The sequence below is a fragment of the Hyperoodon ampullatus genome, assembly GCF_949752795.1.
Source record: "Hyperoodon ampullatus genome assembly, chromosome: 4".
In the NCBI taxonomy this organism is placed as follows: Eukaryota; Metazoa; Chordata; class Mammalia; order Artiodactyla; family Ziphiidae; genus Hyperoodon; species Hyperoodon ampullatus.
In genome coordinates this window covers 93464726-93536814 of record NC_136917.1, presented here as the reverse complement: position 1 = coordinate 93536814, position 72089 = coordinate 93464726, and positions in this window count along the sequence as shown.

Below are 72089 nucleotides of genomic sequence, written 5' to 3'. Positions count from 1 at the left end.
GCCCAGCCGCTCTGCGGCATGTGGGATCTTCCCGGACTGGGGCACAAACCCGTGTCCCCTGCATCAGCAGGCAGACTCTCAACCACTGCAACACCAGGAAAGCCCTATGACCTTTTAATGTGCTGTTGGATTCACTTTGGTCATATTTTTTTGATGATTTTTGTATCTATGTTCATCAGTGATATTGGCCTGTAGTTTTCTTTCTTTGTGACGTCATTGTCTGGTTTTGATAACAGAGTGATGGTGGCCTCGTAGAATGAGTTTGGGAGTGTTCCTTTCTCTGCTATATCTTGGAAGAGTTTGGGAAGGATAGGTGTTAGCTCTTCTCTAGATGTTTCATATAATTCGCCACTGAAGCCATCTGGTCCTGGGCTTTTGTTTGTTGGAAGGTTTTTAATCACAGTTTCAATTTCAGTGCTTGTGATTGGCCTGTTTATATTTTCTATTTCTTCCTGGTTCAGTCTCGGAAGGTTGTGCATTTCTAGGAATTTGTCCATGTCTTTCAGGTTGTCCATTTTGTTGGCATAGAGTTGCTTGTAGTAATCTCTCATGATCCTTTGTATTTCTGCAGTGTCAGTTGTTACTTCTCCTTTTTCATTTCTAATTCTATTGATGTGAGTCTTCTCCCTTTATTTCGTGATGAGTCTGACTAATCGTTTATCAATTCTGTTTATCTTCTCAAAGAACCAGCTTTTAATTTTATTGATCTTTGCTATCGTTTCCTTCATTTCTTTCTTAATTTATTTCTGATCTGATCTTTATGATTTCTTTCCTTCTGCTCACTTCGGGGTTTTTTTGTTCTTTGTTATCTAATTGCTTTAAGTGTAAGGTTAGGTTGTTTATTTGAGAGGTTTCTTGTTTCTTATGGTAGGATTGTATTGCTATAAACTTCCCTCTTAGAACTGATTTTGCTGCATCCTGTAGGTTTTGGGTTGTCGTGTTTTCATTGTCATTTGTTTCTAGGTACTTTTTGGTATACTCTTTGATTTCTTCCAAGATCTCTTGGTTATTAAGTAGTGTATTGTTTACCCTCCATGTGTTTGTATTTTTTACTGAGTTTTTTCTTTAATTGATACCTAGTCTCATAACGTTGTTGTCACAACAGATACTTGATACGATTTCAATTTTCTTTAATTTATCAAGCCTTGATTTGTGAGCCAAGATATGATTTATCCTGGAGAATGTTCCATGAGCACTTGAGAAGAATGTGTATTGTGTTGTTGGAGGATGGAATGTCCTATAAATATCAATTAAGTCCATCTTGTTTAATATATCATTTAAGGCTTGTGTTTCCTTATTTATTTTCATTTTGGATGATCTGTCCATTGGTGAAAGTGGGGTGTTAAAGTCCCCTACTATGATTGTGTTACTGTCAATTTCCCCTTTTATGGCTGTTAGTATTTGCATTATGTATTGAGGTGCTCCTATGTTAGGTGCATGTTTACAGTTGTTATATCTTCTTGGATTGATCCCTTGATCATTATGTAGTGTCCATCTTTGTCTCTTGTAATAGTCTTTGTGTTAAAGTCTATTTTGTCTGATATGAGAATTGCTACTCCAGCTTTCTTTTGATTTCCATTTGCATGGAATATCTTTTTCCATCCCCTCGCTTTCAGTCTGTATGTGTCCCTAGGTCTGAAGTGGGTCTCTTGTAGGCAGCATATATATGGGTCTTGTTTTTGTATCCCTTCAGCCAGTCTATGTCTTTTGGTTGGAGCATTTAATCCATTTACATTTAAGTTAATTATCGATATGTATGTTCCTATTCCCATTTTCTTAATTTTTGGGGGTTTGTTATTGTAGGTCTTTTCCTTCTCTTGTGTTTCCTGCCTAGAAAAGTTCCTTTAGCATTCGTTGTAAATATGGTTTGGTGGTGCTGAATTCTCTTAGCATTTGCTTGTCTGTGAAGGTTTTAATTTCTCTGTCAAATATGAATGGGATCCTTGCTGGGTAGAGTAATATTGCTTGTAGGTTTTTCTCCTTCATCACTTTAAATATGTCCTGCCTCTCTCTTCTGGCTTACAGAGTTTCTGTTGAAAGATCAGATGTTAACTTTATGGGGATTCCCTTGTGTGTTATTCATTGTTTTTTCCTTGCTGCTCTTAACATTTTTTCTTTGTATTTAATTTTTGATAGTTTGATTAATATGCATTTTGGCATGTTTCTCCTTGGAATTATCCTGTATGAGGCTCTCTGTGCTTCCTGAGCTTGATTTACTATTTCCTTTCCCATATTAAGGAAGTTTTCAACTATAATCTCCTCAAATATTTTCTCAGTCCCTTTCTTTTTCTTTTCTTCTTCTGGGACCCCTATAATTCGAATGTTGGTGTGTTTAATGTTGTCCCAGAGGTCTCTGAGACTGTCCTCAATCCTTTTCATTCTTTCTTCTTTATTGTGCTCTGCAGTAGTTATTTCCACTATTTTATCTTCCAGGTCACTGATCCGTTCTTCTGCCTCCATTATTCTGATATTGATCCCTTCTAGAGAATTTTTAATTTCATTTATTTTGTTGTTCATCACTGTTTGTTTGCTCTTTAGTTCTTCTAGGTCCTTGTTAAACGTTTCGTGTATTTTCTCCATTCTATTTCCAAGATTTTGCATCTACTTTACTCTCATTGTTCTGAATTCTTTTTCAGGTAGACTGCCTATTTCCTCTTTATTTGTTAGATGTGGTGGGGTTTTGCCTTGCTCCTTCATCAGCTGTATGCTTCTCTGTCTTGTCATTTTGCTTAACTTACTGTGTTTGGGGTCTCCTTTTTGCAGGCTGCAGGTTCGTAGTTTCTGTTTGTTTTTGGTGTCTGTCCCCAGTGGCTAAGGTTGGTTCAGTGGGTTGTGTAGGCTTCCTGGTGGAGGGGACTAGTGCCTGTGTTTTGGTGGATGAGACTGGACCTTGTGTTTCTGGCAGGCAGTTCCACGTCTGGTGGTGTGTTTTGGGGTGTCTGTGGGCTTAGTGTGATTTTAGGCAGCCTCTCTGCTAATGGATGGGGTTGTGTGCCTGTCTTGTTAGTTGTTTGGCATAGGGTGTCCAGCACTGTAGCTTGCTGGTCATTGAGTGAGGCTGGGCGCTAGAGGTCTCTTGTGGACCAGTGTCCTGAACTTCGCTCTCCCACTTCAGAGGCACAGCCCTGAAGCCTGGCTGGATCACAAAGAGCCTGTCATCCACAAGGCTCAGAATAAAAGGGAGGAAAGAAAGAAAGAAAAAAAGAAAGAGTGAGATAGGAAGGAAGGAAGGAAGAAAGAAGCAGATAAAGTAAAATAAAGTAAAATAAAATAAAGTTATTAAAATAAAAAATAATTATTAAGAAAAATATTTTTAACGTAATAAAATTGAAAGAAAGAAGAGAGCATCCAAACCAAAAAACAGATCCACAAATGATAACAAGTGCTAAAAACTATACTTAAAAAAAAAAAAAAAATATATATATATATATATATATATATATATATATGGATAGACAGGACCCTAGGACAAATGGTAAAAGCAAATCTATACAGACAAAATCACACACAGTATCATACACATACACACTCACAAAAAGAGTAAAAGGGAGAAATATATATATATATCCTTGCTCCCAAAGTCCACCTCCTCAATTTGGGATGATTCCTTATCTATTTAGGTATTCCACAGATGCAGGGTACATCAGGTTGATTGTGGAGATTTAATCCGCTGCTCCTGAGGCTGCTGGGAGAAATTTCCCTTTCTCTTCTTTGCACAGCTCCCGGGGCTCAGCTTTGGATTTGGCCCCACCTCTGCATGTAGGTTGCCAGAGGGCGTCTGTTCTTTGCTCAGAGAGGACGGGGTTAAAGGGGCAGCTGATTCGGGGGCTCTGGCTCACTCAGGCCGGGGGGAGGGAGGGGTACGGATGCGGGGCGAGCCTGCGTTGGCAGAGGCTGGCATCACGTTGCACCAGCCTGAGGCGTGCCGTGCGTTCTCCCGGGGAAGTTGTCCCTGGATCACGGGCAGTGGCGGGCTGCACAGGCTCCCTGGAGGGGAGGTGTGCGTAGTGACCTGTGCTCACACACAGGCTTCTTGGTGGCTGCAGCAGCAGCCTTAGCATCCCATGCCCATCTCTGGGGTCCGCGCTGATAGCTGCGACTCGTGCCCGTCTCTGGAGCTCCTTTAAGCGGTGCTCTGAATCCCCTCTCCTCACGCACCAGGAAACAAAGAGGGAAGAAAAAGTCTCTTGCCTCCTCGGCCGCTCCAGACCTTTTCCTGGACTCCCTCCTGGCTAGCCGTGGTGCACTAGCCCCCTTCAGGCTGTGTTCACGCTGCCAACCCCAGTCCTCTCCGTGGGGTCCAACCTCCGAAGCCCGAGCCTCAGCTCCCAGCCCCCGCCCGCCCCGGCGGGTGAGCAGACAAGCCTCTCGGGCTGGTGAGTGCCGGTCGGCACCGATCCTCTGTGCGGGAATCTCTCCGGTTTGCCCTCCACACCCCTGTTGCTGTGCTGTCCTCCGTGGCTCCAAAGCTTCACCCCTCCGCCCCCCGCAGTCTCCACCCACGAAGGGGCTTCCTAGTGTGTGGAAACCTTTCCTCCTTCACAGCTCCCTCCCACTGGTGCAGGTCCCGTCCCTATCCTTTTGTCTCTGTTTTTTTTTTTTTTTTCTTTTCTTTTGCCCTACCAGGTACGTGGGGCATTTCTTGCCTTTCGGGAGGTCTGACGTCTTCTGCCAGCATTCAGTAGGTGTTCTGTAGGAGCTGTTCCACATGTAGATGTATTTCTGATGTATTTGTGGGGAGGAAGGTGATCTCCGCGTCTTACTCTTCCGCCATCTTGAAGCTCCTCCAGATATCATGTTTTATATGTACCTAATTAATGCCAGATCAATGAGAGTTCAGGAATTCTGCATCCCATATTAGGATAATTTAGTGATAAAGAAGTGTTTGTTACATTTGGTTAATATAATAATTCATGAAATTTACATTCACCTCAATTTGTCAGTAAATCAGTAAATGTAAGGTCTAATACTCAGGCCACATTGAAGAAAGTTTGGTCCTAATCAATATGTTATTAAATTTAAAAACATAGAGGTTGGGTAAGCAGTACCGTTTACAAAATGCACTTTTACTTATGTCTTCCAGTTAGAACTCTTTAAATAAAATTTTGATTAGCAGATGATATATTTAACGGTTTCTTGAATGCTTACTGTTCAGATTATTTTAATAATGCAGAGCTTTTCACTAACTGGAAGCCCAGAGAGGTATAACCCAAGAAGTATTGTGTTTTCCTGTATAATACATTAAAAGGTTAAAAATGAGTTTCAAATATTTCAAAACCATGAAATTTCACATAAAACCTCTAAGACTTCAAGGTTCTTTTCAAAAAGAAGATTAGATGTGAAAACATTGTACTAATCTTCCCATATAATAACAATCGTTTTTGTTTGAGTAGAAGCTGTCTCTTTTAATGGGAATTTCCCTTCAGTTGGCCCATTTTGCATTCTTGATACAAAATTGCAAAACATTTTCATTTTGTTTCTTTTTGTGTTATTTTTCTTACACATGTTTTTCTTTATTAATATATTTTAGCTGCCAGGTTGCTCTCTCTGCATTATAATGTAAAACTTTCTCAATGAGGATTTCTCCTAATCTGAATCAGAATATAAGAAAATAGTGTAAGCAGTGACTTTCTTAATTATTCTAAGGATGTTTTATAACTAGGAGCACTGTAGATGCACAAGAGAGAAGTCAATTCATTATATACAATCAATGCCTCAAAGTATTAGGGCTTAAGTCTCTAATGGACCTCGATTCAGAAAGTTTCGGGATAAGTATTCTTTGATTTACTTGTTTCGTAAATACACTTTTTCATAAACTGGATTTATTTAAGGTGAACAGCTGAGCAAATAACTAACTAAAGCATTTATGACTTGAAAATGTGTATGCAGTGTTTAGGGAAAGTCACAAATGCTGAGGAAGAATCAGTGGGTACTTACTGTGGGGGCCCGAGGGAATAGGGAGAAATAATGAGTCTAATTCACATCTGACCTGCTTCTGCAGTAATATAAATAATTGATCTCTACTCTGTACTGCCACAATTATCTTTCTTTACATTCCTCTCAAAAGCTTTATGTCAATACATATGGAAAACTTAGAGAAAATTGTACTCTCATAATATGACAGCTTAACCAAATTGCATGTTAGTTACAATTGTAACCTATAATTAGAAGAGTCAAGAAATTTTAAAAGATTTTAAAATTCTTTCAGGAGAACTCAAAATGTATCTGCTCATTATCCTCAGTGAAACTGAAAATATAAACTACTCACCTTTTAGCTATGTGCCTGGATAACTACAAAGGACATTGCAGTGGACCTCTGGGGTTGGAAGTAGGTGAATCCATTTATTTATGATATAGGAATAGAGACAGAGATAGAGATGGAGATAGAGAAGAGGGGGCAAATGCATGGAGAGTTATCAGGAGCAAATAAGTTAGTTAAACGTATACAAGGGGTAGAATTCCTGTGGAGAGGCACCTAGAATCCATGGGAAGCTTGGTTGTGCGTTTGGTGTACCACAGACACCTTTTATGTTTATACTGAGGTGACTTTCTACACAAAGAGAGTGCTTGGACTGCTGATTGCTTTTTGACTCTTGATGGATATTCTTCTTCTTTGGTGTTACAGCAAATAACCAGCAAAAATATGTAGCTGTCTCAATATCCAGTCTTGTAGCCTCTGTTCTCTGAGGAAACAGCAAAGGAAGCTTAGACACATCAGAGCACCAGCAAATTCAACAACCTCAGACTGTAGTCAAGGGGTTGGAGATATGACTACAATCACAGAAGAGATGTTATATATCACATAGTTCAACCATTTCGTTTTATAGTTGTGACACCAGAAGCAAGGTAGTTTCAAGTGATTTGCCTAATATACCATTCACTCATTCTTTCATTCATTCAACAAGTATTTATTGTATGCCTCCTGTATGCCAGGAATATCAGGGTCTGGTGATAAAGCAGAGAACAAAAGAATCACATTCCTTTCCTTTCTTACTGTCTAAAATAGAGATAACAATACAAATAAAAATACTTGAGGTAATTATTTTAATAAGCACAGAAAAGAAAATATATGGGGGGCATGTAATAGGGAGTCATCTTTAGATAGTATAGTGAGAGAAGGTCTCTCTGAGAAGATGATATTGATTTAATGCCTGAAGAATAAGAAGGAATGCCTTTACAAATGAGTGGTGAGAAGAGTAAATTTAAGGCTAGAAAGTAAAAAATAGCTTGACTAAAATGGTTGAAAGTGAACATAAGAGAGATCATTATGGCTAGTGAAGCAAATTGGATATCAGTGAGAGAAGGTTTTGGGGATATTTGTAAAATAAGCATCTCCTATAGTTATATCAGAATCTAGAAAATCAGATCACTGAAGGAATTATTTGTATCCAGTGTTAGTTTGAGGGGATGGGGTTAAAGAAACGTCTTTCATATCATATATTCTACCTTCAGGTTTGGGCACAGTGAATACATAAGTATATATATATATATATATAATATTTATATATATTATATATATTAGTGTTTAAAGCCTCCAGAAGCTGAGGTTTTAGCAGGCAACGTGACAGAGGAGAGAAGAACAAATGTTAAAGGTGATTTGCATGCTATGATTATAAGAATTGATAAATAATGATCCAAGTTGGGTAGAGAGAGGAGTAAAAATAGAAGAAATAGGAGAGTAATGATAGAGTCAAGAGCTCAGTCAAATGAAAACATTAATGATATAAAGAATTATTATAATAGGAGTACTAGAAAAAAGTGAGCTGAAAATATAGGAAATGGCAGTCAGGATGGCATGTAATGCAAGATTCAGGGTGTGTCCATGGGAATAAGACACAATGAACATAGGGAAAACATCTGTTAGAGATGATGAAGTCTAGAGTCAAAGACACCAGAGTTTTGAGAAGGTCCTCAATGTGAGTATTTGAAGTCACTGAGAATGATGAGTGGAGCAAGTGCAGAATATGTGTAAACTGAGTCGAGCAGTCCTTCAGCGACTGGGAGTGAAATGGATAGATGGCTGGAACAGTGTGAGGAGAAGTAGAAGGAGGCACCATTGATGACACTGATTTCAGAGGATCTGGAGTCTCCTGAAAGAAGAAGTCAGGGGAATGTTTTGGGGTTCATAGTAGGAAATAAAATAGGCTACCTGCCTCATCACCTGGCCATGTCTTAATGACTGTGAGAGAAAATATAATCTCAGCTTGAGAGAGCTGCCATGGAAGGAGAGCATGCTCCTTGAACCCTCAAGATCGATCATTAAATGATCAGAAGATTGGTAACTTCATCTTAAGTTATCACAAACAAAAGCAAACAAAGCATCTTTTTTTCTTTAGCAACTGTAGTTTGCCTAGTAATATCGTCCTGGTTTGTTTTAATATGAGTTTTTAAATAAGTCAAATCACATTTCTAATATTTTAAGCAGTATTTTTCCTACTCTTCATTGATACATACATCAACTAAAATGGATTCAACTTCACCATTACAATTCAATTGCTAAAATATATCCTTTTAATCAGTATTTCTTAAATGAGTATATTAATTTTTTTTTTTTTTTTTTTTTTTGTGGTATGCGGGCCTCTCACTGCTGTGGCCTCTCCCGTTGCGGAGCACAGGCTCTGGACGCGCAGGCTCAGCGGCCATGGTTCACGGGCCCAGCCGCTCCGCGGCATGTGGGATCTTCCCGAAACGGGGCACGAACCCGTGTCCCCTGCATCGGCAGGTGGACTCTCAACCACTGCGCCACCAGGGAAGCCCCGAGTATATTAATTTTATTACCTTGATTAGTAACAAACAAACTCAAAATCTCAGTAGTTTACAATACATGTTTATTTTTCTTGTGTTACTTGTCAGAAGACTGTGGGTCTGTCCATGTTTCTCTGCATTCCATTTTTTTAGCTGAAAGAGCTGGCCTTGCTTGGAACATAAAGAAAACCTTTGGCAGAAATTCCCAGTGCCTTTGAAAGCTTCTGCTCAGACATGGTGTTGCGTTCTCTCAGATTTCACTGGCTGAAACTTGTCAAGCCCAATTACACTGGGGCAGGAGAGGCGGTGCGGGGTAGCAGCAGTCACATCACTTCCCTCCTTGGTGCTTTGCATATCTTGTGGCAATAGGTGAGAATATGTCATAGTCTTCAGGGAGATGAAAATGGAAATACCTGGGACAGTAAAACAACCTCACACAAGAACTGAAAACTTATGCTAAATACTTCAGATGATCCCAAGCAGAATGTACTTATAAATTAAACCCAAATACAATTGGGAGACATGTGTCTGCCAAGGTTAAAATAATAAATACTGGATAATGTTTGTGGCAGCCAGGGGAATAGGAATTTAAGAAAAAAATAGATGTCAAGATTTTTTTCCTTCTTTTACCTTAGAAAATAAATGCAGGTAAAGGGATGAGTTAGTACTGGTTTATTGGAAAAGGAAGACTGGCTAATCTGTCTCCCTAATGGCCTCACTGAGTGGTAATCACTTTTTGGTAAATTTTTTGTGCTTCAATGTCTGGCCACAAAATAGTTATATTGGCCCAGATAACATGGTTTGATCATTACTGTGATTTAGGTTCTAGGCACTGGGATAAACTGCATTTAACTTATAATATGTCAACCAACCAAATGGTCGAGATGTTCTTTTGGGAGAGGGTTCCAGGTTAACCTGTGCTCCTGTCTCATTTAGCTCCCCTGATATGGATATCTTGATGTTATATGAATAAGCATTATAGGGCTCTAATCTCACCTCTTATTCTCAAAGTGTCATCTATATTTATTGGGAAAATTAAGTGAACTGACTCAAGAATATGCTGCTACTTCTTCTCTACTGTCAAATATGGCAGCTATTTTAAATGAACCATACCATGTTGTATTCCTATGAGGATTATACCATGTTTCTTTAAAGAAAACCTGAAATATATAATAAAAAATCAGTTCTAGTCTGAAGCCTCTTCCAAAGGTCACCCCATCACTCCAATACAAAATTTGGGCCATAAAAAAATTGGACTACTGAATTAATTCCTGGAAGCCTATAAGGAAAATACCAATAAGTAAAGAAAAAAGTGTGAAATCCTACCATATGTTTCATGTGAATTTTGTTCATCTTGCTTTTTGAAGCAAGCCATTCTTAACCTTGGAATATTTTATCATTTATCATACCTTTAAGCTTTCAGGTCAAATTTAATGCCACAGAGATTTAGTCTTACTGAAATAAAGATATGGCAAGCATCTCAGCTTTATTCTTTCTTTGTAGTGAAACAATAATGGTCAGAGCCATTGAGCCAGGCACCAGTGTAATAGCACCCTCCAGCTCATGGCATAACATCCCAACAATGATAAGTTCAAACTCATACTCTAATGTTATATTAAATACCTCAAAGCTAGTTATTGCAAAATTATGGTTAAAGTGATTTTTTGCATGAGACATTACACATTCAAACATACTGAATGGTCAATGTGGCATTTACTTGGAAGGATAATGGAAGAGTTAAACAGATATTTATGAGTGATCGTACAATTGCACATTAGGTTCAGAAACACTTAAGTGAATATTTTTGCATTTCTATGAGCTGTGGTAATGTGCAAAGCTATAAGCACATATTAAGATACAGGATTAATAAAAAAAAAAGCTACTGTATATTATAATAGGCATCATCCACATAACAATATATTGAGGGGTCCTTGCTGTCTTTCAAATATAAGAAAAAATATGGAATGATTTTATAAGAATGTTTATCAGGTTATCCTAGAGAATAGAAAAAATAATGGAGACATACCAGGTACCATTATATTGAATCATTCACAGATTAAAGGAGCATAATGGAGAACATTCACACAATGAGCGTTTGGGAAGCTTGCTGTAAGTGGAGATGGCCCAAGTTCTATTTGAGATCCTGGAAGGGAGCCAATCATGTGCTCTTCTTGATCCCAAAGGGACAAATTTTAAATTTCTGTCTGCTCTGTTTTTCCAGGTTAGGATGCTTGACTGAAACAAAAAACATTTTCTAGTCTCTAGTCAAGGCACCTTGCTGTCAGGCAGAAGGAACCTGTGGCAAACGGGAAGTTAGTACATTCTGCATATCTTGGGGGAAGAGTCAGAAAATAAAATCTTGCTGGCAAGAGTGCCTCATGGAATTGTTCAGGAACTCACCATATGACTCTTGTAAAGAGATGCTCAGACAAATTTAAAAGAAAATAACCTGCTTCCTATGGGTTGGGTTGGAAATTAGGTGCATGAAGACAGGAAGCAGTCTCTTTCCTTTCAGAAAGAGCCAGTGCAATTGATGCTGTGATTGCTCTTTTGGAAATTTGTACACTAATGGGTGAGGTACCTTATCCCTGGTTTGATTAAATCTGTTACTTACTTATAATATTAATACAGTGCTTTAGCATATGATAAGGCACCATCTCTGAAATAGTGTTCATGAATCTTCATGAGTGTCCGTTTGGTTCCCCAGCAGGTGAGACTCTTGCAATAACAGTACATACTTGAGGGGTTTAACAAAGGCATGAAAATATGACACTGGGGTCCTTTCTAACATCTTACTCCAGCTGAGTTATTCCCATTTCAGTACATTACCCATAACTTCCCTTTTCCTTTTCCATCCTAAACCTTTATTAAATATTCTTAACATGTGGACATTGAAAGATATCTTGTACAAAACTTGAAGAAAGAAGAGAACATGATTTCATGAAAAAAAGATAATTTTAAGTTGAAGCTGATATAGTCAGTTTTTAGGAAAAGGAAGAGGGAAGTCAACTAGGTACCTCATCTGAATTAAGACATTGTTGCCACATAAACAACAATAAAAAATGTTTTTAAAAAACCCAAACAACAAGAAAATTATTTAGAAGTGGTGGGAAGAATAAAGCAATCTCATAATTACTTAAAAACAGTGTCTTGAGGTAATTCTGCCTAATAAGTGGAATAATTCACTTCCAGTTTCAAAATATATTAGGAAAACCTCTCAGTGGGCAAAGAGGTTTTATTGTTTGTTGGTTGGTTTTTTGTTTGTTTGTTTGTTTAGAAATTTGCTAGAGCATTTATGGAGACAAACAGAATGATGAAATGAGTGCAATGAAAATTTCAAAGGAATTTTATGGCATATATAAAGCAATCTAAAAGAGTTGTTGCTTAGCCATGTTTCTGTTTTAGAAATATGCAGGTACATATTTTGTTTGTCAGTATGTATTATAAGTATTTATTTTACTAATGTAAATGCTTCAGTTGAGAAAAATTTAGTCAAATATATAGAGGCTATTGAATATAAAAACGGATTTAGAAATATAATAAGTAATAACTTAAGTGTAAAATCAATCTGAAATTTCATTTTCATCTATGCAATAACTTCCATTTTAAAGTATGAACTAAATTTAAAAAGATTTGATATTTACAGACTATTATAATGTGTTGATTATATTTCAAATATACAAGGAATTACAGTATTTTTAATAATCCCAAGCTACATTTGTGAAGTAAATTATTTTTAGTAATCCCTTTCTTTCAAATAACTTCAATATTTTAGAAAGCTTATAGGGATACTTTCATGTTTCACAGGCATGCTAAATACTGTTTCCCAGATAATCATAGAAAATAACCATGTAATCAGCCATTTGCCTCATTTATATATTTATTTTCCTTCTTCCTCTTCAGTAAGTTTATCTCAAAGTTTGAATCAAAGGAAGCATTATGAACAATGCATATTTTGAGCACACACATGAAAAATAAAACTTGAACTTAAGAATGGCTCTGCACACATGGTTTCATAATAGTTTTTTTTTTTCCTTCTAAGATCAGAAACATCTGCCATACTTTTTCTTTCTCAGAGGCTTTCTTCTAATATTATCTTCCAGAGCCATCACGTGGAAACTGGACTGAATTTTTATGTCTGGGTACTCAAAATAGCCAAGTTTCCTTATCCCAAATTAATATCTGTGAGCAATTGGATTAGTTTACAATGTCCCTGGTGTTTTGTGTAGTTAGAGAAAAGACCATATTTTGACTAAACCTTTTAGTCTCAGTTGAAAATAACTGAACAACTAAAGGTCAAGTATTTTATTTCATGACTTCTGGAAGTATTGACACTGGATCGATCCATACCTAGCCAAATTGTTCAGAAAATCAGATCTGAGTATGTAGAAATATCTGAATATCTATGAGAAGATAAATATGTGAGATGATGGATGTGTTAATTAACTAGGTAGTTGGAATCCTTTCACAGTTTTAAAAAGAGAAAAATACAAATATCTATAATATTTGTTTTCTTTTTTCTTGTCGGTTGTTTAGAATATCCTTATAGTGTGTCTTTATTATCTACCTCTCCATACCTAAGATATACACTACTACATTTTTTTAAATGTTGTATACTCTTTTATAGATGAAAAAGTTATTTGAAAGCAGTGACATACATTATTTATCTTGTATATTCAACCCCTTGCATGGTGCCTAAATCTGTGAACTTAAAAATGGTTTTGGATGATTACACAGTGAGTGAAAAAATAGGAGACTTTCTCTCTGACTAGCCACAGTTTACCTTGCCTTCTCTGAACTCTCTTTTAATTCCTCCATAGTATTTTTTGTGTGGACAATCCTAACACATTTAGGAGCTCCAATTCACCTGTTACTGAGGCTGTAGACATCTATGTGCATTTGGATTTCAGCAGTTCAAGTACCCGCGTCAGGCTCAATCTCATAACTGTTCTTCCAGATCTTCTAGTTTTTGTGGAATGTTTTGCTATTTTGCTCTGTTATCCTTGGATTCTGCCACTCTTCCTAGCCTGGTTTGGTTCTTTGTTTCTGGTTACTTTATCTTCGATTACCCTTGTCTGTCTATGTCTAATGTCTATTTTAGACAGTTGCAAAACAGTTTTTCTATATATCTATACGTTTTAGGTTTTAATATGTTTTATAAATAGAAATTTGATAATGTGCTGTATTTTAGAAAATACTTTATTGAACTTGTAGTTCACTGAAGATTCTTTATACTTGATTTTTAAGTGACACATATAGTTAGAAATTTGATAAGTTAAAGAAAACACTAAATTATTTGAATATTTTTTACAAGTGTGATATATAATACCTAATTGCACATTTCTACCTAATGTAAAAATATACACATTTAAAAAAGTGTTTCAGAAAGAGAATAGTTTCAATTTCAAAACTATTTATTTTATACACATATAGTTTCTTTTGAGTTAATAATATATATAGTATGGAGCTGGACAAGCATATTCTTTTAAGAGACTATGCGACAGCTGGAAAATTTAGTAAAAAAAAAATCAAACAAATTGAAACATCTTCATGAACATATATCTATCCTTGGTCTCTGGAAAAGGCTAATAAGACTAGTCCACCCTATACCACCTGATTCTTTTCTGGAATGTAAAAACCCACCTTCTTATGCACCCTCACTCATGCTCCACAGTGAAGGAGTGGTCAAAATTGAAACAGTTGTCATGTGGTTACTCTCTGGAATCATCATTATAGTTTTCCAACATGTGTCCACATACATATTTACAAGGCTAGGTGATCCAGGATGCCACAATCACTTTTCCATCTATTCCCCTGTGCCACAGTTGGGTTAGAACCTCTTTGGAAGCTTCCCATGTGTAATCTGAAACCAGCACCCAGAGGGCAGGGAGAGATTGAAGAAAAAGGCTCCAGTTGATAGGCTCCAGTTGGTAGGTTTACTAAGCAAGGGAACTTAATAATGAGGCTTGTCTTGGGTGGCTGTAAGATGAGTATCTCTCCACATGCACCAGCCAAAATCTTAAGAGCTTATATAGGGTTCTGGTTTCAGTCACATACCCAGTCTGGGTAGCCTCAATACCACGTTTCTGGTTCAAGTCTATATCCTGTTGGTTACAAAACCTAGTATTAAGTCTTTCAGAATCCTTTTGAAGTCTACCATTCCACTGGGCAGGCCAGGATAACATGTGTTCTCATGGAATAAAGTATTTAAACATTCATCTTTCTGGGCATGACTGCAATTGATCATCTAGAGATTGTGGCTTCTGCTTACGATATTTTTCATCTCTGTATAACTTGCTTTAACATATGTCCACATTTGTTCCATAAACTGCTCATGAAAAAGTAGTATTTTTGACAAGTTAATAAAAAATGGTGAAATCAGTCCTTGGTGTCTCATGTGCCACTACAAAATCTTGTCCAAGGGGGTTTCATTGTCTCATATATTTTTGCTCTCTGAAAGGGCTGCTGAAGGAATGAACTATTAATTCCAAGGTTCCTGACTATAAACCTCAAACATACTTTGAAATACCATAACAGTCTTTATATGAAAAAGTTAAATCCAAAGCAATGTTCCAGTGCACCACAGAGTTTGCCATAAAACTTTCAACATCTCTTTGTTCCTGAAGCATAACAAGTCTGGGACTTCCCTGCCCTTCCTTCCCACCTGAGACTGCAGCACAAAAAACTGCTACTAAAGAACTGAAATGCTTCTTATCAAACTAGGGCACCTGAACACCTCACTTATCAAATTAGTCATTGTATGTCAACCAGGTTTTTTTAACTTTATTCAATATTGTATGGTTCCTATTCATTCTTTTTTTTTTTTTTTTTTTTAATTTTGCGGTACATGGACCTCTCACTGTTGTGGCCTCTCCCGTTGTGGACCACAGGCTGTTCTTTATTTTTATTTTTATTTCCATTACTCTAGGAGGTGGGTCAAAAAAGATCTTGCTGTGATTTATGTCAAAGACTGTTCTTCCTATGGTTTCCTCTAAGAGTTTTATAGTGCCCGGTCTTACATTTAGATCTTTAATCCATTTTGAGTTTATTTTTGTATATGGTGTTAGGGAGTGTTAAAATTTCATTCTTTTACACATAGCTGCCCAGTTTTCCCAGCACCACTTATTGAAGAGACTGTCTTTTCTCCATTATGTGTCCTTGCCTCCTTTGTCATAGATTAGTTGACCATAGATGCATGGGTTTATCTCTTGCCTTTCTATCCTGTTGCACTGATCTATATTTCTATTTTTGTGCCAGTACCATATTGTCTTGATTACTGTAGCTTTGTAATTTGCTCTGAAGTCAGGGAGTTTGATTTCTCCAGCTCCTTTTTTTCCCCTCAAGATTGCTTTGGCTATTTGGTGTCTTTTGTGTCTCCATACAAATTATAAGATTTTTTGTTCTAGTTCTGTAAAAAAAAATACCATTGGTAATTTGATAGAGATTGCATTGAATCTGCAGATTGCTTTGGGTAATATAGTCATTTTCACAATATTGGTTCTTCCAATCCAAGAACCTTGTATATCTCTCCATCTGTTTGTGTCATCTTTAATTTCTTTCATCAGTGTCTTATAGTTTTCCGAGTACCAGTCTTTTACCTCCTTAGGTAGGTTTATTCATAGATATTTTATTTGTTCTGTTGCAATGGTGAATGGGATTGTTTCCTTAAATCTCTTTCTGATCTTTTGTTGTTAGTATATAGGAACGTAAGAGATTTCTGTGCATTAATTTTGTATCCTGCAACTTTACCAAATTCATTGATTAGCTCTAGTAGTTTTCTGGTGGCATCTTTAGGACTCTCTATGTATAGTATCATGTCATCTGCAAACAGTGACAGTTGTCTTCTTTTCCAATTTGTATTCCTTTAATTTCTTTTTCTTCTCTGATTGCCATGGCTAGGACTTCCAAAACGATGCTGAATAATAGTGGCAAGAGTGGACATCTTTGTCTTGTTCTGATCTTAGAGGAAGTGCTTTCAGTTTTTCACCATTGAGAATGATGTTTGCTGTGGGTTTGTCATATATGGCCTTTATTATGTTGAGGTAGTTTCCCTCTATGCCCACTTTCTGGAGAAGTTTTATCATAAATTGGTGTTGAATTTTGTCAGAAGCTTTTTCTGCATCTATTGAGGTGATCATATGGTTTTTATTCTTCAATTTGTTTATATGTTGTATCATATTGATTGAATTGCATATATTGAAGAATCCCTGCATCCCTGGGAGAAATCCAACTTGATCATGGTGTATGATCCTTTTCATGTGTTATTGGATTCTGTTTGTTAATATTTTCTTGAGGATTTTTGCATCTATATTCATCAGTGATATTGGTCTGTAATTTTCTTTGTTTGTAGTACCTTTATGTGGTTTTGGTATCAGGGTGATGGTGGCCTCGTAGAATAAGTTTGGGAGTGTTCCTTCCTCTGCAATATTTTGGAAGAGTTTGAGAAGGATGGGTGTTAGCTCTTCTCTAAATGTGTGATAGAATTCACCTGTGAAGCCATCTTGTCCTGGACTTTTGTTTGTTGGAAGATTTTTAATTGCAGTTTCACTTTCATTACTTGTGATTAGTCTGTTCATGTTTTCTAATTCTTCCTGGTTCTGTCTTGGAAGGTTGTACCTTTCTAAGAATTTGTCCATTTCTTCCACGTTGTCCATTTTATTGGCACAGAGTTGCTTGTAGTAGTCTCTTATGACACTTTGTATTTCTGCAGTGTCTGTTGTAACTTCTTTTTCATTTTTAATTTTATTGATTTGAGTCCTCTCCCTCTTTAATTAATCTGGCTAAAGGTTTATCAATTTTGTTTATCTTCTCAAAGAACCAGCTTTTAGTTTTATTTATCTTTGCTATTGTTTTCTTTGTTTCTATTTCATTTATTTTTGCTCTGATCTTTATGATTTCTTTCCTTCTACTAACTTTGGGTTTTGTTTGTTCTTCTTTCTCTAGTTCCTTTAGGTGTCAGGTTAGATTGTTTATTTGAGTTTTTTCTTGTTTCTTGAGGTAGGATTGTATTGCTATAAACTTCCCTCTTACAACAGCTTTTGCTGCCTCCATAGGTTTTGGGTCATCGTGTTTTCATTGTCATTTATCTCTAGGTATATTTTTATTTCCTCTTTGATTTCTTCAGTGATCTCTTGGTTATTTAGTAACATATTGTTTAGCCTCCATGTGTGTGTATTTTTTACAGTTTTTTTTCCTGTAATTGATTTCTAATCTTACAGTATTGGAGTCAGAAAAGATGCTTGATATGGTTTCAATTTTCTTAAATTTACTGAGGCTTGATTTGTGACCCAAGATGTGATCTATCCTGGAGAATATTCTGTGTTCACTTGAGAAGAAGGTGTAATCTGCTGCTTTTGGATAGAATTAAATCTATCTGGTCTATTGTGGCATTTAAAGCTTGTGTTTCCTTATTAATTTTCTGTCTGGATGATCTGTCCATTTGTGTAAGTGAGGTGTTAAAGTCCCCCACTATTATTGTGTTACTGTCAGTTTCCTCTTTTATAGCTGTTACCATTTGCCTTATGTATTGAGGTGCTCCTGTGTTGGGTGCATAAATATTTACAATTGTTATGTCTTCTTCTTGGATTGATCCCTTGATCATTATGTAGTGTCCTTCTTTGTCTCTTGTAACATTCTTTATTTTAAAGTCCATTTTATCTGTTGTGAGTATTGCTACTCCATCTTTCTTTTGATTTCTATTTGCATGGAAAGTCTTCTTCCATCCCCTCACTTTCAGTCTGTATGTGTCACTAGGTATGAAGTGGGTCTCTTGTAGACAGCATATATATGGGTCTTGTTTTTGTATCCCTTCAGTAAGCCTGTGTCTTTTGGTTGCAGCATTTAATCCATTCACGTTTAAGGTAATTATCGATATGTATGTTCCTATAACCATTTTCTTAATTGTTTTAGTTTTGTTTTTGTAGGTCCTTTTCTTCTCTTTTGTTTCCCACTTAGAGAAGTTTCTTTAGCATTTGTTGTAGAGCTGGTTTGGTGGTGCTGAATTCTCTTAGCTTTTGCTTGTCTGTGAAGCTTTTGATTTCTCTATCGAATCTGAATGAGATCCTTGCCAGGTAGAGTAATCTAGGTTGTAGGTTCGTCCTTTTCATCACTTTAAATATGTCATGCCACTCCTTTCTGGCTTGTAGAGTTTCTGCTGAGAAATCAGCTGTTAACCTTATGGGAGTTCCCTTGTATGTTATTTTTTGTTTTTCCCTTGTTGCTTTTAATAATTTTTTTGTCTAATTTTTGTCAATTTGATTACTATGTTTCTCAGCATGTTTCTCCTTTGGTTTATCCTGCCTGGAACTTTCTGTGCTTCCTGGACTTGGATGGCTACTTCATTTCCCCTATAGGGAAGTTTTCAACTCTAATCTCTTCAAATATTTTCTCAGGTCCTTTCTCTCTCTCTTCTCCTTCTGCAACACCTGTAATGCGAATGTTGGTACATTTAATGTTGTCCCAGAGGTCTCTTAGGCTGTCTTCATTTCTTTTCATTCTGTTTTCTTTATTTTGTTCCCTGGCACTGATTTCCACCATTCTGTCTTCCAAGTCACTTATCTGTTCTTCTGCCACAGTTATTCTTCTGTTGATTCCTTCTAGTGTATTTTACATTTCAGTTATTGTATTGTTCATCTCTGTTTGTTTGTTCTTTAATTCTTCTAGGTCTTTGTGAAACATTTCTTGCATGTTCTGGATCCTTGCCTCCATTCATTTTCTGAGATCCTGTATCATCTTCACTATCATTATTCTGAATACTTTTCCTGGAAGGTTGCCTATCTCCACTTCATATAGTTGTTTTTCTGGGGTTTTATCTTTTTCCTTCATCTGGTACATAGTCCACTGCCTTTTCATTTTTTCTGTGTTTCTTTGAATGTGGTTTTTGTTCCACAGGCTGCAGGATTTTAGTTTTTCTTGCTTCTGTTGTCTGCCCTCTGGCGGATGAGGCTATCTAAGAGGCTTGTGCAAGCTTCCTGATGGGAGGGACCTCTGATGGACTGAATTCAGATTTAAAAATTCTCTTGAATACTTTGCTTGGAAATCAAGTTTTCAAAATATGAAATTGTGTTTATATATTTATTTTTATTGTGCTAAATATATTTTACTTTTTTATTTTTTATTTTATATTGGATTTTAGTTGATTTACCATGTTGTGTTCATTTCAGGTTACAACAAAGTGATTCATTTATACATATACGTGTATCTATTCTTTTTCAATTTCTTTTCCCATTTAGGTTATTACAGGATATTGAACAGTTTCCTGTGCTATATAGTAGGTCCTTATTGGTTATCTATTTTAAATATAGCAGTGTGTACATGTGAATCCCAAACTCCCAGTCTGCCCCTCCCCACCACCTTCTCCCCTGCTCTGGTAACCATAAGTTCATTCTCTAAGTCTGTGAGTCTGTTTCTGTTTTGTAAATAGGTTCCTTTGTATCATTTTTTTTAGATTCCATATATAAGCAATATCATGATATATTTCTCTTTCTCTTTCTGACTTACTTTGCCTAGTATGATAATCTCCAGATCCATCCATGTTGCTGCAAATGGCATTATTTCATTCTGCTTAATGGCTGAGTAATATTTCATTGTATATGTGTACCATATCTTCTTTATCCATTTATCTGTTGATGGACATTTAGGTTGCTTCCATGTCTTGGCTATTGTAAACATTGCTGCAGTGAACATTTTGGTGCATGTATCCTTTCAAACCATGTTTTTCTCCAGATATATGCCCAGGAGTGTGATTGCTGGATCATACGGTAGCTCTATTTTTAGTTTTTTAAGGAACCTCCGTAATGTTCTCTATAGTGGCTGTACCAATTTACATTCCCACCAACAGTGTAGGAGGGTTCCCTTTTCTCCACACCATCTCCAGCATTTATTGTTAGTAGATTTTTTGATGATGGCAATTCTGACTGGTGTGAAGTGATATCTCATTGTCGTTTTGATTTGCATTTCTCTAATGGTTATGTATGTTGAATATCTTTTCATGTGCCTATTGGCCATCTGTATATCTTCTTTGGAGTAATGTCTATTTAGCTCTTCTGCCCATTTTTGATTGCGTTCTTTGTTTTTATGGTATTGAGCCACATGAGCTGTTTGTAAATTTTGGAGACTAATCTTTTGTTGGTCGCATCATTTGCAAATATTTTCTCCCATTCTGTGGGTTGTCTTTTTGTTTTGTTTATGGTTTCCTTTGCTGTGCAAAAGCTTTTGAGTTTAATTAGGTCCCATTCATTTATTTTTGTTTTTACTTCCATTACTCTGAGAGGTGGATCAAAGAAGATCTTGCTGTGATTTATGTCAGAGTGTTCTGCCTATGTTTTCCTCTAAGTTTTACAGTATCTGGTCTTACATTTAGGTCTCTAATCCAAATGAAGAAAACAATAGAAATAGTTTTAGTTTTTGAAGCAGTAGGAAACATTTATTTGTTTTAAGTGCTTAAAATTTTGAAAAGGATAGTTCTGATAATGAGAAAACAAGTTGTGTTGCATTATTATAATTTAGTTACTATGATTGAAGTGTCACTGTACTATCCCCAGCACCAGTTATTGTCAGAACATTTTGATATACCTTCTGGAAAAACATCCAAGAGAAGTATAAATATTTACTATTAAGAGCACATTTGAAATTCAATTCTGTCACCTTCTGTTTTTAAGTTTCCCTACTTTGATATTAAATTAATATAATTAAATCTCTATTTTAAACAAATAATACAGTTAATAATTTAATTAAATGCACACAACTTTATCTCTAGGTCATCATTAGCCTGCATTTACTTATGTCTTTAATTCAAGCTAATTTGGTTTCTATTAGCTGGCTTTGAGAATTCTACCATATATAATATATATGTATTATATATATATATATTATAGTTAAATCATAGATATAGTTATATTAGTTTATCAAGTTCCATAACTAATTTCATTCTCAAAAATTTTAAGTGTAGATGGTGATTTTAATTGGAAATGTGGTTTTTCCCATATAAAAACATTCCTGAAATTTTATTGACAGAATGAATTTCTGTCAAGGGAGAAATCACATGAGAAGCATAAAAGATGAGAATTTTAGTCACTACATATGCCAAAGACTCTTGAAAAGGCAGAGAACCAGTTTTATGAAACTGTGGAAGCAAAACTGCTTTCTCTTGTTGAAGTGCCTTGCGATTTATATATCAGTATACTAAAAATTTCCCATCTCTTCTAACACATTAACATTTCTGTTAATAAATGGCATTCCACATCTGTTCTCACAGGCACATTTTTATGGAAGAAATATTATAACATGAAGTCATCTGCAGTTGCTCTACCAAAAACACACAAGATCCAAACCTCTTAGTAAGGGCAGTCTTAGTCCTGCATTATACAAATGCATTGTAAAATATTTGGAAATTATGTAAAAATCAATATGAACATGTGTATTAGGGAAACTGTTATTCTCACCACTGCTATTCACTTGAAATGAAATGTCTTCCAGTTGAAAACTAGCTATAGGCTAGAAATGGTTTGAAAATATTTCAATGACAAATTTTAGGTTAAAAAAACCCATTTTATTAGTTATTGGTAATCCCCATCTAAAATATAATCTATTTTTCTCCTAATAATTCCTCCAATTAAAGTGACTTTGTATAATGGTTAGTATAAGGGTTACCTGAAAATAAATTTGGAAATATAGCTTGGGACCAGGCTTTTCTAGAAAAAGCAAAGTCATTAAAGTATCTGAGGATAAGGATAATAACATAAATAAGCTATTTTTTTAAGTTTTAGAGTTGCTTACAAGACAAACAGGAGGAAAGACAGATTGGAACAGAAAATATTTAGGAAGGCTTCAAAACTTTACAGGAACAATCATAATGAAATAAACTTGGGTTGATAATGATAACTAAAAAACAAAAATAGTAAATTTAAGTGATACTGAGCATGTTGCATCAATAGGATTTGGTGACCTATTTGATGAAAGATGACTTAGAGAAATGAGAATCTGAAATTGCTCTACATTTTGAACCTCAGTGATCTGGAGAACAGTGATTTTAAAGTGAGAAGATAAATTTTATATTCAGAATGTTCAATTTAATGCACTAGTGATATTTATTTTGTACAATGGTAAAAGAAATGTCTCTCAAGCAGGTGAAAATTAAGGCTACCATTGAAGAAATTTATAAGAAGTTTAGGTATAAATTATGAGATGAGGGCTTATTTAAAGTAGTATTAATAAGTATCCTTATAAAAAAAGATAGAAGATGGAAGATAGCAAGTCTGTTTTAAAACAAATTATGTCAAAATAAGTTTTCTAGAAAAAAATGGAAAACATTTATAATATGTCTAAAGTTTTGGAAGTGAGAGTCCTGAAAGTAAGGGAAATTTGGAAGGACTTATTAAGAAAATAAAGTCAAGGGGGAAGTAGCTTTGTCACAATTCTTTGGAGGAATTTGGCACTAGTAATGCCACAGATACTGAGAGCTCATTCACCACAAAGACAGTATCCTTCACCATGGACTCATGTGGTCCCTTGCTAAATTATATAGAACTACGATTTTGGTCAACTTATACCTATTGTCAAGCCATGAGAATAAAATTGTAAACTGGAACATTCTTGGTGAAACTAGGCCATGTCCTGATTCACCTAACCTATAATCTTTGTTATCTCAGTACAAATTTTTGTATCTCAATACAAATATTACTTATTACAAATAATATTCTGCTTAATGTAAGCCATTCAGTTTGGTTCATGCTGAGTTCAAATTAATAATTCATGACACTTGTACTTCAAAAAAAAATTTAGGAATAAATTAACTAAGGTAGTGAAAGATCTGTACACTGAAAATTATGAACATTGACATTTGTATTTTATGTTTAAAACATTTCCCTTGAAGAAATAAAGTAACTGCTTTTAACTTACAGATCATTAGTAAAATCCTTTTAATTCTGCCTTGATCACTTTACAATTATTTGTTTTATCTCATATTAACTCAGCATCCTGAGTCACTCTGTCCTACTAAATGGTTTATATCCATGTCAGTGTCCACATCACAGTGCTTGTTATTAGGCCAGCTCTGTTCACTGTGTCCTACTTTAAGAATGCCATTGCCTTTAAGCAAAGAATCAGAACATTTATACACAAGTAGAAAACATTCAATTCTAAATATTTTTACATGAATACCGATGTGATTTAGTTATTAAGTGTTCAAAAATAATAACAACTGAAAATATCCTTGAAAACTGCACATCATGAGATTCTTTCCAAATCTATTACCTGTAAATATAGCTTGACCTTGACTAAAGAGTCTAAAATTCAGTGCCAATTAATCATATGGCACATTTAACATAAAATGTATTCTATAATTTATATAGTTACATAGTGGCTGTAGTTTTTTTTAATTGAAGTATAGTTGATTTACAACCTTGTGTTAGTTTCATGTGTACAGCAAAGGGATTCATATATATATATACACACATATATATACTTTTTCAAATTCTTTTCCATTATAGGTTATTACAAGATGTTGAATATAGTTCCCTGTACTATACAGTATATCCTTGTTGTTTATCTATTTTATATATAGTAGTGTGTATATTTTAATCCCAAACTCCTAATTTATCCCTCCCCTACCCTTTCCCCTTTAGTAACCATCAGTTTGTTTCCTATGTCTGTGAGTCTATTTCTGTTTTATAAATAAGTTCATTTGTATTATTTTTTAGATTCCACATATAAGTGGTATCATATAATATTTGTCTTTCTCTGTTTGACTTGCTTCACTTAGTATGATAATTAATCATATGGCATATTTAACATGAAATATATTCTATAGTTTATATAGTTCCATAGTGGTTGTAGTTTTAAAAAGATTCTATCCATAGGTTTTTTGCCCATTAAAAACTAATTTCTTAAGAACAAATTTACATAAAAGAAAAAAGATGCAGAATGTTTTATCAGTGCACATAATTAATCACCTTCTTCACATAAACTCATTTTTCTAAATATCTTAATTTATAAGTGGGATGACTTCTTCAATTCTTATTAACTATCCACATGGAGACCATTAACTATACTACTCTAATTCATTTTCCCTCCTGCAAAGCTAATTATAACTAATCACAAGGGTTTCAGACTTGGTCAGCATTGCTTCTAACTGAAAATTGGCAAGACTCCTTGTTCTGAGGAATAAGTAGGCAGAGGAGATAAGACAAAGGACAGTGAAAATGACCTGGCCATATTTTTCTGATAAACCTAAATTGTCTGTGAACATATCACCTTTAAATCTCTTTTCCAATAGTTTGAAAATTATCCACTAAAAATCACTGCAAATGATGAGTTGGCACAGAATCCTAAAGAGAACAGCAATTAGTTCTAATTAAAAGTTTTCAGAACAAATGCACTTAGCTGATTTTTAGTAACAAATTTATTATTAAATAAATGACATAAATGCATCCAAGCAGTAGCAGAAAAATAATCTTTAATTTTAATGACATACCAGTGATTGATCCCCACACCATGGACAGAAGGCACATTGTCTTGTTTTTCTAAATCTAATCAATGGCACTCCAGACCTTTTATGTTATTATGAACAAAATCAATGTTTTTGATTAGTGTAAGCCATTCAGTTTGGTTCAGACTGAGCCCGAAGTCAAAGCCATTTATTATTTTAATAATAAAATGCTTTCGTTTATTGAATTATAGAATGAATTTTATATCTCAGACGTTACAGGAGTACGTAATGCTGTGAAATATGTAAGAATGATCATAAATATAACCTAAACTCTCCTTTTTGGCATATCTGAGGAAGATTTTAAAAGAATAATTAGTATTAATATAATCCCAATTTTTATTTTATATTGTACAATAGTAAATTAATACATTTAAAAAAAATACTTTTAAGGGCTTCCCTGGTGGCACAGTGATTGAGAGTCCGCCTGCCGATGCAGTGGACACGGGCTCGTGCCCCGGTCTGGGAAGATCCCACATGCCCTGGAGCGCTGGGCCCGTGAGCCATGGCCGCTGAGCCTGCGCGTCCGGAGCCTGTGCTCCGCAACGGGAGAGGCCACAACAGTGAGAGGCCCGCGTACCGCAAAAAAAAAAAAAAAAAAAAAAACTTTAAAAATTATGTACAAGGAAATTAATACACATAATTAACTAATTTTACATTTAGACTTTGGAAATATTTCTACAGTCATTATTTGTTTAAAATACATATATCTACAAAGAATCAATTGGAGTAGAAATTTGGAGATTTTTCCATGCATTTGTTCAATGCATGTAATTTCCAAATTGTTGGCTAATGCATCCAAAAGTCTGCTTTGTACTCTCTTACATTCACCAAATATAGTAGTGTGCAGCAAAGTATCTTCTTTAAAATCTCTAACGGCTTCTTATCACTGACAGCATAAATGCCAAAAAAAGTTAACATGGAAGACAGGATTCTTTGGATCCTTCAAGTGTCCCACTACACTGCTTCCTCGGGTCCCACACTCTGGCTACTGAAGGTTACAGTACTTCCTGTTCGTTCAACCTATTTTATACTTTTACACTGCTATGCTTTTCCTCATTATCTCTATTATTCTCAATTCATCATCTAATATTCAGCTCAAATATTACCTCAACTCTGAAGACAAATCAATAATCAATCACTTGTGTGTTCAGAACACTTTCTATAAAATTTCTTATGGCACTTAAGAACTTCAATTATTTGTTTATATTCTGCCTCCCCTGTTAAAGTAAAATATTCTCAAAAGCCACAACTATGCTTATTTCATCTTTGTTTACCACAATTTTGACTTGACTATAGCTAGAGTTGGGTATGACAACTAAAGCCAAAATATAGGGGGGGGGGGGAATAAGAAAAATCCTTTAAGATAAACATTAGAAAAGAGAAAGTCAACTAAGTGGCTAGCTTGATTTAACGTAAAACCAAATAGATATATTGAATATGGACATTAAAATATTCTTCCCAGAAAGGCAGGTAGTATTTTGACAGTAAGTGTAACCCAAATAACAATAGATAAATTGTGACAATTCACAAAATTTCCATTATGAACAATGAGTATAATCACTTACCAAAGTTCTGAGAGACTCATTATCCTGGATCCTGGAAGTTAATCGATCTTCTTTCTACAGATACCCCTTGAAGTGAGCAGTGAAATCTATGCTAAAATTCGTCTTCATTGGGGTAATAGCAAAATGTCCTAGATTTATGGTTTTCTAATTTTACTATCAGAACATGTGTACATTCTCCGGTATGGCCACTCTGAGGACTTCAGAGTTCTATACAACCTGACTTAAACCTCCACACTGCATAGCCAGGTGGAAAAGGCAAATTTCTCAATTTTCAGGCAGTTGCACAAGGCAGAAGTCTATGGATGGGACCACATTGTATAAAAGCAAAATATTAGGTGTAGAATTGGCTGTGTGATCTTGAAAGACAATTCAAGTTCTCTGTACTCCATTTTTCTCAAATGGACATTGAAGAGATTAGCTTATATAGTTATCTGAGGGCCTTGCCAGTATTGCAGTGTCAATTAATTTCTTCAGACCAACTGTGTTTTAAGTCTCTATAGTTTAATAATTTTAAAATACATACCATAAAATTGTGACAACCATTGTGTTTTATGGATTTCCTTTCTCCTATCAAGCACAGTCCCTCCCACTTCTCTCTGACTGAGTGATCAAGTGCAAAGAACTTAGACATCTCTCTTCAGTCTTAGGCTCTGAACATGTGGACATGCCTTAACTTCTGTATATGTTTTTCCTTCCCCCCCCAGCTTTATTGAGATATAATGGTTATATAACATTGAAGTTTAAGGTATATAACTGGTGATTTGATGATAGATGTATATGTTGCAAAATGATTACCACAATAAGGTTGGTTAACACATCCAACACCTCATATAATTACCCTTTTTGTAAGTTATACTTACATATTGTTAGTTATACACATTGTAAGTTCTGTAGGATTTTATAAGTTATGTAGGATTTTGACTGTCTTCATCCTAAAGTCCTTATACCTGAAATATAGACATTAAAAAGTTGTGTACATATGCATCCACACCTTTGTGCATTCCCATGCACACAGAATAAGGTGAAGGAAAAGTGTCATTCAAATATCTTGTGAGGACCTGCTTTGGAGGATTCCAAACTAGAATCTTGAAGAGTAATGCAATTAAACTTTATATGTGCACGAAGTGCAAAAGGAGGACTAATAAGAGATGGACTATGTCTACATTATACTGTTAAGGTTGTCAGTCTTTCCAGAGACCCACATTAGGGTGATTCTTGATAGTCAGCTCCTTTTAGCTGAGTTATAGATTAATTAGGTCATTTCCATAATCTAAAGAAATGCACTAGTACTCTGATTTTCTTAACATTTATTTTCTATTGTCTATAACATTTAATTTTGTTATACTTTAGTGAGATTTTCTGAACTTTATCATTAAAATGTTCTATTGATTTTCTTTGCTGTTTTATGTTTATTTCCAAAGAACTTTTTCTTATTATTTGATTGATCTTATTTTATACTACCATGTCATTTTTTAAAACTTTAGTAATTGAAGTATAGCATACATAAAGAAAAGTACACAAATAGCGTGTAGTTCAATAAATGTTCACAATTTGAACACATGTGTAACTAGCACACAAATCAAAAGATGGAGGGTCACTAGCACTGCAGAAGCCCCTCCCTCCTCCCACACACAGCGACCAGTCACTAAGCACCCCATCCTCGACTTCTAAGAAACAAGAAACCTTTAGCTCCTTTCAAAATTTACATACGTAGAATCATATATATGTACTCTTTTGTGTTTGCCTTATTTTACTCAATAGCATTTGTGACATTCATCTATGTTGTTATGTGTAGCTATAGTTAATTCATTCTTGTTACTGTTATTTATCACCTGTTATACCACAATTTACTGATCCATCTTAATAGACAGTTGGTTTCTCTCCAGGTTTTAGCTATTTTAAATAATAATGCAATGAATAGTCTTGTACATGCCCTTTCATGGACATATGTATGTATATGGTCCTTATCCAATCAGTTGAAATGCCTTAAGAGTGAAAAAAGTTTTCCATGAGAAGAAACTGCATGAAAATTGCAGTATCAGCTCCTGGCTGAGTTTCCAGCCTGCTGACCTACCTTAAAGCTTTTGGACTTCCCTGCTGTATGGATTTCAAACTTTCCAGCTCCCACAATTGCAGAGCCAATTCCTTGAAAAAAAAAATCTTAATATATACACATATATCCCATTGGTTCTCTTTCTTTAGAGAACTCTGACTGATACACACACTATTCTCTAAAATGGCAAGATATATAATGTTTCTCCTCATTATCAAAAGTGTGCCTTGCTGCCATGTGCCTACTACTAAATGCTTGAAAATAGCTGTTCTTATATTTGGTAGTTCATTATCCAGGAAAACCTGGATATACTGAGGTAAATTAATGCCTAACTCATGTTCCAAGAACAAATTCTATTTAAATAAGAAGCTGATATTAATCCCATGGAATAAAGAATAGGCCAACTTTATTGATGGCTCTTTCTGCTTATTCCTACTTACTAAAATTCTACTCATCTTTCATGGCTTAGCCTACGTCCTCCATGAAAGCCTTGCTGATTATTTAAGTCACATGGATCTTTCTTCTCCTTGAAACAACTGAGTACTGTTTCTACACTTTTCATCTTGTTCTCTAATTGTTCTTGACTGTGTATCTTGGGTCTACAATTAGATTTTGAGCTCCGGACTTTCACCTCACTAATATCCATTGTGGATTTAAGCAGGTGATCCACTAAACAAGTGTACAGAAGGTACTGGTTGGTTTGTCAGTTTGACTTGTAACAACATGGAATAAGCCTCTTTTCAGGAATATGACCCTTGAGGGGATAGCTGATCTGTTCCATGACAATAATAGTCTACTCAACTGATGATAAAAGCCCAAAATAGAGTATAGTATACATGTAGTTACAGTACAAAGGATGATCCTAGACCACACACTAAATTGTAGCCTAAGAATGTTTTCAAGTTCCACTAAGATTGTCAATTATATACATGTTTCATATGTTATACATTAGTAAATTTTTTAAATTAGTGGGTATTTCTGATAACCTTGACATTCCTCTTCTTTCACACATATCCAACCACCATAAACTTTTATTATCCTAATGACATTTTAAGAGATTTGATTTACTCAGCCATAAAAAAGAACAAAATAATGTCATTTGCAGCAACATGGATGGACCTAGGGAACATCAGACAAACATATGATAGTTGTCTTTCTCTGTCTGTGAAGTAAGTCAGACAGAGAATGACAGATATCATTTGATATCACTTATATGCAGAATCTAAAATAATGGTACAAATGAACCTATTTACAAAACAAAAATTGAGTCACAGATGTAGAAAACAAACTTATGGTTACCAAGGAGGAAAGGGGGGTATAAATTGGGAGATGGGGATTGACATATACACACTACTATCAATACATATAAAAGATAACTAATAAGAACCTACTGTATAGCACAGGGAACACTATTTGGTGCTCTGTAATGACCTATATGGGAATGGAGTCTAGAAGAGAGTGGATATATGTATATGTATGGCTGATTCACTTTGCTGTACAGCAGAAACTAACACAACATTGTAAAGCGACTATACTCCAATTTAAAATGTTTAAAAAAGAGATCTGATCATATTAGTGACATTCATGATGTGTATATTCAGAGCCATTCACAAATAGAAAAATTCACAAATTCATTCTGCTATACACTTTCTTACTTAAATTTTGTTTTATAGCTAGGTGCCATCATTGGTAGTTAAATTTATTTTTAGAGCATTTTATATCCAGAGTAAAAGTTAAATCACCTCAAGGGAGTTTTTCTACATGTTCCAGCGGGTAGAGGTAATGAATGGTTCTCTGCAATGTACATGGTTTAACTGTCAACTGAGCAACTTATTCCCTCACATAGATTTTCAACATATGCGTTTCAAATTTGCTACTCAGAAAATTATCTCTTTACTACCTCTCAGAAACCTTTGAGAGTATATTACTGGTGAAAACATATGTGTTTTATTTGGAAAAATAAAAATCTAGGGTACTAACCTGATCAGAGGTGGCAAAATAGAAGCTTAGAATCCAAAACTGGACAAGAATTTATTCCCTCCCTCCCTCCCTTCCTTCTTTCTTTCTTTCCCATCATAAATGTCTTAGTTGGGAAGATTTTGCATAAATTATATATTTGTGATTTATTTAGAGAAATCAAGAGACCTAGCAACATGAGTAATGTTTCTGCATGGCTCGTGCTGAGTAAGTTTCCACTTAAGACAAGTATTATTCTTCCATCAACCACAGTCCTCAGCTTATAATATTAAAGCTAAGAATGGTCATTTAAGTGAACTGGTTGTTCTGACGATAGTGACAGACTTTACTCACATTATTATTATAGACTCAACTTCACCTTTAAGGCCTGTCGCCTCATTCATGGCCAAATATATATGAGATCCTCATTATAGATTCAGTTTTTCTGTCCCACCACCTGATCTACTGTTCTATGCGGACTATAAAAGATAATACTACTGAAGTCCTCATGCTGCTTCAGAAGATAAAGGGCATCTTCAGATCACACATTTGAGCACCCCTCCTCCCTCAAGGCTGGTACTTTTAAATAACTACTTGCTTCTGCTTTCTCATTTATATCACTGAAAACTTCTATTAAGAAGGAGTCGACAGAATAGTTTCAGAGTATCCTGGTGATAAGTTACTTAGCATTTATTTTGCTTTAGTTAATAGAAATCTTTGTGATTTCATCAGCAAGGAGTCTCTACATGAAGATGTGTTTTCACTGTTAATGAGGATATTAAAAGAAAGAAATGGAAAAGTGACATCTAGCTGAGTAGACTGGTTTTAACATTAAGCTTATGATGCTACCCAATATGACTTGTCTGTAGCAGGAGAGGAGTTACTTAATTTATCAACACAACAAGCTAGAGGGAAACTCATTGTGTTAATTGTCCTTATAAATGAAAACCAATGCCTTGTTGGCCTCTAGCATGTCACTGTGCCCGGACATTTCATGCCTGATGGAATAATAAGTGGCTACACATGCAGTGCCTCACAGTGCACACAAAGCAAGTCTCATCTCTTATTACCTCAAACAATACAGAAATCTTCCTGCACCACAGAACCTGAGGCATCTTTCTGAAAAATAAAATAGAAATACCCTTCATTTTAAAACAAAAACAGAGTGATCTGTATATGTCAAACATTTAGAGTAACAAGTCATTGGTTCCTTCTTCCTTGTATCCTCTCTGTCTTTCTATATCCTCAAATGAAATTTGACTGTTAGCCTGCTATTTCCAATCTGAGGCTTACATGCTGATTTTACTACCTACTTAACATTCTATTGCAGACAAAGGAGCAATAGGAGGAAGTATTGTACTTTTCTAGATAAAATTGATGTATCTCCTATATGTTACACACAGCACATGAGCAAAATATTTTAGATTATTTTTTCCCCAAAGAGGACAGAATGACTGAGAGGAAGTCAGAAGACCCAGCTCCATATTTTACTGAGGAATCTTATCCAAGTCATATAACCTGTCTGAGCTTCATTTGGCATTCCAATAAACAGAAGTCAATTACAGTAATAATAATAAAAATAATAATAATAATAATAAATACTTCAGAGAATCCTAAAAAACAAATGAAAAAAGCCAGATAAAGGCTAAAATATCAATGTAAATTATAGCATAGGTGATAAAAAAAATATTATCCTTCTAATACTTCCTCATCTGAGCCCCTTAGATTTTTTTGCAGCATTCTGTCCCCACTTCCACCTGACATACCAAGTCCTATCATGTTGAATTCAGGTTGACTGTGCCCTTGTCCACAAGGCAAGAAATCCAAATCAAAACACACCATTGTAAAGCAATTATACTCCAATATAGATGTTAAGAACAAACTTCCTCTTCCTCAATTCTGTCTCCATCCTAGCTGGATAAAGCCAAATCCCATTCAGTCAAGGCCTCCCGAGGAAATTATTTGGTTTATCAAATACATTTTTTATTTCTAAGGTATTACTGGATTAGGGATTAATTAAAGACAAGGAAAAATAATAATGATAGCAACAATAATAATGGGAGGAAATACAATGTCAGCGTTCTTGAAATGAGCACAGGCCCCTTTCCATAAATATCTGTCTCATATAGAACTCTGTATATATAACATATTACTTATACATATTATCTCATATATCTCAGATACAACCTACATTATTTCATAAGCATACATATATATATGTAAAACCTTGTATTACCACCTTTATCTAAGGTCACTCAGGTCACACCACCACAAAGTGCTGGATCTGAGCTACCAGATATGATTTTTCATTCCCCCAAACTACAAAACTATTATGCTTCTCTATTTCTGAAACAGAAGGAACTCAGCAAGGAAATTCACACACAATGGCTGCTAACAGAAAGACTTCAAGAAATTTCTTCTGGCATAGAGCAAAGTGACGATCTGCTCAGACTACACAGAGGGCTGGGACAACATTCAGGTTGGGTCAGACATGCAATATGCGAGAAAATCATATGGATGAATCCAGAGGTCAACAAACATCATCACCTTGTGTATTAGGGTAATTTATCTAGTTGTTCTAATGGACAACTATGGCTTAACTATAAAAGTTGATTTTTTATTCTTCATGGTCTGATGCAGATTAGGTGTCTCCAAAGTCTTATATCTGGTTAAACCAACTGTAAAACACAGCCCCATGGTTGTATAGCAGGGGAAAGTGAAGTGTGGAAGAGGCATGCCAGCTGCTAGCTGCTTAGATTTCAAGTTCCACAAATCACCTCATTTCAAACATAGCCATATGGGACCATCTCATTGCAAGGCAGGCTGAAAATTGCAGGTAAGCTGTTGCAGTCATTCCACGGAGGGGAGTTGGGCCACCTGACGCAAAATTTGATTCAGATATCCAGACTGATGACACTACACATGCAACAAGAATATATGAACAGGTTTATTACTTATGTAATAAAGCTCTTTGGGGAGAGGGCAAGGAAGTTTCCCAAACAGGTCCAAAAATGTGCAGATAGGGACAATTGCTGTCCAGAGTATCTAGGTAGGGTGACTGGCTTGGTGTCTTATGGTGCTTAGCAGTGGGAGTTAAGAGTTCTCTCACAAGGGCCAGAGCTTGCATGGCTTGAAGTTCCACCAACACCAAAGGAGGGAGTATCTGGGTTCCTTATCAGCATGCCCAGATACGAAGAGGGGGAAGGGCAAAGAGATGTGGTTTTGTGTGCAGTCAAACCCTTCACTGCATTTCACCCCTGATGTTTGACTGATGACTGAACTGTGTGTTTCATTTATTTTCATTTGAACTTGTTTGGATAAGTCACGTGGCTTACCTAACTCTTTTGAGGTCTGTAGCCTCAGATTGATAAGGGAGGCAGAAGTTCCACTAAATGGCTGTTCAAAAGCCCAGAATTGTGTTTCTTAGGAAGTGAAATGAGTGCTTTGGTCACTATCATTAGATCCTGAAAGGGATAAGGAGCATCTTGGTGAGGACTTGTGAATTTAATGTGTGTAGAGACATGTGTGACTTTGACTTATATTTTCAAAATCTGTGAGGCAAGAGACTCCAGACCTTTTACCCTAAAGGAGGAAACCTTGGATATGAAATTATTGTTGCTTCCATTGGCCAGATCAGATGAGCAATGGCCCATGAGTCTGTAAAAACGTTCAGAGGGTGGCTGTTGTTTTCCAGGGAATCTGTCCTAAGATAACTGCTTGAAGTTTAGTTAATTGTGCTACCCCTTCACCCTCATCCTTTAACAGGGGCATCCCAGTTAAGGAAGGGAAAGCAGCAGCTTTCTAGAAAGCCCCATCACATGTATTGATGACACTACCATCCATAAATATAAAATTTCCCTTTGATGTTCACAAGGGGCTCCCCAGGTAGCCAAGGGGTCCAAGAGAGGGGTGACCTCCTCCAGCATCATGGCATTTGTCAAGGGAATGAGAACAGGAAAAGCTACCTCCTCCTATGGGTATGATACACTACAGGGACCAGATTTGACTTTATACACATAGGTTTACTTTTCATTTAGGCAAGAAGGCTTCTGTGGTTGGACCAAGCTTGCAAGGTGCTGCTTCCATGAACCAAGGCACAATGGACACCTGGGTATAGAGGGTTACAGGCTCAGGGACTATGAGAGACTCTATTTTCAGGAGATCAGAGTATGTGATCAGCAATTGCCTCCATAATGGCATAGTGGAAGCTGAGGAAGGCAATTTCCTGCATTGGAATCCAGTGTACCACTAATGGTCTTCATGAGGGATCCAGACGCTCCAAGATGCCTGAGGATGTTGCTAAATCCTCTACAATGAAGGAGTTTCTTGTGGGCATTAATGAGAGTGTCCATTGTATAGCAATTTGCACAGATTCCATAGCCTTTTTTGTAAGAGTCCCATTCAGCATGGGTGGAATTGTGAATCAGTATAAATGGACGTAAGTAAAATTTGTAAATGAGGGATTTATTGCTTGCAGAACACAGAAAGGCATAAAAGATGTTGGGCTTCTATTAATGTTGTGGGTTTTGAGATGGTAAATGGATGTCCTGACAGTATCAGAGATGGAATGGCTTTCAGGTTATCAAATAATTTTTAGTAATTAATTGAGGCTTTGTAGTATGTGTGGGGCAATGGTCCATTCCCTTTTTGTTAGCTCCTTTGTGAATATTTGTATGTCCTGAAAGGGTATGTCAAGAATTTCAAATGGATCTTGAAGGAGATCATCAGTATGATGTCACACCTGATCTTCTGGAAGAAATTGAATGTGGTTAAGACATATTCATACAATTTCATTATTTACAGCAATCTCACTTAAAAATCTGGTAGCTAAAAAAACCTAGTTCATCAACTCATGTATCTCTTTTCAATAGCCAATCATCTTCCCCTCCAAATAATCTCTCTTGACTGTCCCACATGGCCTTCAAATCCTCTGTCTGTCCACCAGTGTTATAACCCCAGCCCCCTCCCCACTTTCCACCACTTCCTGTACGTTCTACTGCTCAGTAGACAGGGTGTTTATTTTTCTTTAGATAAACTCCTCCCAACTCATCTTTTTTCACTTGTTCCTGTCCTTTTGACAGAATCTGACCGATTCCTCTTCCCTCAACTAGGTTATAGCCCTCTTGCCATTCAAAGCACACTTCTTCCAAGAATTCTTCAGTTGAGGAAAAGGATAATAGTGTCTCAGCCATAGTCCTTCATACAATGTTTTTTAAAATTATCTGATATATTTGCATGTTATTACCTGAAATTTAAAAAACTCTATTATATTTATACTTTTCTATAGATTAATAGTCAGCTTTCAGATATATTTCTTCACTTGATTACTACAACATAAGTGATGATAATTAGGTTTCACATTCTAAAAGAGGAAGAAACTAAGAATCTATACGATTCTTTGGCCTGTTTTACTCTCTTATTCTTGGGTTTGAACTCAGACCCCACAGAGTTGTCTGCACCTTTCCAATGTTAAGAACATCAGAACTTGCCGTATGTGTATGTAGATAGGAGGATGTTTTCAAAGTAGGTTTAACAGGAGCCATTTAAAGTCTCCCACATTTTAAATCTTTCTCACCACCTGTTATTGTGATCTCACTCCACCATTAGCAATATATCGACCTGGATTAAACCATGGTTCATTCCAGGAATCTCTTGCAAAATACAGTTAGAAAAGGAATCCTCTTTAATATAATTGATATAGTTAATTGTTGATTATGAATTAATTTCTCATAGTACTTAGTACAGATGTGAGAATATGGGCAATAAAACAGAACTTTTTGGTAGGAAGGAAAGAATGAAAGGGTTAAGGATTTGGAGGTCCCACTTTTAGTAGGTATATTCAAATGAGGCTTCATAAAATGGTTCTTGGCTTTGAGGAGAAAATCAAGTGAAGATATAGAAAAGCTGACAAGATTATCTTCACCAGCCTTAAAACTTTGTACAGGTTTATTAACTTCAAAGATAACAATAAAATATTAGCATTTTAGAGGTAGACTTTAGTCCATAGTAGAGTTCCAAGAGAACATTTCTTTAAATGCATAGAATCACAAATAATTGGAGTTGAGAAAAAATGCTAAAGAACTGATTTACCCACATGACTTTTCAGACGAGAACATGGGACACCAGATAAAGCTGAGTAACTTATTCAGAGTCAAAAGCGAGGTTTGGATCAAGGTTTATTTTATTGCCATTTGTGCTCTATAGTGTTATCACAATGAACCATGTACAGATCTCAGTTTGGGTTGTTTTTACTCTTTTCTCTGCCTATACATTTGCCACTCTCCTCTACTATATTATGCTCATATGAGCCCTACTTGCCCTTAAGGCCCAGTTCAGAAGATCCCTGTGACCTCAGTCTGGGTCAGGGCCTCCTTTGGTGTGGCTTCTTAGCAATGTAAGTTTAATCTTGTCTAGTACTTACCACATGGAGGATCCTGAACTGTTAACTTACCTATCTTTCAGACACTGCTTATATCCTTGTCCTATTCTCCTTTGTATCCCTAATGTTAATAACTGTCCTTAATCACTCTCCATAATCCCTCTGTGGCTGACACAAAGTAGGTGCTAAACAAATGTCGAATTCAGAGATGAATTACTGCCTGCTAGAACTCTCATTTTATACAACATAAATTTCTTCTTCTTTCTACTTGACTATAAGGTTAAATTCCTTTCTACGCAACATGAAATTCAAAATAGACTCACCATTTTTCCTCTACCAGCCATAATTTACAATATGATAATGGGTACTAGTATTTATCTTTTCAAGTTCAATAATCTTTCTCTTCACCAGATGTTCTTGAATGCATTTCATAACTTTAATTCACTGTCATTTCCCGAACTTGTAGCCCTGCCATTTCCATTCCCCAGTAAGGTCTCCAAAATAGAACAAATCTGTTTAGAAGGATGCATTATAATTTTCAATTGTAATAGTTCCATTCATTTATTCTACATATCTGACAGGCATTTTCCCCTATATTTTGACATCTTCAGTTCCACTGAAATATTAATAATGTTCCCAGCCTGAAGCAATATTCTTAGAAGCCTCTGTAAATTCAGAACACATCAGGAGGATAAACAATTTCAGGTTATTTTAACTATTTTGCATTGAAAACAAACACATTTATCAAATTAAAGGAACACTGTCAGGCACAAGAGAGCAATGGAACTCTCTACAGCAAAAAGTAACCAATACTTCACATGTGGAGGAACATTGCATGGAAGTTTTACCATGATCATTTCCCAACTGTGAAAGAAAAGGTAGACATTTTATCCAAGTGCATGATAACTATTTTAACTTTCTATGCTCAACTTCTGTTATGGGGGAAATTTCATTTGGCTTCTCTAATTGTATTTTATTTAAAATATTTTAATGTGTTTAACAAATGTGATATAAAAATTATACCTTGCACACTTCCTTAAGAATGCATTCTATGAGGGGGCTTCCCTGGTGGCGCAGTGGTTGAGAGTCCGCCTGCCAATGCAGGGGACACGGGTTCGTGCCCCGGTCCGGGAAGATCCCACATGCTGCGGAGCGGCTGGGCCCGTGAGCCATGGCTGCTGCGCCTGTGCATCCGGAGCCTGTGCTCCGCAGCGGGAGAGGCCACAGCAGTGAGAGGCCCGCGTACCACAAAAAAAAAAAAAAAAAAAAGAATGCATTCTATGAGACCATTATCTAGTTCAAATTAGACATCTTCATCATTTTCAGGAAACGATATTAAGTTTCTGTTTATTGTTATTTTGGGAATTTAGCTTAAATATATCTACAATAGCATAAAGTGATGGGCTGTGCTCAACTATAAAAACTATAAAGCATAGGTCATATCAAGAACTATTATGCATTTGAGATTTTTATACTACTTTTAAACTAACCAGTTAGCCTTCCACAATGTCATGGATGCTAGAAGAATGCAGGAGACCCCTGAGTCAGAGACAAAGGCCGGATTATTACTTATAAGAAATAGAAATAAAGTACCATCATTTTTCTTAGACTGGTTTCCTGGGCCTTCATTCCCACAGGATGATGTGATGATCCTCTGATCATCAGATGAATACTGTACATGTAGCGGATTGTGTTACAGGAAAGTAGACCTGAGTTTAAGGTACCTGAATCTTTATTTAATACAGACCTGCAAGCAAACCTGCTCTTTACCCTGTAGCTGGGTAAACTATCCTTATTATACTGGAGCAATTATATTTATTATGCTAGACAGTAAACAAACCTTTCCTATGTCATCCCAGGTAGAGGCACTGTCTGTGTCTTTCATGTTGTTTTTAGACTTTGAAAAAAGAAAGCTCTGAACAAGAGCTTTCAGTGGTTCTGCTTAGAAGATATGCAGAAATGCAAGAGATTCATGCTATTAGGATTCTCCAGAGAGAGAGAACCAATAGGATATCTATATCTATATCTGTATCTATATAGAGATATTTGTTATAAGGAATTGGCTCATATAGTTACGGAAGCTGAAAATTCCCAAGATGGGCAGTCAGAAAGCTGGGACCCAGAATATTGGGTAGTATAGTTCTAGCTTGAGTCCAATGGCTTCAGACCCAGGAGAGCCGACAGTTCAAGTTCTAGTCCAAGGTCAGGAGAAGATTAATGTCCCAACTCATATGGTCAGGCAGGCAGACATTCCCTCTTACTCAGCCTTTTTGTTGTATTCAGGTCTTCAGTTGATTGGATGAGGACCACCAACCTTAGGGAAGGCAATCTGCTCTACTTAGTCTACTGAAACAAATGTTAATCCCATCCAGAAACACCCTCACAGATGCACTAGAATAGAGTTTGACTGAATGTCTGGGCACCCCATGGCCAAGTCAAACTGACATGTGAACTAACCATCACTGAATTTGCCTTTTACTTCTAACAGTTTTATCATGAAGTCTTTAGGGATTTCTACATACAGGATCATGTCATCTGCAAAATAGATAATTTTGTCCTTTCCAAGCACAAGTTCTGGTGAGATCCATGTTTTGTTTATTGGGTCCTTTCAAGAATTGAATTTTCTAACCCATTAGTAATAGGGAAAGTAGCAATAATAGCAGCTAGATGGTTTCCTACAGTCAATAATCTTAACTCCATTACACCCTCTGAAGGAGCATTAAGGATGTCTTTCCCTCAACATTTCTGTAAGGTACATTTTGTTCTCCTTTTTCTTTCAGAGCTGGAATGTGCTTCTCAAATGCTCCAAATCTGCTAAATAATTTACATTATTTAACTGGTATTTATGTTTTTCAAAAATTGGTAGTTTAGGGCAACAGTGGCAATCAGGGTATGGTATTACTTTGCCATGGTTTGGCATTAAAGGACAACCCTTTGGTTAATTCATGTTTCTTCACTCACTGACTATTTTTTAAATCAAATCCAATGTTTTTAATCAGATCTACAGCTCACAGGCCAAACTTTCTCTACCACCTGTTCTTGCAAATAAAACTTTATTGGAGCACACACATGGCCGTACATTTATGTATTGCCCATGACCAATGACAGAGTTAAGTAGTTGCATCAGAGACCGTGTGGCTCACAGAGCCAAAAGCATTTGCTGTCTGGCCTTTCATCAGAAAAGTTTGCCAATTCTTTATCTCATCTAATCCTAAACTTGGCCAACAATCAAAGAAAGGCAGAAATCTCAAAACAAAGCAAACACTATTAGAAAGGCCCTTTAAGGATATGTCCTAAGTGGTTATAAATTAGTATCATGGTCCTAAACTATGAAGAAACTGTGGTAATATTAATTTACTTAAAAGAATAAAAATTCATTTAATATACTCTATGATAAATATCTGACTAAACTATTGCAGTTTCCTGGTTAATACATTTTCAAACATTTTTGTAACAGTGAATTGAGAAAAGAGAGTGACTAATTCTATTAATTGTGTCTCTGTGTTTTTATGCATCATATGACTTATATTCTCTTTTCACCATCTTGATCTGATAAGAAAGGACAGAATAATGCAGTAGACTGTAAGCAGTAACGTAAATTGTCAGAATTATCTGAATTCATTAACGTTTAACACTGAATGCCTTTATCCCTTTAATTTTTGAAAATTATTCAAACAAAAATTCCCTTATGTGATCATTTATCTTTAGGCTAACTTACTTGAAGCTGTACAATAGTGTACCTGATATTTTCTATGCCACTGAATTTTTAAAATAAATCATACCAGAAACTAATTGATGTAAGTTTTTATATTCAAATTTTAATTGTTCTATATTTAAAATGAAAAAATCTACAGAGTGATTTTTCATTTAGGGGAGAGTAAAGTTAGCAAAGAGCTTGAGAACTAAAATCTCCTATTAATTAATCGTTTTACCTAGTTCTTCTGTCTACTGAAGGGTAGTCCATTAAGTTTAATCCCCCCATTTTTTTAACAGCTTTATTGAGGTATAATTTACATACCATAAAATTCACCATTGCAAGTGCACAATTTAATGATTTTCAGTAAATTTATAGGGTTGTGCAGCTATTACCACAATCCAATTTAGAGCATTTTCAGCAGCTCAAAAGAAACCTTGTGCCCATTCGCAGCCACTCTCCTCTCACCTCCAGCCACAGAGGACCAATGCCATGCTTTCTGTCTCTATGAATAGACTTGTTCTGAACATTACACATAAGTGGAATCATACAATATGTCATCTTTTGTATTCAGCATAATATTTTTGAGGTTACTCCATGTTGCAGCATATACAGTAATATGTATTACTATTTTATTCCTTTTTATTACTAACTACATATATACATTGTACAAATATTTTGTTTATCCATTATTATTTATGAATATTTACATTATTTCCACTATTTCAAATAATATTACTATAAAAATTCTGATACAAATCTTTATATGGATATTTGTTGTCATTTTTCTTGGAGACTATGTAAGAATGGAATTGCTGGGCCATGTGGTTGATTTATGTCTAACTTTTAAGAAATTGCCATATTAACTCCCAAATTAATTTTTAAAGTGCCTATACCATTTTATATCTTTACCAACATGTTGAGTATATTTTTTCCGTATGGAGCAAATGTGGTATTTTTTGTCTTTTTGAATATAGTCATTCTAGTGTTTGTGTAGTGGTATCTCATTGTGGTTTTAATTTGCATTTCACTAATAACTAACTTAAGCATTGTTTCATGTGTTTATTAGTAATTCTTACGTCCTTAGTGAAATTTTTATTCAGATCTTTTGCCAAATTTTAATTGGGTTGATTGTCTTTTTATTATTCAGTTGTAAATGTCCTTTGTATATTCCAGATAAAAGTCCTTTATCACACATAGGATTTACAAACATTCTTCCCAGTCTGTGACTTGTTCTCTATTTTCATAAATTTGTTTTTCAAAGTAACAAAGTTTTAAACTTTTATTAAACCCAGTTTATGAAATAGGCTTTTGGTGTTATTTCTATATTTTAGTCCAAACCTAGATCATGAAGATTTTTCTCTGTTGTAGTGTAAATTTACAGTTTTAGCTCTTAAATCTAAGTCTGTGATATATTTTGAGTTAATTTTTTGACATGGATCTAAGTTTTTTTTTTAATGTGGATATCTAATTATTTCAGAATCATTGGCTGGAAAAAACCATTTCCCTTTGAATTGTCTTAGCACCAATGTCAAAATGTTCTATTCATCTATAAGCCTATCCTTGTGCCAATAACACACTCTTGATTACTATGACTTTATAGTAAGTTTTGAAATAGGCTTAAGTCCTCCAAATTTGTTCCTCTTTTTCAAAATTATTTGGACTATCCTAAGTCTTTGAATTTCCCTGTACATTTTAAATCATCATATCAATTTCTGCAAAATAAAAGGGCTGTTGGTATTTTAACAGGAATTGTGTTGAATTTATACATCAGTTTGGAATAATGACCGTCTTGACAACACTGAGTCTTCCATCTATTCATATGTAATTGTTGCCTTTTATTTAGATATTCAATAATTTCTCTCAACAATAATCTGTAGGTTTCAGCACACATCTTGCACTTCCTTTGTTAAAGCATTCCTAAGTATTATTTTTGTGCTATTATAAATGGAATTGCTTTGTTAATTTTATTTTGGATCGCTAATTGATTGCATACAGATGTACAATTAATCTTTGTATATCCATCTTGTACCCAACAGTTTCTTTTTTTAATGGATTCCTTGAGATTATACATACAGAATCATGTCATCTGTAAATAAGAAAGTTTTACTTCTTCCTTTCTAACATGGACACCTGTTTTTTCCTTTCCCTCCCCTCCATGCTCCTCCCTTTCCCTTCCCTTCTCTTCTTTTTTATTTTTGTTTCATTAGAGCTAGAATATCCAAAAATATGACGTTGAATAGAAGTGCCAAAAGTAGGCATCCTTGCCTTCTTTATTTTAGGACAAAAACGTTCAGTTTCCATCACTAAATTCCATGTCAGTTGTAGGTTTTTGGTAGTTATCCTCAACAGGTTGAGGAAACACCCATCTATTGCTAGTTGTTAAGAATTTTTAAATCAATGGGTTGGATTTTACTATATGCTTTCCCTTCATCTCAGGATGACAATGTATTTTTTATACCTTTATTCTGTTAATATGGTATATTAATTGATTCTTAGATTTTAAACCAACCTTTCATTGCTGAGATGAATCCCTCTTGATCATGGTGTATAATTCTTTTTTACATATTGCTTGGTTTAATTTGTTTTGTGTGTGTGTGTATGCGCGTGTGTGTGTGCATGTGTGTGTGTGAGGATTTTTGTATTAATGTGTATGAGGGATATTGATCTGCAGGTTTCTTGTTATGTTTTGGTCTGGCTTCGGTTATCAGGGTCATACTGGCTTCATTGAATGAAGAAGTGTACTCTGTTTTCTGAAAAATTTATCTTTTAAATATTTAATGGAATTCTCCACTATAGCTATTTGGATCTGGGCTTTTCTTTGAAGGAAGATTTTAAATTACTAATTCAATATTTAATTACTAATTACTAATTTCATTTCTTATAGGGTTTCAGGTTTTTAAATTTTCTTGTGTAACTTTTGGCAATTTCTGTTTCACACTAGATGTCTATCCATTTTTATCTGTTACCTAATTTGTTGGCATAAAGGTTATGTTATTCTCATGATAATTTTAGTTTCAATGGGATGAATAATAGTGTCCTCTTTTTTATTTTGGTGATTTGTGTCCTCACTCTGTTTTATATTCATCAGTCTAACAAAAGTGACCAACTTTATCGATCTTTCAGAGAACCAAATTTCGTTACATTAAAGTTTTCTAATGTTATTCTGTTTTTCATTGTATTGATATCTTCTCTAATATTTATTACCTCTTTTATTCTACTTGCTTTGGGATTAATTTGCTCTTCTTTTTCTAGTTTCTTAAGATGGGAGTTTAGGTAATTGATTTTAGACCTTTTTTTAACTGACATATTCATTTAAAGCTATAAATGTCCATCTGTGCTTTGCTCTAGTTGCATCCCATAAATTTTAGTATGTCATGTTTTTGTTTCCTTTCAGTTTGAATTTTTTCTAATTCCCCTTGCAATTTATTCTTTGGCTGTCTTATTTCTAATTTAATTTTGTGGGATCCAGGAAATTTCTTTATGTAATTTCAGTTCTGTTTAAATTATTGAGACTTGTTTTATGGAGTAGTGCATTATCTCTCCTAGAGAACATTCCACCTGTGTGTGTGAAGGATGTGTAGTCATTTGTTGTTGAGTGGAGCATTCTGTAGTTAGATCAGTGTGGTTGATAGTTTATTCAACTCTACTATATTCTTGTTGATTTTATAATTGTTCTAATAATTTTTTTATTGGGGTATAGTTGCTTTACAATGTTGTGTTCGCTTCTGCTGTACAACGAAGTGAATCAGCTATATGTATACATATATCCCCATCTTCTTGGACCTCCCTCCCACCCCCCGCCCCCCATCCCACCCATCTAGGTCATCACAGAGCACAGAGCTGAGCTCCCTGCGCTATACAGCAGGTTTCCACTAGCTATCTGTTTAACACATGGTAGTGTATATATGTCAATCCCAATCTCCCAATTCATCACACCACCACCACCCCCAGCACTTTCCCCCCTTGGTGTCCATACGTTTGTTCTCTACATCTGTGTCTCAATTTCTGCCCTGCAAACCAGTTCATCTGTACCATTTTTCTAGGTTCCACGTATATGCATTAATATATGATATTTGTTTTGCTCTTTCTGACTTACTTCACTCTGTATGACAGTCTCTAGATCCATCCATTTGTAAAGACAAATGACCCAATTTCATACCTTTTTATGGCTGAGTAATATTCCATTGTGTATATGTAACACATCTTCTTTATCCATTCATCTGTTGATGGATGTTTAGGTTGCTATCAATTTTTTTTTTTTTTTTTGGTACGCGGGCCTCTCACTGCTACGGCCTCTCCCGTTGCAGAGCACAGGCTCCGGACGCGCAGGCCCAGCAGCCATGGCTCATGGGCCCAGCCGCTCTGCAGCATAAGGGATCCTCCCGGACCAGGGCACAAACCCGCATCCCCCACATCAGCAGGCGGACTCCCAACCACTGCGCCACCAGGGAAGCCCTGCTATCAATTATTAAGAGTGATTTATTGAAACTTTTGACTATTATCTTTATTTTTTTTAATTTCTATTTTATTGAAGTATAGTTGATTTACAATGTATTAATTTCTGCTTGTACAGGAAAGTGATTCAGTTGTACATATACATACATTCTTTTTCATATTCTTTTCCATTATGGTTTATTCCTGTATATTGAATATAGTTACCTGTGCTATACAGTAGAACCTTGTTGTTTATCTATTCTATATATACTAGTTTGCATCTGCTAACCCTAAACTCCCAATCCATCCCTCCTCACCCCGCTCCCCCTTGGCAACCACAAGTCTGTTCTCTGTATCTGTGAGTCTATTTCTGTTTTGTAGATAAGTTCATTTGTGTCATATTTTAGATTCTACATATAAGTGATATTATCTTTAAATTGTCTATTCATTCAGTTCTATCAGTTTTTACTTCACGTATTTTGGGGTTCTGTGTGTTATGTGTACATACTCTTTCAAAGATTTAACCAATCAATATGTATACATATATTAATATTTAGTAATGTCTTCTGAATTTGTTCGATATGTTTTAATCTTGTTACAAAGATAGAACAAATGAAAATTAGTTTGTTTACTATGACTATACTTTATCCAATGAATAAACTATAAATGTTCATGTAAACCCTCCACTTGACATTTTAATTGCTAACAAACTATGGTCTTTGGCCAAGTTAATATGTCTTAAAATTCCATATACATACCATCTGTGCCCCAAATAGTGTTTTCAATTGGAAGCAACTCAAGAATCATTTGAAAGATTAATTAATGTATTACTTTTTTATATATTGAGTTTAAAAAGTGTGGCATTTCAGGTATGTCTAGAATCAATTCTAATTTGTTCAAATTTTTGTAACTATGTTAATCTCATATTATTTTACTATCATAAAGTCAAGATAGCACAATTAGAATTGGGAACCATATAAAAAGTAAACTTAATGTTACTTTACATTATTAGTACTAGTACAGGCTGTGCAATAGAACTATTCACTTTATCAACAACTTAAAATGCAGACAAAGTATATCATATTAAAATATTTGCTAAATGATGATTCTTGAAATATTCCTTATTTGAGGAAAAATATAACTCAGCACCACAGAATAAGACCCATTTTAAATTCACTTAAATTCATAAAACGATAGAATGATCTTCTGTAACATAGAAGATAACCAGTTGTCTCTTTATTTCCAATTAAGTCAACAAGCCTAGTTAATTCTTTCTTCCTTGCACATAACAGAGAAATTCCCAGACCTGAAAATGTTGTTGGAATGAGTACAAGCTTCTTGTTATTAGTTTTCTGTCAGTAAGTAAATTATAACTGTTCAATTCTCCCTGTTATGTTTCTTTTTCATTTAAATGAATAAGGTTTATATTCCTGTTAGCATGCTGCACACTTTGTTCCTATACCTTCATATTTCTAGAATATAATAAACACAGCATATTAAAAAAGCTAAAAATAATTTAAAACAGTAAATGAAAACAGGGTCCCCATATCATTCTTTGCACTTTAAAATTTTTTCCCGCAAGCATATTTGCAGTGCACTTTACCCATAATAAATCTGATAAACATTTTATTTTAATATCCTTCTACTTATATTAGCCATTCAGATGAGTAAAATAGCACAGGGTGTTTTCATATGAAAAATGAGAAAAATAACTTGCCTGAGTGGAGTAGTGGAGTAGACTCAAGCTTATACACTTTTAGCAACAAGAAGCAAAATTTAGCTTCCTTGAACAATATCATGGATTAATCGACTCCTGACTTAAAGTCTAGCAGTGGCTTTGGCTTCAGGCCAATTAAATCAAAGAACTAGATCAGTTGTTTGCAGTTTTCTCAACTCTGCCCTTTCTCATGTATTGATTTTATTGTGTTGCATGATCATAAGATGGCTGCTAACGATAACAAGAGCTACATCTTCCTTGTGCACGTCTATTGGAGAGAACAATTCCTCCTACAATCATGGAAAAAATGTTATTTACCTTGATTGGACTAATAATATAAACACTTTATTCACTGGGAGGACAGTGTCATCCCAGATTGGCTTAAGCTTGAGTCGGTGCACATTATTTAAACATTTGCAAGCAAGGAAGACTTCTGATGCCTGAGTTCAAGTTAATAACACCCCAACAGCATTGCTGCTACCAACATGGCGACAGTGATTATCTGGAGAAGCATTTGGCTGTTATTTGGAAAGGAAGGAAATAGATACAGAGCAGTTAAGAAATAGTTTAATAATTTGCTTTAATCTTCAAAATTGTTTTATGAAGACCACACCACCTTCCCTACTCCCTACTCTACTTCCATCTTTCTCACTAAACAAGAATGATACCACCACAATCGTATTCCTCTTACTGTATAACCTATTTCAATTTTTAAACTACTATCCACATATCAAAATCCCAAAAGCTAGAAATGTGAAAGTCAACTTTTATTTTTGTCTTATTCCACATGACCAATTGGTCACAATTGGTCACTTATCTGCTAAATATTTCCTGAAGTGTCTTCCATTCTAAACTGTTTTCCTTTTTTAGATGGGTACGATTTCTTCATGTACTGCCCATGTATTGCCTATATTCATGCAACAGCACCATAAATGCTTTTCCTCTGTGTTTTCTGATTTATAATCTCTCTTTGTTAATCTGATTCCTTTTGTAATTTTCTTTTTCATCTAAGTTAAACATATATTAGGTTGAAGTTTTTCATAGTGTGACTTTTATGAACTACTATTGAGTTTATAGATATATCCCCATTTATACTCCTTATGTTGTTTCTTTGTATACTTTTTTGATCAGTGTTACCAGAGGTGGCCTAAAATAATTTAATGTTTACTTTATTTTAAAAATGTATTACATATTTAACTTTTTCTTTTTACCTTAATATTTTCTTCTTATTTTGGAGGGTTTACTCTGCTAACTTTTTTGAACTTACTAAATTGAAGTCTGTTTCCTTTCTATGATATATACATTTGAGGCTAAACATAATCCTCTAAATACAACTTTAGCTATATCCCTTAAGTTTTATTATCTGTCATAAATACTTCCTAATATAACTCAACACAAAGATTATTCATAAATTCAAACAATTATTATTTAATAATTTCCTTTCCTGCTTTATACACATTTTTCTTTATTCTACATTTTTGATCCTATACATCTCTTCTACCACTACTAGGTTAATCTTTTAAAATTCAAGTTACTTCCCTGGTTGAAAATCCTTCAAGAGCTCTGGATTTGTGTTTACCTGAAAAGATGAGTTATACACACTGAAAATTCTTGTTCTTTCATCAAAGTCATAATTCATGGCAATGAAATATTTTGAATATGAAAAGAAAAATTTAAACTAGTAAAAGGGAAAGGACTTAGTAAAATTAATTTTCTTTAAACATTTCAGAGGTTTGAAGGTACTGACACTGACTGACATATCTTTAGCTTAAATGTGTTTTAAGCACAAAAAAATAGTTCTTGCTAAAGGCTAAGATGTATTTAGCTATCAAGAAGTATATAACTTCATTCTCCCTGTGTAGACAAATAATATTTAAAGCAGATTACCTTGATTTACATGAAATAAATCCCTGAGTATTCTGCCCAAAGTATAAATGCTCATCAGATTGTAAATGAGTAGTAGAGAAATATTCAGTCTGCTGTATTTTTCAGCAATAGAGAATCTGCCTGAAAATTCTCTTTAAAATGAATTGTTTCTTTATAGTATAGGCTATAATGAGAAAACAATTTTAAACTTACAAACGTTTATGCTTATTTTTGTTCTCCATCTTGAACTATACAGAACAGAATCCCTCCACAATATCTTCCAGCACTAAGCACATTGACTGGCTCAGGGGTTCCAAGCATTCTTGGTCATATTTCACCATTTGCAGTATTTGGAACCACAAATGTCAATTCTGCTGTGACTTCTTCATTACAAACACATGTGCAAGAACAAGGAGGAGAAGAAAGAGAGAAAGGCAGAAGTTGAGGAAAAGGAAGAGGACATTCCAGTCTGCATGATTACAGATTAATCCAAATCACAGCAGCAGGGCAAAGCTCCCAAACGTTAGAGTTGTATACCTGACTCTCCCCACCCTATCCTCTCATCACCTTCATGTAGACAGTTACACATCAAAGCTGCTTCTTGTATTAAACACAAAATTGAATATTATTTTGTTTCATTCTCTACATATACCCCTTTCAGCTCATGAAAATAAGTGATATATATTTTATTCTGCTTCTTCCACTTAAATCATAATCTCAAAGCACTGCTTCTCATAGATGACCTTTTCTCCCTTTCCTAGAATTCACTGGTATACCCTTACCCACATACAATCTTCTCCCATCCAAAATATGGACTTCTAACATGAATAGATGATAATTTTTTGCTATTAATTTATGAATATAGCAAGATAAGATTTATATCTAAGTTATTGCAATATCTCTTAGAAAAACGTATGCCATTTAGTAATATTGAATCACTTTTCTAACTTTAAAAAGAAATGCTAAATACCTAAGAAGGAGAAAACGTTTGGTGCATATGCAACCTAAGTGCCCCCATTATATCAAAACGAATTCAAGCCTTCATCAAATCAATTAACTTATGAGAAATCAAATTGAAAATGCCATAATCAAGTAGGAATTTAAGAGAAGAAAGGTCAGGTTTTTTAAATAAGCAATTTTCCCAAATAATCTTTCCTGAACTTTCATCATGAACAACATAAAAACATCTTTTAGAGAAAAAAAAAAAGATGAAACAGTGTTATATTAGTGTGCAGGAGAGAGAAATGAGGAAATGTTCTGAAGAAAATGTTAGTGAAATGGTTACATAAACTCTAAGAAATACTAATAAATACTAAAGAGATACTTATATTGAGATTTATTACTGCAATCTGTCTCTGGCTGGTTTTTTTTTTTTTTTTTTTTTTTTTTTTTGCGTTACGCGGGCCTCTCACTGTTGTGGCCTCTCCCCTTGTGGGGCGCAGGCTCTGGACGCACAGGCTCAGCGGCCATGGCTCGGGCCCAGCCGCTCTGCGGCATGTGGGATCTTCCCGGACCGGGGCACGAACCCGTGTCCCCTGCATCGGCAGGCGGACTCTCAACCACTGCGCCACCAGGGAAGCCCCTCTGGCTGGTTTTTATAATATGTGAACACTTCTGTGTAGGTAGGGACTATTACCTCCCAGCATGGCTCATTGTTCCATCCTTCTGGAAACAGAAGAAATATATAGACAGACATAAAGTGTTGTTTATCACCAACATACATAACGCTATAGCATTGTTTTAATCCATATATGCTTCAGAAATATTCACAAAAACATCATAATGCACTTTTATCCCAAATGATAGAATGAAATTCAAGTCAAAATACATATTTTAAAGGGATAGTTCTCTTTTACTAAAATTAGTTATATGAGTTGTCACATTTTCCAAAGATTAATTTCTGAAGTTTATATTCTCTGTTTTTTAATAGAGGACTGATAGAAACTAAAAATCAGCCGATTTTCCTTTATACCAGTACTATGCCATCTAAATAAGATTTCATAAAATAAAAAGATAGGGCAAAAACAGTTCCAATGAAAAAGTGGACCTTAGTGACACATATAAACTTTCCTCTTTCATTCTCTCTCTAGATATATGTATATCTACAGATGGATAGATATAGATATATATGAAACATTACATTCAATTATGGTAAAATACACATACTATAAAATTTACCATTTTAACTATATTAAAGTATAGTATTCAGTAACGTTAATTACATTCACAATATTGTGCAACTATCACTCCTATCTAGTTTTAGATATTTCCATTACTCCAAAAGAATACACTGTACATATAAGCAATTACTTTTCATTCTCACCTCTCCCAGTCTTTGGCAACACTAATCTGCTTTCTGTCTCTGAAGATTTTTGCTTATTCTGAATATTTCATATAAATGAAATCATATAATATGTGACCTCTTATGCCTGGCTTCTTTCACTTAGCATAATTTTTCCAAGGTTCATCCATGTTGGAGCATATATTAGTACTTACTTTCTTTATATGGCTAAATAATATTTCATTGTATTGATGTACCAGATTTTGTTTATTCATTTATCAGTCGATGGACATCTGGGTGGTTTCCATCTTTATTTTGGCTGTTATGAAGTGTGCTGATATCAAACATTGAAAAAGAGAATCGCGGTCTTCAGTTTTCAGTGCTTGTTAGTGAGTGGGGAGAATTATTTAAGTTAAAAGAGTAGAGGAATGATGCTATTGTGCTACAGGAACACAAGAGAGAGATTCCACATCCAAATTTTGGTGGTCAAAGTAGACTGGCAGGTGAAAATGAAATGTATGCTTATATTGGAGGGAGAATTTATATTGGTGAATTTTATGTGGGAATGTGGGCTCAGATTTGGAGTATGTATCACAGTCAGCTCAAACTCTTGGGCCATAAGAGAATGGAATTTGAGGGGAATTTATGTAATATTAATATAAGCAAAGAACCTATGTGTGGGAATTACAAAAGGTAAAAGAACAGGAAGCATGCAGCATGGTAAACCATTTTAGAATATGGACTTCTTCCTAAGAGAAATACACACTCTTCATTCAGCTGAAAGTAGAACTGAAAAAGGCACCACTTGCAAGGTAACAATAAGAAAAACCCAGATTATAACTTTCTTAAATTTATTAAATAACTGAGGTTACAGGGCAACCAAGTATCATGAAACCTAAGAAAAAATCTGTCCTTTCAAAGAGCAATCAGACACAGGCACTGGCTCACCTAAGGCAAAGCACAAAAGGAACAGAGTCAAATTAGGAATTGAGGGAAACTTATTCAGACTGAATAAGTACCTGCACCTACAGCTAACATTATACTTAACATTATATTTAATGATGAAACATTTCTTTCCCACAAACTTTAGGAAGAAGACAGTGATATCTGCCCATACCCCTCCTGTTCAACACTGTACTAGATTTACTAGCTAGTGCTATAAGTCAAGTAACATAAATAGAAGGCATATACTTTATAGAGAAAGAGATAGAAATATCTCCATTTAAAGACAACATGATTGTTATGCAGAAAATTTTAAAGAATCCACAAAAAGCTACTAGAACTAGTCAGTGAGTCCAGCAAAACCTTAGGATAAAATATTAAAAAGCAACTATATTTGTACAAACTAGTAAGGAGCAACTGGAAATGAAACTAAGAAAAACATATCATATACAACAGCAATAAAAGCATGAAATAATTCAGTATACATCTAAGAAAATGTGTTCAGCAACTGTATGATTAAAACTACAAAACACTTCACAGACATAGAAAACAAACTTATTGTCACCAAAGGACAAATTAGGAGTTTGGGATTAACAGATACACACTATTATATATAAAGTAGATAAGCAACAAGGACCTACTGTATAGCACAGGAAACTATATTCAATATCTTATAATAACCTATAAAGGAAAAGAATCTGAAAAAGTGTATTATATATAGATATAGATATAGCTATGGATATAACTGAATCACTTTACTGTGCACCTACAACTATCAGAACATTGTAAATCAACTATACTTTAATAAAAGAAAAAAAAAGAATAGAGAAAAAAAAGAACCACAAGAGTCAGTCCAACCACAACATGGGTTATCAGTAGGCTGAGACCAGCACACACAAAAAAAACAAAACTACAAAACACTGATGAAAGAAGTGAAATAAAATCCAATCCATTTAAATAGAGAGATACATTGTGTTTATATATTAGAAGTGAACCACATTAGCAGGATCATACACCATGATCAAGCAGAATTTATAGCTGGGATCAAGGATGGTACAACATTATCAAATAAATCAGTGTGATACATCACATTGATAGAACAAAGGATAAAAATCACATCATCTCAATAGATGCAGAAAACATATATGACAAATTTCAACACCTTTTCATGAGAAAACTCTCAACAAACTAGGAATAGAAGGAAATTATCTCAACATAATAAATTTAATATAAGCCCACAGTTAACAGCATACTCAATAGTGGAAAGCTAAAAGTTTTTCCTCTAATATCAGGAAGAAGGCAAAGATGCCCACTCTTACCTTTTTCCTTTTTTTTTTTTTTTTTCTTTTTTTTGGCTGTGCCTCGTGGTTTGCAGGATCTTAGTTCCCCTACCAGGAATTGAACCCAGGCCCCAGCAGTGGAAGCACCAAGTCCTAACACCTGACCACCAGGGAATTCCCCACTCTTACCACTTCTATTCAAAATAATGTTTGAAGTTCTAGCCAGCACAATTAGGCAAGAAAAAATAACAAAAGATATACAAATCAGAAAGAAAGAAATATTATGTTTGCAGATGACATAACCTTATATGTATCAATAGAAAGTCTACATACTTCACTAAAGTGCTGTTAGAACAAATAAACAAATTAAAAGTTGCAGATTACATAAACAACATACAAAATCATTTGCTTTTCTGTACACTAACAGCTAATTATGTAGAAAGGAAATTTAAAAAACAATCCCATTTATAACAGCATCAAAGAATGAAATACTTAGGAATAAACTTAACCAAGGAGGTGAAAGATTTGTACACTGAAAACTACAAAATCTTGATGAAAGAAATTAAACACAAATAAATAGAAAGACATCCAATTCTCATGGATTGAAAAACTTCATATTGTTAAAATGCCCATATTTATCTAAAGTGATCTACAGATTTAATGCAATCTCCATCAATATCTCAATGGCATATTTTGTAAAAATAGAAAAAATAATCCTAAAATTCATATGGAACCACAAAAGACCCCAAATATCAAAGCAATACTGAGAAAAAAAGAACAAAGCTGGAGGCATCACACTTCCTGATTTCAAAAGATATTGCAGAGCCACAGTATTAAAACATCATGGTACTGGCATAAAAAGAGACATGTAGACCAATGGCACAGAATCGAGAGCTCAAAAATAAACATATATGTTTAACAGATACACACTATTATATATTCACATTTCTCTGACCCAAGAGTAAATAATTGACCCATAACTGGCCAATAATTGATGTAATTTTCATTAATTTGTCAGATTTTATAGGGATTTACCATGTGACAAGCAGCTTTTAGGTATTGCAGATTCAGTGGTATATATAATAATACAGACAAAGCCACCAATCTCACAGAGTGTATATTCAAATGTAAAATCTGTGTGTTCTATACTTCTAGCCTTATATTCAGGGATGATGTTATGCCTCATTCTAGGCAAATCATAAAAACCTGGTTCCTTACAAAACTATTTTATACTCTTGTTTCCAGAATTCCTAAGGAAGTGGTGAGGTCCTTTATGAGATGGAGGTACTGCCTTTATTATCCTAGTCCCTATCTCAGCCTTATCTTTAATTTTCTCAGAGAGCTTCTTACTTAAAAGAAGCAGCACTTTACATTTGTAGATAACATGATGCACAGAGGGACCAGTCCCAAATGAAGAATTCTTTCTTATGAAATGAGACATACTGAAGTACAGAGAAAATCTTAGGATCTGTTTGGAAGCAGATGCCCAGATCAAGGAATAAAGGAAAAATATCCTCAAATGCACATATATTTTTAAGTGTAATAAAATATGAAGGATGTTTTTCTTTTCATTTAGGATCTTGAAATCATATGTCTAGGAAATGAGGAGGGTATTCAGATGTTAAGTCACTTCCTAAGGAAAGGGTCATTCCTGAGTAATTTTTCCCATTGAGCATAATAAATATGATAAAAGTCATCAGGCTTATCAAGGGGCACTTTTCTTCGGTATGATGGAAAATGTAATATTTGTGAAGTAGAAAAAAGGAAATTTTTATTTTGAGGAGGGAAAGCTTAAATTACATTGGAAACAGTGGTAAGATATTTAAGTTTATGGTTTTATTGTCTTCAGTTAAAATGGGTGACCTGAAATATCCTATATCATTTACCAGAGAAAGGAATATAACACAGCACTTAAAATGTTTCCTGAATTAATAGGAAGGCTTTGCAAAGAAATGGTGAGCCAGAATTATTACACACAGTAAAATTGTTATTAAAGATTGGCATGCAAGGTAGCATTTCTGTTGTGTGTTTAAGGTTGATTATTAAGAGGTCATGTATACATATACAAAGGAAAATGAAAAATATGATTAAAAACAGTCTTTGCATATTAGGATTAAAATGTTTCTTTTAGATACTAGAAACCTTTTGAAATAATTATCTTAATAGTTTCTCCTCCAAATTTTAAAATAATTCATTTTTCCTGGGCTCTAGTTAATTTTGAATGTATTTTGGATGCACCAAAATAGCAACCATTGTCGTTGCACCAATCCATCTAATATCCAGAGTAGCTGTCAGCATTTCTTATTGAGTGATTTGCCATTTGAGAAAATGCAGCACAAACAGAAAATGCAATTTCATGACATTTGCAAAGAGTTCAAACTATACAATTATTTTCAGCTTTGATAATTTTGTTTGTTAAAACTTATCTTTTCTGTACTAAGTTCACTTTTTATTTTATTTGTCTAATTAAATTACTTGAAATTCTCCGCACTTGCAGTGCAGGAATAAGAAGCTCACTGTGCTAAAAGTTAGTTTCTATTTATGCTCAGAGAAACTAGATAAATTGTGCTGAGTTTATTTTTTCTTCTTCACAAGAATTATTCTTTTTCTCTTATCCTCTGCTACCTATATTTCTTTCCTGTGATATTTGATCTGAAAAGTTAAGTTTCTCATTGAAGACTGGAAGAATATACACATTTATACCTGCTTCATCCAAAACTCAACAAATAAGACAATAAAAAGGAATTTTAAGCCATAAATCCACAAGGATCAAAAACAAAACAAACACACAAAAGTGACAATAACAGAAGAAACATTTGGAAGCTTGAAAGCAAAGACTCAGAATATACTGGGATTGTAGACCTTTGAAATATCCACTAAGTGAGCTTCTCTGGTGTGCTAGGAAGGTAGTTAGGGATGGTGCAGTGTATTAGTTAGGAGGGAAGCCATAATGTCTGAATTCAGATCCTGGTTCCACTACTTTCTATGTGACCTCAGACAGAACTGTTTTTCCTCTTGTGTTTCTCAGTTTTCTAAATTGTAGCATAAAGCCAGCTAAAGTGGTACCTACTTTACAGGGCTGTTTTCAGTATTAAATTAGCTAACTTAAGTACTTTATACAGTATCTGGAGTGTTGTTATCTCTCAAGGTGCTGCCAGACTAGAGTTCCCATCCCACCCCATGGACTTACTCAGTTGCCACTCTGCATTCAAGCCTCAACCTTTCTGCACATTTGCACAGCTGTTCCCAAATCCACTGATTGATAGAATATGACACTTGCAAGCTTCCCTAGACATTCACCAACAAACTTCATGAAGGTGTGGTAATCCAGTCTAGCATGTTGAGTTGGATCAGGATGCACTACATGCTCAGGGCTGTGGACAGAGGGAGTGGACCTCTGTTACACATATTACAGAGTTATAAAGGCCTTAGGCAGTGTTGATGTCTAAGTACACAGGATTTGAAACAGATCTGAGGCCAAATAGTGATCCTATCTATCTTTGTGGCTTTAGGGAAGCTCCTTAATCTCCCTATCCATACAGATATATAATGTCCCACATGGAGTTAATACTTACCGTATAGTTGTACTATAAAGCACCTAGTACATATCTTGGCATATAGTAGACACTCATAAAGAACAGCTAAAACAGTGGTTAAAAAATTTTTAAAGCTCTTAAACATTTTTAAAGTATTCTTCAAGTATGTCTGCTATGGCTTAACTGTGTGACTAACAATTTTCCAGTGATATACAGCTACTTTCCAATGGTATGAATCCCCATGTCCTTATCCAGAGAAAGTGATTCATTGTCTCTCAGGCATAGTGGGTGTCTCTATGGCACCCACTGTGTGTATATAACAAACACTAATTTAATTTATACTTATAAATGCCAGATTATGGTGCTGATAGTCATAAATCCATGAGCCAGTTTTGTTATTTCTTCAATTGCACTTCTTAAACTGGAGGAGGTGCGTGGGCTACAATAACATCATACATAGATAATTTTAATAAATGAAAGATTCTGCCAATTATTTAGATGTTTTGCTATTGGTCTTTAAATCTGGTCCAAATATTTGAATGAACAAATATATAGAAATGTATGCATATTTCATTCTGGAAGCAGAATAGAGAGATAAAAAAGCAAAACAAAACTTTTTAATTGGTAGTACTGAGATCAAGTGAATTAAATGCACCTTTTTTCTTTTTTTTCTTTTTTGTATTGAAATATAGTTCACATACAATATTATAATAGTTTCAGGTGTTCAACATTGTGATTCAACATTTATATACATTATAAATTGATCACCGTAAGTCTAGTAAACCATCTGTCACCATACAAATTATTGCACCATTATTGACTATATTCCCTGTGCTGTACATTACATCCCCAGGACTTAGTTTATAAATGGAAGTTTGTAATTCTTACTCCCTTTTATCGATTACACCCAACCCTCCAACCCCCTGTTCTCTGGTGACCACCAGTTTGTTCTTTGTATCTATGAGTCTGTTTCTGTTTTGTTATGTTTATTCATTTGTATTGTTTTTAAAATTCCACATATAATTGAAATCATATTGTATTTGTCTTTCTCTGTCTGGCATTTCATTTAGCATAATACCTCTAGGTCCATACATGTTGTCGCAAATGAAAAGATTTCGTTTATATGACTGAGTAACTCTGCATTGTGAATATATACCACATCTTCTTTATCCATTCATTTATTGAAAGGCACTTAGGTTGCTTCCATATCTTGGCTATTGTAAATAATGCTGTGATGAACATAGGTGTGCATATATCTTTTTGAATTAGTGTTTTTGTTTTCTTCAGATAAATACCAAGGAGAGGAATTGATGGATCATATGGTAGTTCTACTTTTGATATTTTGAGACACCTCCATACTGTTTTCCATAGTGGCTGCAGCAATTTGTGTCCCCACCTACAGTGCACAATGGTTTACTTTTCTCCACATTCTTTTCAACACTTACTTGTTTTTTCTTGTCTTTTAATAATATTCATTCTGGGAATTCCCTGGTGGTCCAATGGTTAGGATTCAGTGCTCTCACTGCCATGGCCTGGGTTCAGTCCCTGGTCAGGGAGCTAGGATCCCAGTAGCCATATGATGTGGCCAAAAAAAAAAAAAATATATATATATATATATATATATATATAAAATATGTAATAGTAGCCATTCGACAGGTATGAGGTGATATCTCATTGTGGTTTTTATTTGCATTTCCCTGATAACTAGAGATGTTGAGTGTGTTTTCATGTGTCTGTTGATTACCTGCATGTGTTCCTTGGACAAATGTCTCTTCAAGTCCTCTGCCCATTTTTAAATCAGGTTGTTTGTTTTTTGATGTTGAGTTATATGAGTTGTTTATATATTTTGGATATTAAGCCCTTATCAGATATATTGTTTGCATATATCTTCCATTCAGTAGGTGGCCTTTACATTTGGTTGATGGTTTCTTTTGCTGTGCAAAAGATTTTTAGTTTTATGTAGTCCCATTTGTTTATTTTTGCTCCTCCCTTCCCTAAGGAGACAGATCCAAAAAAATATTGCTATGACCAATGTCAAAGAGTACACTGCCTATATTTTCTTCCAGGAGTTTTGTGGTTCATGTCTTACATTTAAATCTTTAATCTATTTTTAATTTATTTTTGTACATGGTATAACAGAGTGGTCCAGTTTCGTTCTTTTTCATGTAACTGTCCTGCTTCCTAATGCCATTTATTGAAGAGACTATCATTTCTCTACTGTATATTCTTGGCTCCTTTCTTGTAAATTAGTTGACCATGTAAGCATGCATTTATTTCTGGGCTCTGTCCATTGATCTATGTCCATTTTTGTGTCAGTACCATACAGTTTTGATTACTATAGCCATGCAGAATAGTTTGAAATCAGGGAGCATGGTACCTCCAGTTTTTCTTCTTTCTCAAGATTGCTTTGGCTATTCAGGGTCCTTTGTGGTTCCATACAAATTTTAAGACTGTCTGTTCTAGTTCCTTGAAAACTACCATTGGATTTTTGATAGGGATTGCATTGAATCTGTAGATTGTTTTGGATAGTATGATCATTTTAACAATATTCTTTGAATCCATGAGTATGGCATATCACTGAATTTATTTGTGTCATCTCAATTTCTTTTTTCAAGTTCTTATAGTTTTCAGAATACAGGTCTTTCACCTCCTTTCTTAAATTTGTTACTGGGTATTTTATTCTTTTTGATGCAATTATAAATAGATTGTTTTTTAACTTTCTTTTTCTGATAGTTCGTTTTTAGTGTCTGGAAATGCAACAGATTTCTGTATATTGATTTTGTATCCTGCAACTTCATTGAATTCATTTACTCATTTATTAGTTCTAATAGGTTTTTTTGATGGAGTCTTTATGTTTTATATATACAGCATCAGGTCATCTGAAAACAGTGACCATTTTACATCTTCCCTTCCAGTTTGATACCTTTTATTTCTTTGTTTTGTCTGATTTCTGAGACTAGGATTTCCAATGCTATGTTGAATAAAAGTTGTGAGAGTGAATATTCTTCTCTTGTTCCTGATCTTAGAGGAAAAGCTTTCAGCTTTTCACCATTGAGTGTTATCTTAGCTGTGTGTTTATCATATATGACCCTCATTATATTGAGGTATGTTCCCTCTATACCCTCTTTATTGAGAGGTTTTACCCTAAATGGATATTGAGTTTGTCAAATGCTCTTTCTGAATCTGAGATGATCTTGTGATTTTTAACCTTCATTTTGTTAATGTGGTGACTTATATTGATTGATTTGCAGATATTGAAGCATCCTGCATCTCTGGAGTGAATCCCACTTGATCATGGTGTATGATCCTTTGAATGTATTTGTTGAATTTGGTTAGGTAATATTTTATTGAGGCTTTTATATCCATGTCCATCAGTGATATTGGACTGTAAATTTTTTTGTGTGTGGTGTCTTTGGTTTTGGTATTAGGGTGATGCTGGCCTCATAGGATGAGTTCAGAAGTGTTCCTTCCTCTTGAATTTTCTAGAATAGTTTGAGAAGGATAGATATTAACTCTTCTTTAAATGTTTGGTAGAATTCAACTGTAAAGCCATCTGGTCCTAGACTTTTTGTTTGTTGTGATTTTTTGATTACTGATTAATTAGTCTGTTCATATTTTCTATTTCTTCTTGATTTAGTTTTGGGAGAGTGTACATTTCTAGGAATTTGTCCGTTTCTTCTATGTTGTCCATTTTATTGGTATTTAATTGTTTAAAGTAGTCTCTTATGACCCTTTGTATATCTTTGGTATTGGTTGGAACTTCTTCATTTCTGACTTTTACTTATCTGAGCACTCTCTCTTGTTTTTTGATAAGTCTGGCTAAAGGTTTATCAATTTTGCTTATCTTTTCAAAGAACCAACTCTTAGTTTCGTTGATGTTTTCCATTGTTTTTTATTCTCTACTTCATTTATTTCTGCTCTGATCTTTATTATTTCTTTCCTTTTACTAACTTGGGGTTGTGTTTGTTTTTCTTTTTCTAGTTCATTCAGGTGTAAGTTCAGGTTATTTATTTGAGATGTTTATTGTTTGCTGAGGTAGGCTTGTATTGCTATAAACTTTCCTCTTAGAACTGCTTTTGCCACATCCCATAGATTTTGGATCATTGTTTTCATTTTTACTTGTCTCCAAGTATTTTTTAATTTCCTCTTTGATTTCTCCAGTGAACACTTTGGTTGTTTATTAGCCTGTTGTACCCTAAGTCTTTTGATTGGAACATTTAGTCCATTTACATTTAAAGTAGTTATTGATAGGTATATGCTTATTGCCATTTTGTTAATTGTTTTCTGATTGTTTTTGTAGTTCTTCTCTGTTCCTTTCTTCTTCTCTTGTTTTCTTCCCTGGTGATGATAATTTTCTTTAGTGTTATGTTTGTATTCCTTTCTATTTATGTTTTGTGTATCTGTTATATGTTTCTGGTTTGTGGTATCTCGGTGGTAGGTGACTGGGAAGATGTCACCCAGGCCCATGCCGGAACTCTGGCTTGTGTCCTTTCTGTAGGCAGAGGAGCCATCTGCCCAGAGAAGTGCCCCACCTGTTACCCAGGAGCCTCTGTCACTGCCTCCCCACCACCCGTCCCACAGTTCATTCCCACAATCAAACTTCTCTGCTTGGTTGCTCTCAGCCTGGCCCTGCTCATGTTCCCATTGTTGCTCTGGTGCATCTGGTGGCTGTGCCACAATAAGGTGAGTGACCCCTGACTGCACAGCCCTATGTCCCAGGCCCTCACCAACCCCCAGCAGGCACAGGCACATGCCTACCCCATGATCCTGCATGTGGGCAGGTTCCCATCAGCTCCAGCGTCCTCAGACAGGCGAAGAAGGCACACACTTGGCCCTTCTATCCTGGGCATAGATACAGCCTGGGCTTCTAAGGGGCCACCTGCCTAATGCTTTCACAGGGAGATGGCCTATGGGGAGAAGGGACCCCAGATCCCCTGAGACCAGGGCTGCCTCATATCAGGTTTCTGGAGCACTCAGGTGGACCAAGGCTGGAAGACGCCTCTGCTGTTGGGGGAAAAAGAGGCGTCTGCAGGGCCACTGATGGCCCAAAGGGAGAAGGATGCTGGCCAAGAGGATGCATAACCTTGGGGGCAGCTGTGCTCTGCAAATCTCTAGTACCTTACATCATTCCTTCATCAGTCATTACTAAGTCACCAGCATGTGCTGGGCCCCACACTGGGCACAGAGGGGCAGAGCTACCAGCCTTGCCCACAGGAGCTCACAGTCTGGTGTCTGGTCTGGTATTGGTACCTGGGGGGCTGGACAAAGTAGGCAAGTTGGGTATAGCTGGCCCTCAGGGGATGCCGGGGTGGAGTACATGGTGTTAGCTAGATTGATGGAGATTGACAGAAATGGCATCTACCAACATCAGGACAACTGGGAAGAAGAAGAGGAAAAAAAATTATACCCACCAGCACTTCCATCCCCAGAGGAAGTTCCACCAGGTCCCTGCCCCTCCAGCACATGCCCTAAAATTCATCAATAAATCACTGTCTCGTATGAGGTAGGTGCTTTTCAAGCTGCTGCCTCTATGCTGGGACTTGAAGTAAGTGAGTTTGTGTGAGAACCCTTTAAGAGCAGAGTCCTGGGTTCCCACTATCCTCTGCCTCTCCTGGACATAAGCCCTGCTGATTTTCAAAGCCAGACATTATGGGTGCTCATCTGCCCAGTGCAGGTCCCCCTGGCTTGGGAACAGATGTAGGGCTCAGACCCCTTGCTCTTCAGGGCAGCCCTCCACGATTGTAATATCCTTCCTGCTTGTGGGTCATTGCACCGGGGGTATGGGTTCTGACTGGAACATGTCTCTGCTCCTCCTGCCCATCTTGATGTGGCCTTTTCTTTATATCCTTAGTTGTAGAAAATCTGTTCTGCTAGTCTTCAGGTTGTTCTCAGATAAAGTTGCTCTGCATGTCTTTGTAGTTCTGTGGGAGCAGGTGAGCACAGGGTCTTCCTACTTCACCATCTTGATCCACCCCTCTAATGCAACTTTTTAAAAGAATAAATTTCTTTTAATCAGAGGTAAAATTTAAATATTGCTTATTATTATTTTTCTTATTATACAAGAAATATATTTTTCAAAATCAAAAGAATAACATAAACATTAACCATAATCCCAATACCTGAAATAACTTTTTTTAACATCTTTATTGGAGTATAATTGCTATAATGGTGTGTTAGTTTCTGCTGTATAACAAAGTGAATCAGTTACACATATACATATGTTCCCATATATCTTCCCTCTTGCGTCTCCCTCCCTCCCACCCTCCCTATCCCACCGCTCTAGGTGGTCACAAAGTACTGAACTGATCTCCCGGTGCTATGCAGTTGCTATCCACTAGCTATCTATTTTACGTTTGGTAGTGTATATATGTCCATGCCACTCTCTCACTTTGTCACAGCTTACCATTCCCCCTCCATATATCCTCAAGTCCATTCTCTAGTAGGTCTGTGTCTTTATTCCCGTTTTGCCCCTAGATTCTTCATAACCCTTTTTTTTTTCCTTAGATTCCATATATATGTGTTAGCATATGGTATTTGTTTTTCTCTTTCTGACTTACTTCACTCTGTATGACAGATTCTAGGTCGATCCACCTCACTACAAATAACTCAATTTCGTTTCTTTTTATGGCTGAGTAATATGCCATTTTATATATGTGCCACATCTTCTTTATCCATTCATCTGTCAATGGACACTTAGGCTGCTTCCATGTAAATATTGTAAATAGAGCTGCAATAAACATTTTGGTACATGACTCTTTTTGAATTATGGTTTTCTCAGGGTATAGGCCCAGTACTGGGATTGCTGGGTTGTATAGTAATTCTATTTTAATTTTTTAAGGAACCTCCATACTATTCTCCATAGTGGCTGTATCAATTGACATTCCCACCAACAGTGCAAGAGAGTTCCCTTTTCTCCACACCCTCTCCAGCATTTATTGTTTGTAGATTTTTTGATGATGGCCATTCTGACTGGTGTGAGATGATATCTCATTGTAGTTTTGATTTGCATTTCTCTAATGATTAATGATGTTGAGCTTTCTTTCATGTGTTTGTTGGCAATCTGTATATCTTCTTTGGAGAAATGTCTATTTAGGTCTTCTGCCCATTTTTGGATTGGGTTGTTTGTTTTTTTGATATTGAGCTGAATGAGCTGCTTGTAAATTTTGGGATTAATCCTTTATCTGTTGCTTCATTTGCAAATATTTTCTCCCATTCTGAGCATTGTCTTTTTGTCTTGTTTATGGTTTCCTTTTCTGTGCAAGAGCTTTTAAGTTTCATTAGGACCCATTTGTTTGTTTTTATTTCCATTTCTCTAGGAGGTGGGTGAAAAAGGATCTTGCTGTGATTTATGTCATGAGTGTTATGCCTATGTTTTCCTCTTAGAGTTTGATACTGTCTACCGTACATTTAGGTCTTTAATCCATTTTGAGTTTATTTTTGTGTATGGTGTTAGGGGGTGTTCTAATTTCATTCTTTTACATGTAGCTGTCTAGTTTTCCCAGCACCACTTATTGAAGAGGCTGTCTTTTCTCCACTGTATACTCTTGCCTCCTTTATCAAAGATAAGGTGACCATATGTGCGTGGGTTTATCTCTGGGCTTTCTATCCTGTTCCATTGAGCTACATGTCTGTTTTTGTGCTAGTACCATACTGTCTTGATTACTATAGCTTTGTATTATAGTCTGAAGTCTGGGAGCCTGATTCCTCTAGCTCTGTTTTTCATTCTCAAGATTTCTTTGGCTATTCGGGGTCTTTTGTGTTTCCATAAATATTGTGAAATTTTTTGTTCTAGTTCTGTGAAAAATGCCTGTGGTAGTTTGATAGGGATTGCATTGAATCTGTAGATTGCTTTGGGTAGTATAGTCATTTACACCAAATTGATTCTTCCAATCCAAGAACATGGTATATCTCTCCATCTGTTTGTATCATCTTTAATTTCTTTCATCAGTGTCTTATAATTTTCTGAATAGAGGTCTTTTGTCTCCTTAGGTAGGTTTATTCCTAGGTATTTTATTCTTTGTGTTGCAGTGGTAAATGGGAGTGTTTTCTTAATTTCACTTTCAGATTTTTCATCATTATTGTATGGGAATGCCAGAGATTTCTTTGCATTAATTTTGTATCCTGCTACTGTACCAAATTAATTGATTAGCTCTCCTAATTTTCTGGTAGTATCTTTAGGATTCTCTATGCATAGTATCATGTCATCTGCAAGCAGTGACAGCTTTACTTCTTCTTTTCCTATTTGGATTCCTTTTATTTCTTTTTCATCTGTGATTGCTGTGGCTGAAACGTCCAAAACTATGCTGAATAATATTGGTGAGAGTGGGCAACCTTTCTTGTTCCTGATCTTAGTGGAAATAGTTTCAGTTTTTCACCATTGAGGATGATGTTGGCTGTGGGTTTGTCATATATGGCCTTTATTATGTTGAGGAAAGTTCCCTCTATGCCTACTTTCTGCAGGGTTTTTATCATGAGTGGGTGTTGAATTTTCTCGAAAGCTTTCTCTGCATCGATTGAGATGATCATATGGTTTTTCTCCTTCAATTCGTTAATATGGTGTATCACATTGATTGATTTGTGTATATTGAAGATTCCTTCCATTCCTGGAATAAACCCCACTTGATCATGGTGTAGGATCCTTTTAATGTGCTGTTGGATTCTGTTTGCTAGTATTTTGTTGAGGAATTTTGCATCTATGTTCATCAGTGATATTGGTCTGTAGTTTTCTTTTGTTGTAACATCTTTGTCTGGTTTTGGTATCAGGGTGATCGTGGCCTTGTAGAATGAGTTTGGGAGTGTTCCTCTCTCTGCTATATTTTGGAAGAGTTTGAGAAATATAGGTGTTAGCTCTTCTCTAAATGTTTCATATAATTCGCCTGTGAAGCCACCTGGTCCTGGGCTTTTATTTGTTGGAAGATTTTTAATCACACTTTCAATTTCAGTGCTTGTGACTGGTCTGTTCATATTTTCTATTTCTTCCTGATTCAGTCTTGACAGGTTGTGCATTTCTAAGAATTTGTCCATTTCTGTCAGGTTGTCCGTTTTATTGGCATAGAGTTGCTTATAGTAATCTCTCATGGTCCTTTGTATTTCTGCAGTGTCAGTTGTTACTTCTCCTTTTTCATTTCTAATTCTATAGATTTGAGTCTTCTCCCTTTTTTTCTTCATGAGTCTGGCTAATGGTTTATCAATTTTCTTTATTTTCTCAAAGAACCAGCTTTTAGTTTTATTGATCTTTACTATTGCTTCCTTCATTTCTTTTTCATTTATTTATGATCTGATCTTTATGATTTCTTTCCTTCTGCTAACCTTGGGGTTTTTTGTTCTTCTTTCTCCAGTTGCTTTAGGTGTAAGGTTAGGTTGTTTATTTGAGATGTTTGTTGTATCTTAAGTTAGGATTATATTGCTATAAACTTCCCTCTTTGAACTGCATCCCATAGGTTTTGGGTCATCGTGTTTCATTGTCATTTGTTTCTAGGTATTTTTTTATTTCCTCTTTGATTTCTTCAGTGATCTCTTGGTTATTAAGTAGTGTATTGTTTAGCCTCCATGTATTTGTATTTCTTACAGATTTTTTCCTGTAATTGATATCTAGTCTCAGAGTGTTGTTGTTGGAAAAGATACTTGATACGATTTCAATATCCTTAAATTTACCAAGGCTTGATTTGTGACCCAAGATATGATCTATCCTGGAGAATGTTCCATGAGCACTTGAGAAGAATGTGTATTCTGTTATTTTTGGATGGAATGTCCTATAAATATCAATTAAGTCCATCTTGTTTAATGTATCATTTAAATCTTGTGTTTCCTTATTTATTTTAATTTTGGATGATCTGTCAGTTGGTGAAAGTGGGGTGTTAAAGTCCCCTACTATGATTGTGTTACTGTCGATTTCCCCTTTTATGACTGTTAGTATTTGCCTTATATATTGAGGTGCTCCTATGTTGGGTGCATAAATCTTTACATTTGTTATATCTTCTCTTTTGATCAATCCCTTGATCATTATGTACTGTCCTTCTCTGTCTCTTGTAATAGTCTTTATTTTAAAGTCTGTTTTGTCTGATATGAGAATTGCTACTCCAGCTTTCTTTTGATCTCCATTTGCATGCAATATGTTTTTCCATCCTCTCACTTTCAATCTGTATATGTCCCTATGTCTGAAGTAGGTCTCTTGTAGACAGCATATATACGGGTCTTGTTTTTGTATCCATTCATCCAGTCTATGTCTTTTGGTTGGAGCATTTAATCCATTTACATTTAAGGTAATTATTGATATGTATATTCCTATTACCATTTTCTTAATTGTCTTTGGTTTGTTATTGTAGGTCTTTTCCTTCTCTTGTTTTTCCTGCCTAGAGAAGTTCCTTTAGCATTTGTTGGAAAGCTGGTTTGGTGGTGCTGAATTCTCTTAGCTTTTGCTTGTCTGTAAAGTTTTTAATTTCTCCATCAAATCTGAATGAGATCCTTGCTGAGTAGAGTAATCTTGGTTGTAGGTTTTTCTTCTTCATCACTTTAAATATGTCCTGCACTCCCTTCTGGCTTGCAGAGTTTCTGCTGAAAGATCAGATGTTAACCTTATGGGGATTCCCTTGTGTGTTACTTGTTGTTTTTCCCTTGCTGCTTTTAATATGTTTTCTTTGTATTTAATGTTTGATAGTTTGATTAATATGTGTCTTGGTGTATTTCTCCTTGGGTTTATCCTGTATGGGACTCTCTGTGCTTCCTGGACTTGATAAACTGTTTCCTTTCCCATATTAGGAAAGTTATCAACTATAATCTCTTCAAATATTTCCTCAGTCCCTTTCTTTTTCTCTTCTTCTTCTGGACACCTGTAATTCGAATGTTGGTGCATTTAATGTTGTCCCAGAGGTCTCTGAGACTGTCCTCAGTTCTTTTCATTCTTTTTTCTTTATTCTGCTCTGCAGTATTTATTTCCACCATTTTATCTTCCAGGTCACTTACCCGTTCTTCTGCCTTAGTTATTTTGCTATTGATCCCTTTTAGAGAATTTTTATTTTCATTTATTGTGTTGTTCGTCATTGTTTGTTTGCTCTTTAGTTCTTCTCGGTCCTTGTTAACTCTTGCATTTTGTCTATTCTATTTCCAAATTTTGGATCATCTTTACTATCATTATTCTGAATTCTTTTTCAGATAGACTGCCTATTTCCTCTTCATTTGTTAGTTCTGATGGGTTTTTACCTTGCTCCTTCATCTGCTGTGTGCTTTTCTGTCTTCTCATTTTGCTTAACTTACTGTGTTTGTGGTCTCCTTTTTGCAGGCTGCCGGTTCGTATTTCCCGTTGTTTTTGGTGTCTGTCCCCAGTGGCTAAGGCTGGTTCAGTGTGTTGTGTAGGCTTCCTGGTGGAGGGGACGAGTGCCTGTGTTCTGTTGGATAAGGCTAGATATTTTGTTTCTTGTGGGCAGGTCCATGGCTGGTGGTGTGTTGTGAGGTGTCTGTGGCCTTATTATGATTTTAGGCAGCCTCTCTGCTAATGCATAGGGTTGTGTTCCTGTGTTGCTAGTTGTTTGACATAGGGTGTCCAACACTGTAGCTTGCTGGTCGTTGAGTGAAGCTGAGTTTTGGTGTTGAGATGGAGATCTCTGGGAGATTTTCACCATTTGATATAATGTGGAGCTGGGAGGTTTCTTGTGGACCAGTGTCTTGAAGTTGGCTTTCCCACCTCAGAGGCACAGCAGTGACTCCTGGCTGGAGCACCAAGAGCCTTTCATCCACACGGCTCAGAATAAAAGGGAGAAAAAATAGAAAGAAAGAAAGAGGATAAAATAAAATAAAATAAAGTTAAATAAAATAAAGTTATTAAATTATTATAAAAAAACTTTTAAGTAACAAAAAAACAAAAGAACAACAACAACAAAAAAAAACGGACAGACAGAACCCTAGGACAAATGGTAAAAGCAAAGCTATACAGACAAAATCACACACAGAAGCATACACATACACACTCACAAAAAGAGAAAAGGGGGGGAAAATATATATATCTTTGCTCCCAAAGTCCACCTCCTCAATTTGGGATGATTCGTTGTCTATTCAGGTATTTCACCGATGTAGGGTACATCAAGTTGATTGTGGAGCTTTAATCCGCTGCTCCTGAGGCTGCTGGGAGAGATTTCCCTTTCTCTTCTTTGTTCGCAGAGCTCCCGGGGTTCAGCTTTGCATTTGCATTCAGCTTTGCATGTAGGTCGCCTGAGGGTGTCTGTTCTTCACTCAGACAAGATGGGGTTAAAGGAGCAGCCGATTCGGGCGCTCTTGCTCACTCAGGCCACGGGGAGGGACGGGGAGGGAATGCAGGGCGAGCCTGCGGCGGCAGAGGCCGGCGTGACGTTGCACCAGCCTGAGGCGCGCCGTGTGTTCTTCCAGGGAAGTTGTCCCTGGCTCACGGGACCCTGGCAGTGGCGGGTGCACAGGCTCCCGGGAGCGGAGGTGTGGGAGTGATCTGTGCTCGCTCACAGGCTTCTTGGTGGCAGCCTTAGCGTCTCATGCCCGTCTCTGGGGTCCATGCTGATAGCCACGGCTCGTGTCCGTCTCTGGAGCTCCTTTAAGCAGCGCTCTTAATCCCCTCTCTTCGAGCACCAGAAAACAAAGAAGGAAGAAAAAGTCTCTTGTCTCTTCGGCAGCCCCAGACTTTCCCTGACTCCTTCCCGGCTACCTATGGTGCACTAACCCCTTCAGGCTGTGTTCACACAGCCAACCCCAGTCCTTTCCCTGGGATCCGACCTCCGACCTCGGAAGCCGGAGCCTCAGCTCCCAGCCCCGCCCGCCCCGGCGGGTGAGCAGACAAGCCTCTCTGGCTGGTGGGTGCCTGAGGGCACCGATCCTCTGTGCGGGAATCTCCCCGCTTTGCCCTCCGCACCCGTGTTGCTGTGCACTCCTCCGCGGCCCCGAAGCTTCCCCCCTCCGCCACCCACAGTCTCCACCCGCGAAGGGGCTTCTAGTGTGTGGAAACCTTTCCTCCTTCACAGCTCCCTCCCACTGGTGCAGGTCCCGTCCCTATTCTTTTGTCTCTGTTTTTTTTTTTTTTTTCTTTTGCCCTACCCAGATACGTGGGTAGTTTCTTGCCTTTTGGGAGGTCTGAGGTCTTCTGCCAGTGTTCAGTGGGTGTTCTGTAGGAGTTGTTTCACATGTAGATGTATTTCTGATGTATCTGTGAGGAGGAAGGTGATCGCTTCTTACTCTTCCGCCATCTTTCTGGGATATCCTGAAATAACTACTGTTAATGATTTGGCAAGTTTCTTTTGGTATTTTTCTTTGTAAATGCTTTATAATTTTAGAGTTTCAAATAGAGTTATACTATATATGCTGTTTGCATCTCACTTTGTTTCACTTGGTGTTATAATTAGAGGAGTTCCACAGTTTAGTAAATAATGTTCAAAAACATGACTTTTAATGGCTGCATAAAAGCCCATTATATGATTGCATCGTAATTTATGTATTACTAGAATGTTCCTTTATTGCTAATAAGAATAATTGTTGAATTAGTTAGAACTACTAGTTGTGAATCTTGGAAACCTATCCCAAGCTAGCTTAGAGAAAAGGGTAATTTATTCAGCGAATACTGGTGTACATTACGTAAATGAAAGGAGAATTGAAAATCCAAAGCACAGGAAGATGCAACAATCTCTCATGAATAAATGGGATGAGGAACTCATTCTTCAAGGCCCTTTCTTCCTCCCTCTCCTTCTCTCTGTCTCTCTCACACACACTCTGTTTATGTATGTGTGTGAGTGTGAGTAATCTGCCACCTCTGCTCTTATTTTTTCAATTTCAGTTGCTTCTTTTGATGTATAAACTTCATTTTCTTGGAATGCACACTGTCTTCCACCAAGAAAATGGCTATTGACAACAGCCAAGCCATACTTCTCACTACCATACACAGATACAAACACATAGGCACACATGTGCACATCTGTGTGTACACACACACACACACACACACCCCTCAACTTCTTTTATTCAGTTCTAATTCAAAATGTACAAGTGAAGGGTTTTAATTGATCTGGCTTCAGTCAGTTAACAACCTCTAGCCCAGGGACTGGCATTCTGTAATAATAAGCAGACCCACAGAATTTATGTGGATGTGAGTGACCATAACAATTTCTAGAATAAGTTGTGCTCTACAGATCACTGTATAGACAACAATTACTTATTGGAATGTGCATCCATGTACATATATCTTTTTGCACATCTATGAAATATTTTGTGATAAATGTCAAGAACTGGAAAAACGGTTCAAAAGGGAAAGAAAATATTTAAGGCCTTTGATATATATCCCCATTTGTACCTAAAGAAATTGCTTATCAATTTGATATCCTTGTAAAATGGGTTTAACTGAAATCTCACTAATGTCATCTTAGTATATTTTAGTAGATGATATGCATATATCATGTTGTTTACATTACAAAAATACCACAAGTCAAAATACTTAATCTGGTTTATCCATTCATTAACTATGTGACCATGGACAGATTATTTATCTCTCTTAGCATCAATTTCCTATGAATAAATGTTTTAAACTGTATAAGGCCTAGTTTTTTGTCATTTACTGAGTACTTAATGAAAACAAACTGAATATGTTGAAAGAAATTCCTTAACAGTTATGAACGTGGCTGTTTTCTATAATTATGCACCTGTTATCTTTGAATATTTCTCAGGAACCTTAATCTGTCTACTAATCTGGTTATGAGATCTTTTGCCTCAACCTACTCTTCACAAACATCTTCCAGATCTGTGCTTTTTAATCCCTATTGTCCCTCAGTACAGTTCCAGAGATATTTTAAGACTGAAACTTTAAAATCATTTATATGGTGTAAGTGGAAAGATACTTTTTTTTTTTTGGTAGCATTTCTTACATATTTCTTTTTAAACATCTTTATTGGAGTATAATTGCTTTACAATGGTGTGTCAGTTTCTGCTTTATAACAAAGTGAATCAGTTATACATATACATATGTCCCCATATCTCTTCCCTCTTGCGTCTCCCTCCCTCCCACCCTCCCTATCCCACCCTTCTACGTGGTCACAAAGCACCGATCTGATCTCCCTGTGCTATGCGGCTGCTTCCCACTAGCTATCTATTTTACATTTGGTAGTGTATAGATGTCCATGGATACCTTTATTTATGAAGGAAATACTTTG